Source organism: Cryptomeria japonica, chromosome 10 (genome assembly GCF_030272615.1).
Source record: "Cryptomeria japonica chromosome 10, Sugi_1.0, whole genome shotgun sequence".
NCBI lineage: Eukaryota > Viridiplantae > Streptophyta > Pinopsida > Cupressales > Cupressaceae > Cryptomeria > Cryptomeria japonica.
Window position 1 is genome coordinate 774,924,679 of NC_081414.1, and position 72,089 is coordinate 774,996,767.

Below are 72,089 nucleotides of genomic sequence, written 5' to 3' on the forward strand. Positions count from 1 at the left end.
ATGTAGCAATATATGACATAACATAGTGAGGAAGGAGATTAAACATTGCAGTAATATAATGACATATTGACCTCAATTAGATGCACCAAATTGTAGTGTTTGCCCAAAACAATAATTTTGTATGAAAATATTCAATTTATAAGAACACAAAAAATAAATACGAAGACAATAAATTGAAGTAAAATATGTATTTATGAAATAAGAAAAATTGGAAGCATAGAAATTGTGAACTATTACAAAGAAGGATAAGAAAAATCAACTTTCAACAAACCCTTTAATCAAATATCTAGAAGCAATAAATTAGATGTAACAAATAATAATTACCATGCACATTTGGGAAATGTGGTATTGGGAATTGAGCATATTAGAAAGTAACAAAATAAGGAAAATAATAATGGTGATATATAGGGTAGGTGGGTTTCAAACTTAGAAGGAAAGAAAAAATGTCTGTTTGAAACATATTTCTTAGCAAGAGAATATTTTTTATTCTTGAAAGATTTGTACATATGTATTGGTGAAAATAGGAAAAATAAAATTCTTCCATTTTATCATTTGATATTACAAATAATTTAATTCACTGTCTGAATATAAGAATATTATTTTTTTCTTGTTTTTTAAATTGTTCCACTTTTTGTTAATTAATTTATTATTATAACTTTTTTTAAATATGAATCAAAATAATTCATTTTTATCTCAGATATTACATTCTAACATAATCATAAACTTAAATAATATGAATCTTTATGAAGAAGTGGATATGCTTAAATAATATGTATCTTTATGAATAAGTGGATATGCCAAACTAGAAATTTTTTAAAGAAGCCCTCTTTCAAAATAAGTAGCTTTTAATTCACATAATGAAATAGCCAAAACTTTGATTTAATTACATCAGAGAATATTTTCTCTTTTCTTTATTTCTCACACAAAATCGTCACATACTAGTGAAGTTAATTTTCAGATATATTGATTGGCATGACCTTAGGCTTACTCTCAGCTGCCTTTGGAATTGTCACAGTCAGCACTCCATTTGTCATGTTGGCCTTCACTTGATCCAACATGGCATTCCCTGGCAGGCGGAAGCGACGAGAGAAAGGGCCATGTGGTCTCTCCAAACGATGCCACTTGTCATTGTTGTTCACCTCATCCTTCTTACACTCTCCATTTATGTGCATAACACATTCGTCTTCCACTTGAACTTTCACATCCTCTTTTTTCAAACCTTCCAAAACAAAATATAGAAACATTAAAATCCATTGACAGAAATTTTTCCCACAATTACTTTAAAAAAACTACATAATTAAATCTTTCATACATCATTCTGAAATAATGACAGTCTATTTAAACCCACATGACTTCATTAACAGTACCAGGTAAGTTAGCTTTGAAGATGTGGGCTTGATCAGTTTCAAGCCAATCCACAGGAATATAAATAGAATGTGCCAAATCAGTGTTGTCACATAGGTTCCACACATTGGATGTGAGATCCAGTGGATCCATCAACACCCCACCTCTCCTGCCCTGACAATTAGACTGTGCCATAGAAATACTATCAACCTCCTCCTCTCACTTACTGCAAATAAAAAATACCCAAAAACATAACCAGTATTAACAATCTTACCATAAAAATGGAAATTAAACAACTTACAGAAAGTGCTATTTAACCTACCAAAACAAGCTGCTAAAAGCGAACTATTTGGTTTTGCATGATATGGTGTACCGTGTCTATATATATATAGTAGAGAGAAATGGGAGGTGAAGCGTCTGGAAATATTGTAAAGGCTTTGGCAGTGAAGCGTTATAGAAATGACAGGTGTAGGTAAGAATCGCTCAAGCTAACTCGCTGGAATTCCAAAAATATGATACATTACGTTTAACAAGGATGAGGGGGGAATATAATTGAGAAATAGATGGGTATGACTGTAAACTCGGGGACTGGTATTTCACACATTCATCAACGCTGGTATTGATATTTGTAGATATTTTTATAATACAGAAACAGGTTTTTAAATATGTTGTGTAGTGGCTTATACGATCTCATATTATATGCTATAAATTTTTCTAATTAAAATGATGTAATAATCAGAAGTATACATTTGAGTGAAACTTCATTCTATTATACCTTATTTCATGAGGTTTATATCATATTTGTGTCAAAATTGTCTGTGTGTAACTATATATATCCTGAATGAGATTCTTTCTTATTGAATTTTAAAAATCACACAATTTCCATCTACAAGTCAAGTACCTACATAAACAATCTTCATATAGATCTTTGTATGTAGCGTATCTAGTTATATGAATGTGTGTGATGCATTTACAAAATCTAGATGTATGACATATAAACTGTTAGTTCTATCCATGGTTACTAGTTCAACTATCATAATAGATAATAATGTTGATTTTATGATCAAGTTTCTTGCATTATTATTCATTTCAGAGACACTACGCTTGACCATAAAAATATAAATTTTGTAGATAGCTTACTTACGTCATGTATTTAGAATTCAAAATAACTTGTAATTTTGCATGGATTATCACTAAATTTCTCACAAAAGTGTGTTATTGGTCTCTTGACTCAATACTACACTAATTACTTTTCCACTACATTGTAATTAACTTGGAAATAATTTCTAAAACATCATAATACAAGCATAAAATCATCATTCACCTTCTTTAAGATAATGATACACTTGGAAGTAGTGCTCATCAACTAAAATAATGCTTTGCACATATAAATCTCACTCATTTAGAGGTATCCAATGATTTTTAAATACTAAATGGAGATCTTACTCAAGTCAATTTAAAAAGAAAAATGAATTATTGAGTAATTATTTTTGTTATCACTAGGTTAAGGAAAGTGGTTGGGTTGCTTGAAAGCCTCTTGAAGGAGGTTGTTAATGATACATAAATTTTTTAGATCAATTTCAAGCATATTTACTACTTAATTGTTGGGTAAAAACATTATTGACCTATCTTTAGTGTTATTTATTTTGAAAGGTTTTTCCAACTTCTAAGATATTATTTTAATAACTTTGTAATGTTCACATTGTTATTGTTCTTAATTCCATTTTTAATCTAATAGATATTTTATGTATGATTTATATTAATCTCCTTAAAAAGGATCAGTTCCCCTAGACTCAACATTTTGTCTTAAAATTGTGCCATAATGAAAACCGTCCTTTAAAAATACATAAAATTTTATTATATAAAAAATACTACATTTGTCAAATATTTTGTTGGGATTGCCAAATTTTCATAATTTTGTGTCATGGTTTTTCTTTAGTTCACCATTTGAAATTCATTGGGGTATATATAACTTTTTTGGGCCTGAGTCCTAAACCCTAAACCTTTGGCTTGTGTTGTGCCATTATATTTCTCAATGATCGATTTCCCTGGTGAATTCCATTTTCGAACTCATGACTCATGTGTTCCTTATCAATAAATAACTGACCCCATGTATTAGTTTTCATTTCTAGCTGATTACTACAATCTATCCTAGGTCTAGAGTGTCAAGAAATTATCTTATGTTTTGAAATTTTGTGCCTCGTGGACCCTTTCATGTCTTAGTGAATGAAGTTGTCTCCATGTGTGTTTGAATTTCTTTAAGTGTTCGTCCCCACTTATTGGAGTTTCCATTATTGCTAGGTGCCTTTTTAAGCCCCAATGACCAAATGACCTGCGATGTTGTGTGGTCACATGAAGCAGGGGTGCTAAAGCCAACTTGTTGGAACTTCTTGCCTCATTGGGTTTTCTTTTGTGTCCTAACGAACTAAGGACCTAAGGTGAGTGACTTTGATGATTGGTGGGCCCAATCATCGTTGAAGCTAATACAATCATTGGAGCTATTTCTAGCTCCAACAATACAACAAGCTAAGTATTAACAATATTTGTGACCCCATTTCAATTGGCTTTGTAATTTTGTGTCAATGGGACCCACCCTTAGTGGAGATAGCATTATCATTGGAGCTATTTTCAAGCTCCAATGACCCAACAAGTTGACATGGTCAAAGGTTATTTTGGCACTTGTGTGGTGCCTTTTGTGGATGATGAATTGGAAGTTGTTAAGCCCTGTCCGTTGTTGGAATGCCTCTTGAGCCCCAACAACTCAATAAACTATTTGTACATGAGATCATATCATTGAGAAGATTCAAACTTGGCTGATGGCCATTGACTATCCTTGATTCACGATGGAGATTTAAACTTGACAATAATTCCATTGGCAATAATGAATTTCATATGCTCATGCATATAGCTGATTTAAGTGGGATTTTCAAACCAGATTGAGTAATAGAGAAATTGAGAATTTAGTTGAGCCTCAAATGAAAGTAATGGAGTGGTAGAAGGTGTTCTGTGTATTGTAAAGTGAATTCCTAGAGAATTTAAAGCCTTTGGTTGAGCCATAAAAGCAGTGAGTCACTCTGAGCTCTCTCTCTCTCTCTCTCTCTCTCTCTCTCTCTCTCTCTCTCTCTCTCTCTCTCTCTCTCTCTCTCTTAGTTTAGTTGTGTCTCTTAAAAATATTTTTGGTGTTATAAGGGTTTGCTCAAGGGTTTGAGTGAAAATTTGAATCCTTAGCTGTCATAAGTTTGTAGAAAGTGGGGTTTGAGAAGAGGAATTATAATTCTCTTGTATTATATGCAATCAATTGTATTTTGTAAAGTTTGTTGAAATCCTAGTAAAATGTGAGCACATCTCAACCTAAACCATAGAGGCAATAGAAAGAGAGGGAAGCCAACTAAGACCCCATCGAACTATTTCCTTGTTCAAGATCATGACCAAGACAAGCACAAGGTCATAATCCAAACTTAGAAAGATTGAATATATTTAGAAGGGCCTTGGAGATGCTTGGACCCCAGACCATGGATACAACTATTTTGGATACCACTATAAGAGAATGTTCAAACATAGACCAATTTTTAATCCCTATAGACTTAACTTAGGGAGTGGGTTCTCCCTAATGTGTTTGCAAATGTTGAATTGATGAGGGTCTTGGCTAAAAATTATGCGCCAAAAAGGAGACCATTTGCAATGCAATTTGTGAGGATTTCCAAATGATTGACATGGATTATATTTGTCAAGTCTTTGCTTTAGATACAAGTGTTGACTTAAAGCTTGATTTAGGTACCATAAAGGAAGAGTGGCACAGATTAGAGAGTGACTATAAAAGAAAATGGTTGCCTCATCATAGGCCAAAACTAGATGGAAAGTGACAATTGTTTTATGAAACTGACACCCCTCCTTTCAATGTGAGGGTAAGTGCAAGGTAATGGGTCACAAATTGGCAGAAGTCTGTGCATTGGAAAACATGCTCTTAGAAACGGGGGCCCATTTTCAAAAAATGGGGACCTGTATTTGCTTCGAGCCCTCGAGGCAAAAAGTAACGGGGGCCCGAGGTGAAACTAAACGGGCCCCCATTTTTCAATCCAATTTTACCCTTTGTTTTTGGGTGCATTTTGTCATTTTTGGACAGTAATGGTAATTTTAGGAACAGGCCCCCGTTTTCAAAACGGGCCCTTGTTTTGTAAATGGGCGCGGGGGCCCGTTTTGTGGAAGTTGATTCCACAACCCACCACTTGGCTCGGGATTAGGTCCGGGATAGGCCTGGGATGGCCACACCTAAGACATGGACCTACAAATCCAAATCTTCATGAATGAAAGCACAAATATGAACTTATGAAATAGTTTACATGCCTCTAATTAGAGAATTTTTATACAAAATTAAAACCCATTTTAGATTATACTGTCTAGATTCTAAATATGTAAATTTATTTAAAAATTGATTATTTTAACTATTTTTCATTTAATTTATACTAAATCGGGTCCATAGACTTGAAATATTAACTAATTTTGTTAATTTAATAGCTTTTTTATTTTAATTAATTTTGAAAAAAAATTATATGTCATCAATCTACACAAAAGAAAATTCTATTTAAAAAAAAAATCAAAAAATGTTAAGTTTACGTCAAATTATGTGGGTTGTACATGCCAAATTTTTAAAAAGATAATTACGGTCATTAAAAAATTAATTGAAAAAAAATATTTAGAAAAAAAATATAGAAAAATATGCTCATCAATCTTCAGTGTGTTATAAACCATTTCCCAAAATAGTTTAAGAAAATAATTTTAATTGTGTCAAAAAGTGTGGGTCGTTCACATGCATAGTATGGTCCTGAAATAGGCATTTTTAAAACATAATTTTTAGAAATCCATTCAAAAAGTTATTTTTTATTATGTGGGTATTAAAATAAATTATATATTTGGAAAGTAAACCCAGAGGGCTATCTTTTATAATATTAACTTTTTCCAAGATTCAATCTCCAAGTGTTTCAAAATTTAAACTCAAATGAGACAAAACCTGAAAATCAGGGAAAACACTTCCACTTTTTGGCCAAAAAGTGGACTCGTCTTCTTGCATTGACCCGTGAAGTTGTTCGAGGAGTATTTTGAGATGACTTACTACTCAGTGTGCCAGGCATTGGGCACAAATACCTCTATCAATATGTCAACTATTCCTATGGTTTTAATTACTGTCATTCAAAGTCGTGAAGCACAATCATTTGATTATGCTGAATTCTCAGTTGAAGAGATAAATAAAGGTTTGACCTATATAAAAAGAGATGATAAGATAATAGGCTTTATACATTACTCATTACTCATGTATTTGATATTGTATAAAGGATGAGAGAATAACCTATTGAAATAATCTTTTGTTTTGAATCCATACGATGAGAATGAGAATTTGTATGCCATTCCAATGTGGACAACCATGTGGGATTGTAGATGTGATCAAGCTCATTTTCTATTCTTTGAGGAGCTTTTTGTCAAGAAACTTTACATGGAATTTGGCCACCCTTGTGATTATAGATTGTCCCCCACTATTATGAAAATTTTGAGGACTCAGGTCCATGAGAACAAAGTTTCAATTGATCATAATTAGGGTGAATTTTATGCTTTTGACTACTGAAACATGATTAGGGTGTATGGTTTTGAAGGATTTCTAAAATTGTTACCAAGAATAGTAAGACATATGGCAGAATCCAACCACATACACCTTAAGAGTCATGGTTACCAATCATTTTTACCTGCCACATTACAATTTGGTGATTTTGGGGTTAGAACCTTTGAGGGTATTATCTCTTGGCAGAGAGGATCAAATATTACAGATTACTAGTGAATAAGCCAAGAAGAGGATTTGATCTTGGGCATATTATTAGTAAGCTTAGGATTGGTCAAGGTTTGGAATCATATTTTCACAAATTTGATTTACAAGATCATTTAATTAGGAACATTGACAATGCGAGTCATAGAGAAAGAAGGGTTGCAATATTTGACAAGATTATGGTAGCTGAAAGGTGGAAAATGAGAAGAAACTCCTCTTACAAAGGAGCCTTTGTAGGCCAAGAGGATGATGAGATTAATAGACTAGAAATTATGTTCTAGCATGAATATGAGCTTATAACAAATTTACTATCTCATGTATTTAGGCCACCTATTGATGCACCAAGGGAACAAGCTATCCAACTTATAGGAGCAAAGAGGGTAACCCCAATAAGGCATGCATCTCCATAGCCTACTCTTGAGACAAGATTTTCTATTGATATTAGTGATTATGAAGATGACAATGAAGAATTCAAAGAAGAAGAGGAGTGGAAAAAGAGATATCATATAGATGTTGTCATAGGCTATCAATGTAGTTGCTAGTGATGAAGAGAGAGTTGTGGAAAAAATAGATGTTTAGTTAGACAAGATTTACTCTCTTGAGTATGGGATAAAATATATTAATGCTCTAAATGTTATTCATGCTAGTTAAGAGCATACAAGCATACTGAACATCTATCCCAACTTGATTTATTTTTCCTACACTACATACAATTAGAGTGAATAAAGAATGCAATTAGGATCACACTCTATAGAATATAGCACCTTGCTAGAACCAGAGGTCACAAATTCTATTGAGTTATGTTGAAAATGAGTGTTTCCAATTGTACATTCTTACTAATGTTCATCTTTTAGTTCTTTAAGTTCCTTTTCATATTGTTTAATTTTGTCAACAAACACTATAGGGTAAAGTGAATAACAAAAAGATAAATGCTATGTCGTACCACTTTTCAATTATCTTGGACAAGGCCTTGTCAGATTAACTGATCATGGGTACCTAGCAATAAGTAAATGAAGCTAAATGTGTTGATTTGCGTTTCAGTTTCCATTGGCTCTTTCCAGTTCTTTGTCTTCTATTTTCAAGTGCCATGTGTCAACATCCTCATCAATTCAAGTTTATTTCCAACTGCATTTTAGTTTGAGAGGATGTTGCATCATCTTAGAGGTTTACACCCTTTATGCAGTAGTGAGTTCATTTTGTTTCTCCAGGCAGTGCTGATGATTCTATTCTTATATGGTTATTTAGGAAGCCATTTGGAATATTCGAGTAGCATCCTAAATTATACTCAGCTATTGCTAAAACAAAATGGCCAAGCATATCTATTGCTATTCATTCACTTCACTAAAAAATAACTTTAAACTTCTCAGTTACTGCTAAAACAAAATGGCCAAACAAAACCTATGATAATGATCTATGTATTTAGCCTATTGGAGAAAAAGATTTGCTCTTTTTAATAACGAGATGTAGGATACACCCAAGAATTATGAATGAACCTTCAAATGCATATCTAAATACACAAATAGTCACAGGTCAAGATGTAGAACACCTTACATAAGTTGCTTGAAACATTAGTATGGAAAGGTCAGAAAATGTGTGCATTCTTCACTACTGAAAATATAAGAGAATTCAAAACTTTTAGTAATGAGTATAGTTATAATATATATGGCTTAGCAACTAATGACTTTGATGAAACCTATCATAAAATTAATGATTTGTATGAAATTTGTGATAAAATTAATAACTTGGATGTAAACTATGATATATCAATATAATTATAAATTGACAAGATGTGATTATTCTTATACACATATTAAGTATAATTATGTGATGCTTAGGATAACACATTAGAGTATGAAGTATATGATAACACATTTTATTTAAATTGTAATATATTGACTATGAATTTGGCTCTATTAGGGTTTGTGTCTTTAGACTATCTCTTTTCTATCTTTATGAAAAATCATAGCTTTCACACATGAAAACTTTAACCCTTCCACATTTATTGTGGGGTTTTAGCTAGTCCGTTTTATTGCTTCAAATGGCTTCAACACAACAGTTCATATTGGTGTTGATAGTTGGATGACTCTTTATAATGGAACCTCCAAACATGTGGACATCGAAGTTTCTTTTGAATGATTCTCACAAGGCACACATCTTGATTCCCCAATCAAGGAGGTTTTACCAATCCCTAAGTTTGATAACGCTTGTAAGTGGCTAGAGTGTTTTACTTTTATAGGTGTTTTGTTGGAATAATTCCCCTTGAAGCATGCTCTATAGTTGGGTCAACAAGCATTGGAACACACATGCGGTTTAGCTTGAAACTATCCAAAATATCAGGAAAGGGTTCTTTCTTTCTCATTTCGCTAAGGCCAACAATGTTGATAGCATTCTCAAGCATGGTTTATGGATTTCCATGCATCTCTATTAGTTTATCATCCCTAGATACAGGATTTGATCATATCATATGAGAAAAAACTTCATCTACAAATTTGTCCTACATTCATGGGTTTATCCCTTTCTTGTTGGAACTTTTAAGTACCATTACTACTTCCATTGGGAGTGTAATTTGTGTTGAGCTTGATAGGTTCTATTAGTTTCATCCATAAATGTGTGTCCATATCAAGATCAATTTGTCCAAGGGTTGAAAAGAATATATAAAAATTTAGATTAAAAATATTAACTAAATAGATAGCATGTAGTATACATAGATAGCATGAGAATATCAAGAAGGTAAGGAACGAGCTATATATTACATCAGTAGAACCTTAAATGGATATGAGCTAAACTATACATTCATTAAGAAGGCTTGCTTAGCAATAGTATTTGCCTCTCAAAAATTTTGTCACTACATGCTAGCCCATACAATCAAGTTGGTGGCAAAAATTGATCCTCTCATGTATTTACTCAACAAAGCAACTCTTATAGGCCAATTGGCTAAATGGGTCATGATTCTCAATGAGTTTGATATCCAGTACACGGAACATCGGGCTATCAAAGGATAGGCAATTGCAGATCAATTAGCTGAAGCACCATTGCTCAATAAACAACCAATTCAGGTGGAATTTCCAGACATGGATGTCCTTATTGTTACAACCAAGCAATGGATCTTATACTTTGATGGGTCCTATACCCAACATGGATCAGGTGTTAGCATATTGTTTGTCACTCCCTAAGGACACACCATTCCAAGATCTTATAGACTGATATTTCCATGCACCAACAACATTGTTGAATATGAAGCTCTAGTGACAGGAATCAAAATGGTTGTGGAATGGAAAATCATGGAATTAAAAGTCTATGGAGATTCCCAACTAGTTATCAATCGGATCAATAATGAATATCAAACAAAGGATGACAAGTTGTTTTCGTACAAGAGAATGGTGGATGATTTCAAACAGTACTTTGTACACATCACCTTTGAACAAATACCAAGGTTGGACAATAGAGTGACCGATGCAATGGCCACTATCGCTTCATTACTGGAAATTCTAGAGAAACAAAGTCATTACGAGTTCTTGGTAGAGCTATTGTTTTCCCCAACATATGATAATTCTTTATCCCAAGTCATCTATGCCCTAACTGGTCTAGACTCCCCTTTATATGGGACGATCTATGAATATCTTAAGAACAATATCCTTTCACTCGACTTATCCTGCAACCAAAAACACATTTTCATTCGGCAAGCCACTCGCTATACCTTAATCATTGACACACTTTATCATCAAGGTCTAGATGGTACTCTTTTTCATTTCCTCGATCGTAACGAATCTGACTCTACCTTACACGAGCTTCACGAGGGTATCTACGGTACACATTCAAGTGGTCCTACTCTCGCCAAGAAACTTCTAAGAATGGGATATTACTGGCCAACAATGGAGAATGAATCCTATCAATTTGCAAAGAAATGTCCAAAGTACCAAATTCATGGCAATCTTATTCATGCACCAGCACAGGAGCTACAACCGTTTACAACATCTTGGCCTTTCTGTCAATGGGGACTTGATTTAGTAGGGAAAATTCATCCTTCTTCTTCAAATCGACACAAGTTCATTATCACTGCAACAGAATATTTCACAAAGTGGATTGAAGTAGTCTCGATGACCACTGACAACCCCTATAAGGAGAACCTGTTGGCATTGTGAAGATTGTTGGATGTATGGGGAGATTGTTGGAGTGATGTGTTGTCATTGATGTAAACATATTCCTCTGTGTGTTCCAGTGTTGCAGTCAGATTAAGTGAGTTGGTGTAGCCAATGTGTTGCAGATGAGTTGTTACAAATCAAAGGGTTTTAAGATAAGTGTCTCTAGTTGATTCAGCTCAAGTTTCAGAGGTTTACATGGAGATTTAATCAAGTTATGAGATCCATTATTGCGGTTGATTTTTTAGTTTTTCGATGTTGATTAGTGTTCTGGATTTCGCTTTGCATTGCAATATCTTGGTTTGTTGATTTAGTAGAGTGTTTGGGATGTTTTGGTGTGTCCTTAATTCAGATGGTTTGTGATTTTGAGGTTTTCAAGTGATTCTTTTAAGTTGATAGTCAGTTCGGTTATTGTTCTTGAAGTTCAGTACAAGTGTTTTTGTTTTTGCAATCCAAGTTTGGAGGCTCATAACTTGGTCATTTTGAGGCCTTTTTTAGTGCAATTTTTTTATTTGGGCTATTTTTTTGTGATCTCTGCAATGACCATGACATGAACATATTTTTTAGAATTTTTAATTTTTCACAACTATACCTATGGGTATGTGCACAAAGATGGTGGTCGAAAAAGTGGACACCACCCAAAAAAAGCATGGAAAAACAAGTAGCGTGTATAAGGCAAATTTATTCTTATCTACCAACCCCTACCAAAAGAATATTCTAAGTTTTTTATTTAACTTATTTTTAACCCCTATTGTTAGAGGATAACATGCCATCTAGTATTGTTGAAGAGCTAAAAGAACATATCTTAACAAAATTACTCTACTTGCTGCTAACAACCATCTGCCTTTCCAAATTTGCAATTTTTTATCTAATTTTGCCAAGATATCATCCCAAAAATGTGATGACTTTTGACCTTTAGCTACAGGTAAGCCTAGATATTTACTCGGTAAAGAGCCACACTGAAAACCTAAGATATTTGAGATTGCTATTCCATTATAACATTCGTATTGAAGAAGAATAATTTGGATTTGTCCTTGTTAGCCATTTGGCCTGAAGCTCTAGAGAACCAATCTAAAATGAGTTTAAAATTTCTGGCTTCTGCTATGTTATTATTCCCAAATAGAAGAGTATCATCCACAAATTGTTGGTGGGTGACAACAAGGAGATTATTGGTGATTTTAATTCTAGATATATTGCCCAACTCCTGGGATTTTTTAATGATCCTATCTAAGGCCTCCACCATGATGATGAAGAGGAAAGGGGATAGTGGATCCCCTTGCCTTGGACCTCGAGAAACCTTCAAGGGTACCATTAACTAAAACAGAGAGCTTGGGAGTTGATATACATTTGTAAACAAGGTTGATCCAGAATTGGTTAAAACCAAACGACTCTAAGCACTTGCATAAGAACCTCCAATTGACCATATCATAAGCTCTCCTAATATCCAATTTCATCAACATGCATGACTGATGATTGTATTGGACAGAGTGAATGGCCTCTTGTGTTATGATGACCTCATCGTAAATGGACCTACCAGGGACAAAGTCAGTTTGTTCCTTCAAAATAATGGTGTCTAATAAAAGTTTGAGTCGATTAGCTAATGTTTTTGACAACACCTTATATATGGTATTGTGGAGAGAGATAGGTTTGAGATCATTCATACATTCAACCCTTTCTTTTTGGGGGATTAATGCTAAAAAGGTATTATTAATTTCCTTGAGAAATATTTTGGAGCATCTGGCTCCATCCAAGGCCTCTACCATCTCATCACCTATAAAATGCCAACAAGCCTGAAAGAAGCAAGCTAGGAAACCATCTGGACCGAGGGACTTGTCCGAGTGTAACTATTTTATCATGTTCTCAATTTTCAGTTTGCTAAATTTACTATTTAGAAAGATATTTTTCTTATCTATTATTAACTTAGAAATGTTATTAAGCAGACTGGATTGGGCTACTAGGTCGGAAGGTACTTCACTATTTAATAGCTTTTGGAAGAAGGAAACTGCTTCAACTGTGATATCCCTAGGTTCCTTTAGAACCAAACTATAATCAATATAGATTTGGGTAATTTTGTTTATCCTACTTCTTTGTTTAGTAGAGGAATGAAAGAACTTGGTGTTCTGATCACCTTCTCAAATCCACATTGCTCTAGATTTTTGCCTCCAGAAGATTTCTTCTTTGGAAAGGATGTCTTCATATTTTAGGAGTAGCTCTTTCTCCCTTAAGAAACTGGCTTGGTCCACTCCTTCTCTAATAATCTTCTCATTTAGGATAGACAAGTCTATTTCTATAGTCTTTTTGGCTAAAAAGATATTTCTAAAAGTTTCCTTGTTCCATTATAGTAGTTGCCTCTTAACATATTTTAGTTTGGTGAAAAAGAAATAAAGTTTTGATCCACCAACAGCTGCTTCATTCCACCATCTTTCAACATTCTCTAAAAAAAAATTATTCTTTAGCCACATTTTTTCAAATTTGAACGGACATCGGTTAGGTTTAGATTCTTCTACAATGGTAAGTTGGATAGGGAAATGGTCCAATCCTGAGAAAGGCATGATGCAAGCCTTGAAGAGATAGTGAGATTCTAAGATGTTTCCTTTAAAAATAAATCTATTCAGGCTTTCAGCAATATTGCTAAAACCCTGCCTTTTGTTGTTCCAAGTAAAGGAACCATTGTTAGTACGAATATCTATCATGTTGTGATGATTAATCCAATTTTTAAAGTCTATTAGAGATTTGGGCTCACTTCTTAACCCCCCTATTTTTTCTGTGAGATTAGCTATGGCATTGAAATCCCCTCTTAGAAAACAATTCCATTATGGATGCATTGATAACAGCTGTCTGATTTCGTTCCATACTGCTAACTTCTCATGTGTAGGGTGGGCCCATAAATGTTAAGAAGGGTGAAATTCAAATTACTCCTGAGGTTCTTAACTAGGGAGCATATCCAATATCTATTATTTGACAAAATGTCATCTGAAACCCGCCTTGGATCCCATATAATGCCTAGACCCCCTTAGGCTCCTTCCACTAGGACAACTTCCCATACTAGGTGACCCAGTCGTCTCCTAAATTTTTCTATTTCTTCGTGATTCAATTTGGTCTCTTGAACTAGGGATAATTCGACTTTAATAGTCAAAATGCAACATTTTAAAATACGTTGCTTGTTAGGGGCATTTATATCCCTAACATTCCACGTTATGATTTTCATGGTTGGGCAAGAAGGAACTTCCCCTTCCCTGGATGTAGAATCAAGGTAATCTTAGCTTGCCCTATGGCTTCTCTATTAATGTTTCTCAACTTTGACAGAGATTTCCTACCCCTCCTCTTAACGGATAATCCATAGTCTAGTTTGGACTTTCCTTTAGTCCCAATGCCTATGCCTAATGGTACCCCTCCTGGGACTCCATCGACTTCATCTATTCTTTGCATTCCCTTGAGCGCCCCTGACCCTACGACTTCCTTCATCTTTGTGAAGTGATCAAAATGAAGTTCTAACCCTAGATCATTTGTATCCTATGCAAACAAGACCAGACCATCCACCTCGAACTGGGGAGGGGTAACTTATTGATCCAGTAAATCTAATTACTCTTGAACGTCCACCTTAAACTCATCCACATCAAGTAGCTGTTGCTGCAATTCTACTGCATTTTTAGAAACCACTTGGCTCAGGTCTCCTTGATTAAGGGGGTTAACGTTAGGAATTTTGCACTTATCCATCCCCATAACATCTCCAGAAGTTGGACAAAATCCTACCAAAGGAAAGCCCTTAGCAGATACAGATTTAGAGATATGGCCCATAGAGTGGCCCTTCACAATTTTATTCTTTGAAAGTGACATGTTCTTCTTACTACTTGAGCTTACTATCCTATGACCAATCCTAGGGTTCATGGGTTGCTTGCCAGACTTTAAATTCAAAGTCTCAGCTACAGATCATTGCATATCCTTAACAGGGGAGGTTGAGCTAGAGGACTGCCCATCTAATGATTGATTCTTCGAATCTGGATTTTGCTCATAAAAATATTAGAAGTATTGATTTTGCCCTCATAAACAGAGGGATAAATGCTCCACCTCCCCATCTCAGAATTAAGTTTGATGGGAACCAAAGAATGGTTTTCAAGGTTGATTTTTATCAAAAGTTTAATGTTATTTTCCAAATTACTCCTCAAGATACCCTCTGCCCCTAAAAAAATGCCTAATTGCAAGCCTTTGATTCTCATAATCTCTAGAGTATGAAATTCCACTAACATAGGACCTATATTAAACCATTTCACAATCTTCCTCGGTTTAAAATTTTTTGAATTAAAATTTGGTATCCAATCGAAGCATTGGAACATATACCTTTGCACAATTTAATGTTACCATTTAAAATTTTATTTTTAACCTTCGCGTTACAACACGTAATTAATAAGCAGTTATTACCTAGGTCGTAGATACTTACCTGATTAGTGAATCTCACTTTCCACCACTCTTCCAGGTCCACGAAGGAAAGGTCTTTGCCATTCCAAAATGCTATTAATCTATAGTTGCGATAGTAATTCCATTGCTCTTGCATAAGGCTCAGATTCAGGCTAATGACCTTGATTGTCTGGTGGGGATCCTTGTTGAAAGTCTGACCTTTATTCACAGAGACTTGAGGCGAAGCTTTCTTAAAATATTCAAATGCTCGGTTAGGGTTGCCATTCAGAGAAGGCGAAGGGAATGCCCTAGGGTTTTCCTCAACACCCAGGTTAAATTTTCGCACCAGATGAGAAGGAGACTTTCATGGCTGCAACCTGCGATTTTGGCTAGGGTTTAGCCACCTACTATTTAAAACCTTTCTATATTTGCAAGCCTGGCACACAAAGTTATTGACAAAGACCAATGAGTTGGGGCGAGATGACGAGAGCAAAACATACTTTGTTCCTCCCAGTTAGGGCCTCCCTGCAATGTAAGAGATATTGCGATGTTATTAGATGAAATCTTCAAAGAATTCTTTAGACGCTTGGCCTTTTTCCCAAGCACCACCCACCACTCTCCCTCCTCATCGCTCTATGTTGGCACAGGCTTACTAATAGGAAATCTGGAGATTCACATATTTCGCTAAAATTTGTGGAGAGCGATTATTTTATTTTTAATCTTTAATTTGAATTTTGTATTATAAAAATGTTAATTTTATACTATTAATGTCAAAATTATTAGATTATTATTTTTATTATTGTAATTACTAATGTATTATACTGTTGACTTAATATTATTATCAATATTAGTACTTTAATTATTAGAATATTTTTATTTTAAACATTTTATTACTATTTTATAATTTTTATGACTATTAATAATGTTTTATATTATATTATGTCATTATTCTATTATTTTAGTGTTGTTATGTTATCAAAATTTAATACTATTGAATTAAGTGAGAATAATGCTATTTATAAATTATTTAAAAAGTAAAAGATTTGTTACTTGTACTGGTAACTACCAAGATTTTCACAATTAATTAATAATCAATTAATTTGCATCAAAATATTTTCACCTACATAAAGTTTAGATTTATTATCAATTTTTTTTATATTATCACATTGCAAAAAAATTTAAATATTTAGATAGAGATTCGAAAAGAAGATCAAAATACCCAGTCAAATAGGCCGAAGTTTGCTTTGTTACTATTGCCATTCTTCTGCGTCATGTCTACATTCCGCTGACATGTTTACAAATTCGAGGCTTCTCTAGAGCGTTGGGTTTTTAGAAGGGAAACCCCAAAACAGTAGGATCTAATTCTTCTGGATCAAACTTCCACAGTTTGAACCTGTCAATAAATAAACAGGGGAGACGGAAAATACTAAATTGACAATTCCGAGCAAAGGTCGTATTGTTGTGAGGGGATGTGTGTGAGAAAAGTGTTGTGATGGACTTGGTCAGATTGAGATTGAGCCAGGAAGGGCGGGGTGTGAAATGCTTATAATGTGAGCAAGGGCGGCGGAGTAGAATGTTTGGAATCATTGGCAGCTCTAGCCGGTTGTGTTCATGTTGGAGAAAGAGAAAGAGGGACTTGCCCTTGATGCCCCCTACCACTTCTACACAATACCCATTTCGCCTCAATTCGCCTCTGCCATCATGGCCTCCTGGTAAGTCTACCATTTCAAACCAGATCTGTTTTTGTATAGTTTCGATTTTATTCATTAATATCATCATTATCCAAAATTGTCTGGCAGGAGCTCAATTGTAAGCCATCTTTTGGTGTTTTATCAATTTTGATCTCCATGTGTCTACATGGTTTTCTGGTTGTGACTCATGTTTTGAAGCTCACTGTTGGATAATATCAGAACCCTTACCCAGCTGATCTTGAGAAGAGTTCAGTATTGAGTGGCTTATACACCCATCTCGTTTGAGTGATAAAGCTAGATGATGCACTAGGCCTAGCAAAAGGGTAAACTTGTAATAGTGACCAAATCACCATATTGGTCATTTGATAAAAATCATTTACTAAGCTACTGAGATAAATTCTATCCTCCGAACAGACGATTGCATCTTTCATGCTATCCCGTACATCACCTATGAGCAATGATTTACCCATGGGTTTAGAACTGTTTATTGTAGTCATGCAAGGTAATAATTCTATCAAGTTGAAATAACACAGATGAGAACCTAAAATGGCTCTTCATTGTCTATCTTCCACTGAACATGGATAGCTTGCACTTGTCCATGAAACATACACCTTTACTAGTTTATTGCAAATTTGTGTGTGATCTATGTGCTGTTCTATGCTGGAAGAAGTAACTTATGTTTCTGCTAGCGTCGTAGGATCAGGGGATGGCAGACACCCCCTATTCCAATGCTTGTATTGCTTTTATGTATTGTAGTCAGTAAATGGTTCTGTTTCTGCTTCTAAAATCAAAGAAGGATTCTGCATTATAATCTTCTTAAGGAGTGTATGGGCAGTGCTCAGATTGCTTGTTGGTGGGCAAACTGATGATCCTGGAGCCTATGTTCAAGGAGAAATTGCATTATGAAAATACTCTGTCCTGATTTGCCATGAATTCTTTAAAAATCTGATCTTACTTGGCTAAAATAGGGCATTAATAATATTAAGTTTCCACAATCCATAATTAATTAATACAAATGTTTCTGGATTAGATTGTTGACAGATTTTTTGCATCAATGTTTCAGATCACACTCCGTGATCCATCATCAGGATAAAAAGAGAGCATAAGGAGATCAGGATTCCTTATGCTCCCTTTTTATCCTGATGATGGATCACGGAGTGCGGTCCGAAATGTTGATGCAAAAAATATGTACACAATCTAATCCAGAAGAATTTGTATTAATAAAATAGGCATCTTATTCTCTTAGGAATGCCACATTTTCAGGAAAAGCTCATAGCCAACTGGAAATAATTAGTGCTTCTGATGAATGGAATAGCTAAATATTTAAAAACATTGTTTAGGTAAGCGTACCAAGGGATAAAATTAAGCTTTTGATGCTTTACTTCCTTACTTAGTGCAAACAGTAATTGAACTCGTGTCTTACTTTATAGCTCTGGCATGCCTTCATCTTGTTTCTTTATGTACTACTTAATCTCTAAGTTGCCGGTACGGGTACGGGTATGGGTACGGGTATGCGGGTACGGTATGCTGGTACGACATTTTTTTAGGGGGGGCCTGGGTACGTATGGGTACGTCCGTACAAAAAAATGTAAAAATCATAAATATATACATATATACGCTCTAATAAGTAGAAACAAAAATTAAATTTAGAATCCCACATATCATCCATATGCTAAACAAAACTTGGAACTATCATATATGATTCATATTGATATAACTATAAGTCTATAACAAAATTACAAACTTTGAATGTTATGATAGATATCAAATTCATTGTTCACTGGCTCAACCGTTCAACAATAAAATAACACAACTAATAATCAGCAATAGCATCATATGGGTCACTAGGAAGATCAAGATCAACATCATCATTGACATTAGATGATGTAGGTAGAGTACTGGAACCACATGCAGGCTCACTGCCACTTGCACTAGCAGCACATTGGCTATCAGACTCCCCAGAAAGTAAAGATTGTGTGGCAGCTGAAAAATCCAAATCAGTTCGCTCTGGATCTACATCCCAAAACTTTGTGCTCCCATCCTTATACTCATTTTGTTTATGAGTAAGAAGGCGCAAGTTTGAATGCACATAAACGAGCTCTTCTGCCTTACTTGCTGCCAGTCGGTTGCGTTTCACTGAGTGGATAAAGGAGTATGTGCTCCAATTTCGCTCAGATGAAGAGGAACTAGCAACCTATTGAATAATTGACACAAAGTGAGAGGGTGACAATTATAAAATAGTAAAAAATCTAAATTTAGAGAGCAATAAAAATTAAGAAACTTACTTGCGATAAAACTTTGATTGCAAGAGTTTGAAGGTTTGGTGATGTATGGCCATTGAGGTACCACCAAGCATGAGAATCCTTTTTATACTTGTCACGGAGAGCGGAAACACTTTGACCATTGGAGGCTGCAAAATCAGCAAACTCACTTGTCATTAAATCCTCCATTTCAGAATCTGGGAAGAGTTTAGTAAGTGCTGTCCTACACCCTTCACTGACTTCTGAATCTCTATATGGTGGTACCCTTGATGGCTTAGCAAGCATTTCATCACTATAAAATTTGGGAGTCAATGCAAATGCAAGAAGATGTAGTGGGGTGGTCATTTTGTTCCACCGCTCAACACAAATTGATTGAACCTCTTTGAAGAAAGTTTCTTCGGGATCTTGCTCTTTTGCATTGATGATGGCTTTCATTTTCTCAATCATCGAGTCAATGCCATCATATACCTCTCCCAAACATGGGTGATCCATGTCAGTATAACGGATCATACTCATGATGGGCTCAGTGAAACTCAAAAGATATTCCACTCGATCCCACCAAGTGTCATCTAGGATCATGCGCTTTACATTTGCTGCCCTTTTAGTATTGGATTGCCTCCATAGGGACCAACTTTGACTAATTACCATGCTAGCAAGTGGCTGTCGCACCTTCACAAGTCGCCTCAAGACGATTGTGTTGGATGCAAATCGGGTCTTGGCAACCTATTCAAAAATTAAAAGTAAAATTTAGAATACAAAGAAGACATGATAAAAAAATAAAAATTAAGTAACCATCAAAGTGAAATGTAGATTTTAAAAATTGAAGTGTTTCAATTACCTTTAGCAACTCCAATTGTGAAAATGATCTGAAAATGGCCTGTGACATGTTATGGTTTGTGATGAACATTTGGATCTCTTCAGCCTCAACATAAATTTGTTTGATCCAATCTATTTTCCTGCCTATCTTTTGTAGCATGAGGTTGAGAGAGTGGACAGCACAAGGTGTCCAAAATATGTGTTCAAACCGTGTCTCAATCAACATACCTGCAGCTCTACAATTCTTTGCATTGTCCGTTATTACTTGGACAACATTTTGAGGTCCCACATCCTGAATGCATTGTATAAGGATGTTAGCAATAAATTGTGCATCCTTCACCTGTCCCTCACAATCCACAGCTTTCAGAAACATTGCCCCTTTAGGGCACACTGCAATTACATTAATTAATGGCCGATTTTTGGTATCCTTCCATCCATCTGAAATGATGGACACCCCTGTTTGTTTCCATGAATTTCTAATGGGAGCCAATGCATTGTCTATGTTTTTTACCTCCTTTGCTAGTAAGGTGCTACGCACCTTCTCATAACCTGGCCCTGTGTACCCTTGTGGAGCCTCATTTACCTTTTTCAACATATCCTGCCAATATGGTGATCGTACCACATTAAATGACAAACCGTTTGCATATAGACATCTTCCAACGGATTGATCTGCAATCTCTCTAGCATCATTCTTAAATGCTCTCTCTAATGGTCCCCTGCTTCTCTTCACAATAACAGGTTCTTTACTAATTGGGTCCAAGAATGGGTGGCTCTCTACCACGATATCAGGAAAATCGCTATAAGATGGAGAAGTAGGGGGCCTCTTTGATTTACTTCCTCTTCCTGTCAACAAAGGATGGTTTGAGGCACGACCAACTCTTGCATCTGCTTCCTCTTGCTCTCTAATATATCCTGCTATTTCTTGAGGTGACATCCCATTTCCATTCTTTCCTAGACATGGTTTGATTCCTTGTTGGGGAATGACACAAAAATGGGCTTTGACACGACTATAGGAGCTAGTTTTTTTCGTACTACAGAAGTTGCATATCCATATAAAATGTTCCACCACCTTTTACTTGGTCTATTATTTTGACATATTTCCATAAAGGTGAATTTGGGTCAGTTTTGAAAGTCCGTTGAGGAGTAGAGCTTTGAGGAGTAGAGCTAGTAGTCGTTGCCATTATGATTTCTACAACAAATTAAAAAAAAAAAATATTAATATTTAATATTAAACAATAGATTATAAATGTTAAATATATAAAATTAAATTTAATAATTTATTTAAAATAAAAGTGAAATTATTATAATTATGAAAGTTATTAGGTTTTTAAAAAATATACCTATTATTAAATTATTATTATTTTTAATATTTTAAATATGAGTAGTTTTTAAAAAAAATTATTATAGTTTAACTTTATTTAATAGTTTGTAAATTGTTTGTTAGTCCCTGCCTTAAGCAGGGAACTAATGTTTTCACCTCCAGCATTAACTTGCTTTGGTAACTGTGCAAATTGAAAAATTTAATCTTATCTCAAAGTTTTATTTTTGTTCTTATTAAACTGTTTTAAAAATTATTAATTTTTTGATCAATCATTGGCTCATTATATTTTTCCTAGTGGTTTTTTTGGTTGTAATTATGAAAAATAGAAAAAAAATGTTCACGTGTTCTCTTCTTAATACTTACGCAACACACCAGTTCATCATTTATGATGTAACATTTAAAACTCACGCAATATTCGTGCGAGAGTTTATTTTGATGGGATTTTTTTAAGCTAGTATTAAGATATGTGCGTTCCTTCTCTCTTTCTACAGTTTTCTTACACGCGTCTGTGGTGGTGTTCGAGAATTTTCTTACTGTTAAGGATGCTTCTAGAGTTTGCTTTTTTTTAAATGAATTTTGCAATCAACCATTCATTGATGCAAAATCGGCATTTCAGTGTTTGGAAGAATTTGAGACTTATCTTTGTGCCTATGCCACTTAATGAAACTTGATTAAGAAAGCAATTCTCAGAGAAGTCCTTAATGTGTCATACTTTTCTGAGCAACAAAGGAAAATGTAGAAGAAAACTAATTGAGTGGTAAGTTTTTCTATACATCTATAGGATTCCTACCTACTTTCAAGAAATGATTTAGTCATATGCTATTGTACTTAGATTTCTTATTAGTGCTTCTATATTATTATGTTTCTCAGAAAAGATGGATTGTGGTTTTATTGCTTTCCATGTTAGAGATTGTCAGTGTATATTTTCTTCTATTCAGTGCTAATAATTTAACTTCTAATTTGTATACTGATTTTCCTCTTGATTATGTGGCATTCCCACATTTTAAGCAAAGTTGTTAAAGCAGGAGGGCTGCTAACTGCTATTGCCAAAGATGTTGATCTGGTAGTTCTCTTTATGACATTTAATTACCCCTTTTCATTTGATGATTGGTAATTTGCATGCATCCAAAACCCATGTTTTGGAATTTTATTATCATATTATATGCTACAAATGTTTTATTTTATATCTATTTAAAATAGTTCCATACAGTCAAAAGTCCCATTTTTAGTTTAGGAAATTAGAAGAGCAATTAGGATTATACCAAACAGTTTTAGTGAAATGCCACTATAAATTTCAATTCAAAACTGGGTTTCTCGATGAAAAAGAGTGCTATGATAAGCTATAATACAAAAAGGATTGAACCTCAAGGGTATAAAACAATATTTTTTATTTATTTAGGACTATATACAAAACAATGTGTGGGCTAGAGTAGAGAAAAGATTGAGATATTTTTAGTTAAGGACTAAACGACCTGCTTAAGGTTTGTGTAGATTCAACGACAGAAATAACAGAGCTCATGAAAGACTTCTTTTCAATGAGCACAAAGGTCAAAGCCCTATTAGAGAACTAAAGAAAATTCTTATTTGTAGATCGAGATAAAGTAATTACTGTTTATGGAATCTGCAATTACAATATTGATTATGTAATCCGGAATCATTACAGTAATGCTATAATCGTAGTCTATTAAATGAGCTTAGGATTAGAGCAAGAAATTGTGCATTCAATCTGGTGACTAATTCTTTTGTTTTAAGAAGCCGGTGGAAATCTAGTAGCAGGTATTGTGGGTGTGGTTTTAATCTTGAGCGATATTTATTGAATTTTTGGTTGAAAGTAATCACTTCCTTCTGTTTTGTTTGAGCTATAAATGCCCCATTCTTCATGGTGCTCTTGACCCAATTGTTCTTTTTTCTGCTCCTTGCGAGCCTGTTCGCTTTTGTGACCAAGCTCCTTGTACCCTTCATGCCCCGTTATTCCTTGCAATTGTGTACATCTTTAGTCCAACCTACGATACAAATCAAAGAATTAATGTGACTCAATCCTGTAAAATAATGTGGGACTGAAAACAAAAACGTCAAAGAATTATGTAGGTAACAAAAAATGGGAAGACTTTTGGAATGTAAAACTTATGAATTTTTTTTCTTTTCTTGTCATAATTAGTTGTAGTTTATTGTTGTTGTGAACACATTATGATTTATACTCTTGTGGTTTTTTATCATTTTTATTTTGACTATAGTTGAAATTCAAACCTAATTGACTATTTAAGCTCTTCCCTATAAGTGTCTAGTTGAAACCCTAGTTTCCATCTGACCAATCATACAAAACCCAAGTTCTCTCGAGTACCAAGCACACCTACTACTCATCATCCTTCATACCCCATAGAATTCCCACACTATAGTTGGGCGCGGTTCTTTAACCACAAAGAAAGTGAGCATGAGCTAATGCAACTAGCCACTTTACCTAGAGGGCTAATCTTCGTTGCAAAATCATTTAATTTTATCTGAATTAGATTTGAATGTTTAATAGTGGTCTTAATTGTTGATGATTAGAGAAGTGTGTAGTGCATCTTTGACAAAGTAAAACATAAGTAGTGTCCATCAAAATTAGCAACCCTTTGAAAGATAAAGCAATTGCTGAAGAAATGTGGGTAAGCAAGGTCAACCAACTGGAGCAATGACCAAATGGTTTTCTACCAATAATAATTTCGGCTTAACGTATGACACAGTCTGCTGGTGCAAAATACGTATTCAAATATATGTTAAGTTTACCCAACTGGAGCAATGACCAAATGGTTTTCTACCAATAATAATTTTGGTTTAATGTATGATTTCAGTTTGTAAGACATGATCTGCTGGTGCAAAATACGCATTCAAATATATGTTAAGTGAATTAATTATCTCAAGTGAGTTCTTTTTATTGATTGCGATAGGCATTTGTTTTTATCAATTACTAAATTTTCCATAACCCAATTGAATCGCCTAGGACACAAACTGTCATCCTCCTAGAACATAACATGTGAATTTCAATTTTTGCATTTGGCACTCAATGTAAATCTTTTTAATGTTTCAATCTAGTTTGTCTTGGAGAATCTTTTGGTTTTTTTAGATTTGCATGTAGCTCAGTAAACAAGATTTATGCTATATGTGCATTAGATACATTTGCACACACCTCAATAACAAGAGGATGATGGTATGTTGACATAAGATAGTCAATGGTCACATTTCTATGTAAGATTTTTCATAGCTTCGTGTGACATCAAATTTTAATTAAGGCAAAAATTCCAGAATAACTAAAATGACAATAACACATGATTTGATTTTTTATGTTATAAAATTATAGAAAATCTAGATGATTAACAAATATCATTAAAACTAAAATTCAATACTATGTAAATATTGTCTATAGCACAAACTGGAATGGAGAAGCTCAAACACGTGGCCATGACCTTGGAAAACATAGTATAATCAAGTGCCTTTTATACCTCTGAGCAAAGTATTGGTTTAGAAAAGAAACTTTTGCATGTCCAATATGAAGATATCCATTGGCCTCAGGAGGAAAGTCTGTACAAACTTTTCACATTTCTCCATCCAGCAAACCAATGCCAAAACAAACTTCCTCTTTCGGTTTGTCATTACTTTCACTTTTGATGTCTTGAAGCTTGCTTTCTTTCAGATTTACCAGCTTTCACTTGCCAATTCCTCTTTTGCTTACATATTTAACAACTACTTCACTGATTATTGGATACTGTAACAATATTATTAAAATGAACCATCTCACTAAATTTCTTTCATTTCAATATCAAATGTTTGTAGCTTTCATAATCCAAATCTCATGCCGTCTCTCTAGATTGCACTTGACACTTGCTCCTATCTACACTAGTTTCTATACATGTGTTCTCATATTTAGATTGCTTTATTTATTCTACGCATTATAAATTTACATGTAGAAATTGTTCTTGGGAAACTAGTTTTAAATTAAAACATAATGCATTACAATATTGTTGTCCAAAAGCATTTGAAATGCCAGTCATTGGTTTTAGACCAATGCAAAATTTTAATTGTTTTATCCTCTGTTATTTTTATAGTGTTATTTTTATAGTCATTCTAGCTGCACTTGCCATCGAGAAAGAAAAATCAGAAAATGTTTTTGTACCACATAGAACATGTATGCAAAATTGTTATAAAAAGCATGGCAAATATGCCTCTTTTTTAAAGCTCATGCTTGAAGAATTTGCTAGAAGCTCGTAAGATCTATACTTCTATTTCTTTTACTTTTTCTTTTAGTAGGTTTTATGCACTCTTAAAAAATGTTTTGAATAGATGTATGTTTAATATTTATTATACTCTTTTCCTTCACTTTTATGATTCATTTTTTACTTACTCTCTGCTTATTTTGATTTTGCTAGACATGAAGCTAGATTCTATTGCACCAAGCTTGTGCTTTGCTAGGTAAATTAAGATTTCATACAAATAGAATTTGTTTCTTTATTATTGCTATTACAAGCATTTTCATTAATACCAAGGTAAAGAAGCATAGTTAAAAAAACTAATATAAGCCTGCATTAGTTGAGCACCCTTTAACATGCAACACCATATTTGCCTTGAGAATTTCAACATAATAATAGCAAAACTGCACTTTAACTTTGCAGCTATAAAGGTTTCTACCAATACACTCATCTATGGTCAGAACAATAACCATTTTTTTAAACTCTCTCATTGTAACTTTGCGACATTTTTCTCAAAGGAAGTTGTACTTTTCTTGATGCTTAGGAAGATGAATAGGACAAAGCTAAAGGTAAAAAAGTAGACTTTGAATGTTATGACTTTGCTGGATGTATAGATAGTTTTGAAGTCAGCCAAAGACAATTTAACCTAGGTGTGATATAGGTTTTATTCACAGTTTTTCTCAATTTAGGTGAGAAGCATTACACTTACAAATTTGAACTGAGTTCACTAAAATCATAAATTTTGATTTGCATTGTCAAAAATCATCAGTAATAAGACCACATGAAATATACAATAACACAGTTGACATTAGAAATTCCTACAGATTTCACCACAATTTCTACAACATTGATTACTTGCAACTATTTGTAAATAACCTGTTAATTTTCTTTCAAAAAAACATTTGATATCATGCTTAGGTTTGGTAAATGTAAATTTTGTTTAGTGCTGAATTGCATATAGAACCACCATCCATTTTATACTAATTTTGAATATTGTTTCTCAATAAAATACAATTACTTATCATTTTGGTAGTGATTATAAGTTGTCAACTATTTCAGAACTTGTATGAATAAAAAAAGATTTACTTACAGCATATTTTGTTCAGAGTGTTTACCACACTTAAAAATTATTATGAAACAACATGTTATTGATTTTTTCATTGTCACTATACAATACTCCTCTTTCCTTGCACTAGGCAGGGACTCCAGCTCTACACAGCTCTTGTTTTCATTTAACAAACAATCTAATGAAAAATTATATTTTTATTAGATTGTTTGTTTTCATTTAACAAACAATTTAATTAGCAAACTATTAAACAAAAAAAACAAACTATAATAAATATTAAAATTTAACAAACTAATAATTTTTTTTAACTATAATAAAATTTAACAAACTATAGCAAACTATAATAAAAAAATTAATATCAAACCTGATGCCGAAGCCCTCCTGCCGTGGCGCCTCCCGCCGTCGTCGCGCGCCTCCTCTGTGTCTGCGTGCCTCCTTTCACTCTGTGCCGTCGCGCGCCTCCCGCCGTTGCGCCTCCTCAAACCCCTGTGCCGTCGCGCGTTAATGGTTTCAAACTTTCGCGATTTTTCGGTTTTCCTTTTTCACCATGCGTGGCGTGGAATGGTTTCACGATTTTTTATTTTTGCCTTTGCTTTAGGGTTTTAAATGTTAAACGACATATTCGACCCGTGAAAAAAACCCTCGAAATTTGCGAATGATGCGGATTCGTCAAAAAAACCGTATGGAATTGCCACGTCTACACCGGATGCGTCAGGATTCGTGAGTCAAATATCGGATACGCTTCAGGGGGAAAAAATCGGTACCCTGTCCGAATCCATAGGGATTCCAGGGCGAATCCGAATCCGATACACACCGCATCCGGATTCGTGGGGAAAATGTGAAGTACCGGTAACATAGCAGTTAATCTTTAGCAGAATCTCATAATACTTCATCCGGTCTTCTATTATTCTATAGAGTTCTCTTAGATTAATATTTCTCATATTTTTAAAGAATAAAAGCTATTGATTGGATCATCAAAATTAGAATGGCCAAGTCAAGGTTGCTTTATGCAGTCAGATTAGGCTAAGTCCAGTTCTTAATTCACTCAAAGTCTACTTGAATTTGTGCTAGCTATTAACTAAACTAAAATTTTGCCAAGTTGAAGATTTTAAATTCCATCATCACATATTTTAAGAATTTAGATTTTTATTTACTTTGTACTAAACAGTTCATCTATAAAGGTGACCATAAAGTAGTCCTGTGTCTGCTAAATGACGGGTGAGAAATCAGAGCTCTGTCAAGCAAACATATAAACTTAAGTTTGGATTGAAGTGTTGGTTGTAAACAATAGAAGACTTTATGGTTTTTAGCTTTTGATTTATGGTCATTGTTACTTTTTTCATGAGTTCTCTACTGAGTTAATTTTCATACAAGAAGTAAATCCTCTGAAATTACATACATTGAGATTACGAGTGGATTTAAAATCTATAGACATTTCTTTTGCTCTATTCTTGCTGGCCCAAATTTTTTTACATCCTCTAACTCGTCGGATGAGACTAAAGCTGTGAAATTGAAATATGCAGGCTCAGGGTTTGCAACAGGAAATATATGTTTGGGGGAAATTGAAGTATTTCAGGTGTCCACACTGGAGAAAATATGGAGCTGCAATGAAGGAGGAAAAGACAATCAGGGAGCTAGTTTCTATAAGCCTGTTGAAATACCAACAGGATTCTTTAGCCTTGGCCATTATGGGCAGCCTAATTCTTCACCCCTACAAGGTTGGGTTCTTGTTGCTAAGGAGAGTACTGATTCTGGCAAACTGGTGTGTGAATGTAAGAAACAAAAGATTGCATCAGAGGCTCCTACTACTAGTCTATTGTCGACCCAGGAATGTCAGAAAACTTGCTGTACAAGAAGATTACATCCAGCTCTGGCTAAACCACTGAACTATACTTTGGTCTGGAGCAGTGTAGCTTGGCCTGGAAGACAGGATGGACATGCTTACTTCTGGTTACCTTACCCATCTGATGGGTACAAGGCCATGGGTATTGTGGTTACGGATACTCTCAATAAACCATCTGTGGAGGATGTGAGATGTGTTCGTTCAGATCTTACAGAATCATGTCAAAATAATGGTCTTATTTGGAACACAGAAACAAATTTTCCTAAATTCCCTCTCCGGGTTTGGACTATGAGACCAAACCACCGGGGAATGGAAGGTCGTGGTGTGTCAACAGGGGCATTCTATTGTAGTAATTCCTGGATAACTGAGAACTGTGTTCCTGTTGCATGTCTGAAGAATGTTGATTTCATCCTCAATGCAATGCCAAATCTAAACCAAATACACGCTTTAGTGAGTCATTATGGGCCAACTGTTTTTTTTCATCCAGATGAGATCTACTTACCTTCATCTGTATCATGGCTTTTTGAAAATGGGGCTCTACTGTGCAAAAGAGGTGTAAAAATTCCTGAATTCATCATGGTTGATGGTTCAAACCTACCTCCAGGGGGTTCAAATGATGGGAAATACTGGTTAGATTTGCCAAAGGGTGGTCAATCAAAGGAAGTCAAATTGGGAAAGCTGGAAACTGCAGAGGTCTATGTGCATGTTAAACCTGCACTTGGGGGGACGTTCACTGATATAGCAATGTGGGTTTTCAGTCCATTCAATGGACCGGCCACTGCAAAGGTTGGGATGCTGAATCTACCTCTTGGTAGAATTGGAGAGCATGTTTGTGATTGGGAGCATTTCACTCTTCGAATTAGCAACTTCACTGGGGAATTATGGAGAATCTATTTCTCACAGCACAGCAGTGGTAATTGGGTCAATGCCTCAGATTTGGAATACATTGCAGGTAACAAGGCGGTAGTCTATTCTTCCAAAAGTGGGCATGCATGCTTTCCTCGTGCAGGGAACTTCCTTCAAGGTGACCAAAAATTGGGAATAGGTATAAGGAATGATGCAGCCAGAAGTAGATTTTCTCTGGATACAAGCAAAAAATACCAAATAGTTGCTGCTGAATATTTGTCGATGCTTGGAGCAAATGACACTCCCTCAGAGCCACACTGGTTGCATTATATGAGAGAATGGGGTCCAACTATCACATACGATTCACGAGCCTACCTTGAGAAGATACTCAAAATGCTTCCTCGTCAACTGAGGTCCAAAGTAGAGTTTATTTTTAACAAATTACCTAATGAGCTTTTAGCTGAGGAGGGGCCAACTGGACCTAAAGAAAAGGATAATTGGGTGGGGGATGAAAGGGATTGACCCACGACTTCTCCTCGAGAATTAGCATCTCTGTCACAACAACAATTCTCCTCTCGCTCTAAATACTTATGCACGACCTCCTTATTTGGAGTTGCTAATGCTGTATTTCTATGTTTGTATTTGTCATTTTGCAGTTTATCTTTCCATAAAGAGTAAATTTATTCTTTTGAATTCGTCATTAAAGAAACATAGGTTATAACCATAGTTACCAAGAGACCCGTACCCGTACCGGAGAGGCGTCTCCAATGCCGGATATGTCTCCAGAAACTTCTTGGAAACTTCTTGACGCATAAGGTGCTTTTGGCTGCTGTCTCCTACAGTCTCCGAAGTCTCCCGACCAAAAATTGATGTCTCCTAGGAAACTTAAGGCAAAATGCAGTAAAAAGGCAAAAAAAAAGCAAACAAATAAGAAAAGCTTGCAGCAAAGCAAAGTCATAGTGAAATGACTGATAAGGAAACTATTTTGCAGGAAGACAAAAATCCATGCAACATTATAGTGATCGGATCTATTGACAGTGTAGAATTTTTGAGAGGACTGATTTCTTTTCATTGTAATAGTCTAAAGAGAAATTGTCTTTACTATTTAGCCGACAATATTGAGTTTGCCCAGCATTTTATACCTTACTTTCACTAAACAATTTAGACTGGCTATGGTATCAGCAATATAAGCAATTTTAATTTCAAATTTTGTTCAATTTTAAAGTTGATGTTAAACTTTACCACTGTTCTTGTTTTCAAAGTTCTCTGTCATGATATGTTTTGGAAATTATTAAATTATATTTAAAAAATAATGGTGTCTCCAAGTACCCCGTCTCCTATTTTTGAAAATTAGTCATATCAGTACCGGTACCAGTCTCTGGAGTCTCCAAGTAACCCCCTCTCCTGGTATAACTTATATCTTACAATGATTTGTTTCTTTATCTGTCCTTAGATTTAGCTTCACTTGTAGTCACAGATTGGCACTTTCATCTTGGCCATAAATTAACATGTCATATTTCACAACCTTGCAATATAATGACATAATTTTGAGATGATTGTCTCTCATCTCAATGGTTTCAATTTTTTTTTGAGATGGAATTATATTATTCCTAAGTTACTGGACTTGGTATTAGTTCGGGTTTGGTTTGTGGGTTTGGGCAAAAAAATTTTGAGGTTGGGTTCATCCATACAAAAATATATAAAAATTTAAAAAATCTACATATTTGCAGCTGTAATTAAGTTAAAATGCCACATATAGCACCATTTATTCTATAATAAACAAAAATCACTATAAAAATGAAAAATATTACAATGTCAATTAGTCAAACTCGAATGTCATGATATATTCATATATATTATAGTTATAAAAAAAACAATGTCAAGCATCAACAATCAGCCATCACTGATCAAACATCATCATATGGATCTTCAAAAATATCATCACCATCCATATATCTGATGATATTGGTACTGATAAATTAGAAGAATCACAATGGCACTGGCACTAGCACTAGCAAATGCATAGCCAGGTAAACCATATTATTAAACCATAACAATAGGCATACTAACTACATCATCCCCCTAAAATAAAAAGTCATCTTGTAGACGACAAAAAAAAAAAAGCGCAAGCATCAAGTAACATTAAGGATGATTTCGCAATTTGATGATGGCATTGTCGTCGAGGACTCGTAAGCAAACTTGGAAGTATAATTCTTAAACTTGAACTTAGGGAGTACTTGGCAAGTCAAATAAGTTCAGTGGAGCCCCTGCCACCAAACCTATATTAAGACTTTCAAAACCACACAAGCTTTCATGGTGCACATCATTTTGCATTCACTCACAATAAAAGAAATGAATTTGTTTGTCTTTCAAATGCATTGGAATCCACGTTTTAGGGTTTGGGGGTGGATTGAAAATGGTGAAATTCTGGTTTTCACACAAAAACGCCTCAAATTCTGTTCGGGTTCGCCTGGGTTTGTCAATGACAGACCCACAGGCTATGGGCAGGAACTCTGCCAGAACCCACAAGGGACCGGACCTGAACCTCGAACCCGGGTTGGACCAGACGGGGATCTGGGGTCTGCTAGTAGCTAACTGGTAACACAGTACTATTCTAAACAAAATCTTAATACTTGTTGCCAAATATGGATGTACTAGGTCGTTGAAGTTATCTGCATCAATGACTATCTGACTGTGTTATTCCAATCTGGTAGGAATATTTATCTTTCCTCTGTATTATTTCATTAATGATCAATGCAACGTGCGGGGCCATTATCCTGCCTCTATTTCTTTTGTGAAATCAACTGGTGGCAGAATGTCTTGCAACCAAAGTCCATTAGCATACAGTTCTCCACATGGTCATGTTTACTTAGTAAATAGTTAGGGAAGTTTTCATTAGTCTATGCTAAAGAAGATAAGATACCTTTAAGATAATAAACTAAATTCCATTTTCTATAAGAGATGTAAGAGACATAATATATCCACAGTCCATATTACTGAAAAGGAAAGAATGCTCTGGGATGCAACTGTGTAATATTTTTTTACATAAATGTTTTGGATCATACTCCATGATCTGTCATCAGGACAAAGAGAGGAAAAATAATATTTCCAGTCCATATTAGTGAGAAGACATGCTTCTGAATGTGTAAGATTTTTTTACATGAATGTTTCAGACCATAGTCCATGATCCATGGTCTTGATGATGGATGGTGGAGTATGATCCAAAACATTGATGTAAAGAATTCTTAACCAGTTGCATCCATCTTTTTTCCTTTCTTCATCCTAATGATGGATCATAAATTATGATCCAAAATATTGATATAAGAAATTCTTACACAGCTGCATGCAGAATGGTGCAGGAGCCCCTGGGTCCCTATGTTGCCTCAATGAAGGCTTTTGTTTAGTTTTCTTGTTTTAGTGTGGATTCAAGTTGTAATAAGGCCCATTGGCCATTTTGAGTCATTTCCAAGCATTTGTAATCAGTTTGTAACTCTTTGCAAGGCCTTTAGGGCCATAGGAGTCATATTTGTCTTAGAGGTCCTAGGTGGGTCAAAGTTGGTCAACGCCTCCCAATGTGTGGTAAGGGAGTGGAAATGATGTATTTGATGCATTTGTGTCTTAGTTGACATGTTTGCAAAGTTTTTGGGGATATTTGAGTCATTTGTACAAGTTGAGCAAAAAAAATGTAAAAGTTGCTGACAACTTTTCAAAGTTGTCAAGCAACATAAACATCAAAAGGTAGTTAAATGGCTAAGCAATTCAAAATATGGTTAGAGCTATTGGGTTTGAGTTTAAATAGACCCCTCAAGTGTTGAGGAGGGGTTGGTTTTTCATTGTTGTACGGAGATCTCATCAAATGAATGAATTTTGAAGACTTTTTCTCTGCAAATTCCTGCTACAGTGCTGCACTTTCCTTCATATCTTTCTTGTTTTGACGTTCTGGGAAATGAGAGTGGATTCATTGGAAAGGTCTCTAAGTCACCTTTCATTTGAGACCGATTTTGCTTGATTTCATATAGTTTTGGCCACTTTACAAGCATTATTGTGAAAACTGGTCTGAAACCCTAGTATTTGTGGTTTGAGAAAGAATAATGTATATTTAACCATTCCATCAACGGCTCGACTCAAGACTTGGTGGAATGGTAGGTGTAATAGTGCTCTAGATGGGTTTTTATCAGTTTTTGCAGAGGAGTTTGGAGGGTGATTTGAAGGCTTGAGGGCTTAACATCCCTGTGTTAAACCAGTTGGACAGGGTTGGAACAAGTATTTGGGGGTTTGTGTACCAAAACAAGTGAAGAGAACCTAAAACTTGTTGAATCCATCCATGTTAGATATGTCCTTGCATTTCATGTTGGTTTTGCGCCGCTGTTCCCAGCCCCAATAGCCGAGGAAGTCAGTAAGGTGTCCTTGATATGCCTATAGTGCCACCGGAGACCTAATTGTGCACCTAGAGGACTGTTGCAGTCAAGTTTTGGTCAGTTCGGTCCAAAATAACATCATATGGTGTTGACATATGTTGTGTGTCTTCCAAAAGGGTATCTACAAATGGTTTTAGTTTTTGCCCAAGACCAGCATTTTGAAAGCTATGGTCAAAATTCTCTCTGAGTAGGGCTACAAGGGCCTAGTCTCCTCCAAGAAGCCAATGGTGTAGAATGGCTTAAAAGGGTTTGTGTCAATGATAATTTTGGTTGGTTTGAGGGCATTTGGGTTTGTGAACACCCTCAGATTCCTGTCTGTATCCCTACTATGGACTATTGCTTTGTTGTCGCAAGTTGTCATGTTGGAAGACATAGCCTTGAGTAGAGAACATTGGGATGAGTACTCTCATGTGTAGGTTTTTGTTTGAGTTTTGAAACCAGTCTTGGTGAGTTGATACACCTCCAAACCCCTCTGCATCACAGAAGCATTCTTGTTTCTTCATTTTCCATTATATTCTTTCATTTTCATATTTTGAAGTTCTCTTTCTCTGTTTAATTTGCTACCAGATTGTATATGGTACCCATTGTCCAATTTGAAACCAGAGCTATTGGGAATGTGAGAAGGCCAAGAGGAAGGATAAGAGAAGAACAACTCATTGTTGAGACACCTATGGATAAGGTGAGGAAGGCAGCAGTAATGAGACGACCCTATTATAGACTCTAGAGACAACAAGATCACAATGAATTGAATTATTGGTATTCAGGAGCATGGAAGTAAAAGGAGAGAAGTGTCCTCAAGGCTCAAAGAGCACAAAATAGAGTTTTCCCATTCCCAACAGAGAAATTTAATCTGCAGAAAATGAAGACTTTGAGAGGATTGTTAAAGATCAAATAACAACCATAAATGCCATCGTGGTCTTTTCTGGATAAATGATTGGAAATTTGATGTTCTCTAAAAAATAGAGGATTCGATTCATCAAGTTTTTTGAGTGATACTGGTTTCCATTTTTCGGTTGGCCTTCATAACATTTTGCTGCAATTGGAACTTGTCATTCTATCTGTCTTGTTTTTTCTTTGAATTAATCTGAATTGATTAGCAGGGTAGATGGATGAAGCCAAAGTACTAAAATTGACACTCGGCCTTTATCCATTACAAGTTGTCTCTCAAATGCTAAGGCAAAAAAACATCATAGAAATGAGCTACAGCTCATATGGACCAGCTAGGCCTTGAACCCAAGACCTTCCATGTGCTGCTTGAGTGCTCTACCAATTGAGCTATTGGCCCCTCTTTGGCCATCCCATTGTTGGTCTGGGTGTGGTTTATTTCCAACACTCCTTCCTGTAAGCAACACTGCAGGTCCTTGGGGCTCCTACCTTGGCTGTGACCAATGTGAGCTACAGTTCATATGGACCAGCTAGGGTTCAAACCTAGGACCTTCCATTAGCTGCAGGAATGCTCTACCAACTGAGCTACTGGCCCCTCTTTGACCAGCCCATTGTTGATCCGGGTGGTTGGTTATTTCCAACAGGTTAGATGTCCCATCAAACACTACCATTTTGCACTTCCAAGTTTCTTTGTATAGCTTCCAGTCAGTTGAAAGGTTGGTCAAATATTTGGATGTAAGGTTTTTATTTTTGGACCCTGTCTTTTGATCTACTTTTGAAGGGATTTTTTTGGAAGGGAAGTTTAATTAAGGCTTGTCAGCATGTTGAACGGTGAACTTCAATCCTTACCTTTTGAACTGTAGATTCCATGGGATATTTTGTGTTAAGGTTTGTGCTGGTTGTCACATGTTTCGAACCCTCGGCATTTAGATTTATATTTGCGCAACATACTTCCGGTCTATGCAGATTCTTAAAGGTCCAATTTACTTGAGTTTTTTCTTTGCTAGCTAAAAACAGTGTTAAATTCTTCTCTCTAAGTTTGGTTTACGCTGGACCTTCACTTCAGACCTTATTATCTTGAAGTTTAGAATATTCTTGATGGAATGCTCTAAAAGTGATAGGCTCTTCAATGCTCTTTTAGTTTCAATAGAGCTTTTTAAGGAGGAATTTTCAAATTAACACCTGGAAAAAAACATTTGCTAATATGTCTGGGTAGCAGATCCAACTGCCTTGGAAATTTTAATTTGCATTTTCTGACTTGCCATTATTTTTCAATGATGAGTTCCAATTAGGATTTTGTGTTGCAGAAACTTGCACATATTGGTACTTTGAAATGTTTTCCTTAATTTTTAAAATGTTCGCTATAGGATCTTTTAGTTGAACTTGGAACTCAAAAGATCTTCCATATCTACATTCATTGGTCAATTGTTGGAGTTGTGAATATTTCCACAATTGTAGCATCCACCTGTTGGCCCCTTATAGCTAGGAGATTTCTTGTCCTCGTTTTCATTCCGTTCGTCCCTAAGACTAATTACCCTGCTCGAAAGACAGGAATTCTTTCCACCTATTTTAATCATACTACCACTATTTTTGTCATTTTTACAATATTTATTACTTGAAGATGTTGGAGTTTGCTGCTATTTGTTGATCTTTGTTCTTTTACTTTTTCTTCTTTGTAGCTACCAAAGACTGCAGTTTCTGCTGCTCTTTGATGACATTCTTAAACTGTGATCCGTAGAATGACCTTGAATATCTACTCCAATCTGACTTTTCGATACCATAATGAATTTCCCAATGCAGAAATATTCGTCCTTCTGTTATTGTGGCACGCCTAAAGAAATCTGGAGATCTTATAGTATTGTGTCACTAAAACATTTTCCAAGCAGATATTTTGGAACTCTTTTATCATTTGACCATTAAAATAGAGATGCAGGAGCCCTTGTTGCTTACACCATGTGACAAAATGCTTGCATGTGACGTCCTTCGGAGTCAATCAATCACATATATGCCTTGAATTTGTCCTGTTAGGTTGATGCCTCTCCTGAAAGTTTGTATGCTCTTGTCCCGTTAGGTTGATGCCTCCTGAAAGTTAGTATGCTCTCTACATTGCCTTAGTTTCTTTAAAAATTCTGAGTTTGAAGTACATGTTCATCTGAATGAACCAAGCTTGAACTCCATCTCCAAAGATTGTTCCATCATATTAGGTGGGGCAATTCACTTCAAACCCTAGCAAGTTTACTTCCAGGATGTGCTCTTATAATGTCAAGTTCTCCTCCATTAGCCGATTCTTAGCCACGGAGAGGGCCCCAACATTCAACCGTTCACTGTTTTTCTTACCTTGATACTAATGTTCCTCATTCTCTTCTTCCTGCCGAAACTGTAGCCATTGTTCAAGGGCAAGCACTCCCTCACAAGTAGGTGTCCACGGAGAAAGGAGCTAATTAGGTAGATCTGGTTATCCTCTTGCACAATTCTTTGTGCCAATGTGCTTTAGCTAGATTCATTGTTGACATTTGATTTACTTCGTACCATATAATACTTGGACATGCCTAACAATACAGGAAGTTTAAATGCTTGTCAGACCTAGCGCCTGAACATTAAACCTGGGTTATGATACCCAATAAAATAGCACCTTAGACAGAGAATTAAAATATATATCAGACCATTTTTTTCTTGATAGTCATTGGTTTATCCCATGCTAAGACAGGGATGAACCTCCAGGCGTTGCTCCATATGTTTATCGCTAACACATGATAACAACTAGCAATAACACACTTCAGTTAATCTAGTTAAATGTCATCATTTATATTATCATTGACTAATTAGTGTATTTATGAGAAAGTGAAACTAAAGTCAATTACTGTCCGTCCCTTCAAATATTTATGAAACAGGGTCCGAAATTCGAATTACTATTAATTTCTATAACTGCATACAAAAGAAGAATGCCGTCATGATATAACTGTAGAGATTAGGCGAACTTATTCACAAACAGGAGTCGTAATCAGTTGAATTCCTCATTCAGTAAAATGGCCAAACTACAAGTTCTCTTCATATCTCATATGCTGTTTATTTTTTAGCAAGCCTATCAAATATATTTACGTCATAGTTTTGAATGAAGTATCATACTAATTTGTACCCATCTCGATCAGTAAGACATTATCCAGTTACACTCCTGGGCGGACCATAATATTACATTATATAATAGCATAAAATTCGCCGCAACAGCATATTTCATGACACATACAGAAAATACATGAGGTAAAACAAAAGTGAGCCATGCAAAGGTAAACGTGGTAATCTGATCTGACAATAGGATGAGAAGAGGAAGAGCATTGTTAAGAGTATTTCACTGTATAAGCAAAACCCTACGAAACCATTGCACAGCCCACTTACTTAGGATTTGCCCTCACCTTCACGAGGGTAGCAGATATGAAGAGTCAACTAATCATGAAAGAACTGTGTCAGTGTTACAACAACCAGAATATAGTAAAAATATAGATAGAATCATGCAAACAAGACAACACAATGAAATAGGAACATGATTATATGTCATCATAGCTTGGCCAAGAATTATAAACATGCCTCTACTGATGAATATACTTGCTTAACTCTGAAATAATTAGTTGCAAGAAGTAGAACCAGTAGTACACACGAAGGTTCGGATTTCTGTCAAGTTCATCAAAGCACAACCATCGTAAGAAACAATGGTTTTTTTAGATCAATTGTAGTTGTTTAGGCAACTTAAATTTTTTATAATACTATCACAATAACATTAGTGACCTGAAAATTCATAATGCCAATGATAGGTGCAGAGGGCTAAATGAAGGCTCATTTCATCAGTGAGGATTGTAGAGTTATTTTACAGTTAGATCCCTTTGAAAATCAAAACCGCAAAGCAGTGTGTCATTATCATCCCTGATTTTGAAACCTTCTAAGCAACCAAAACAAATTTCGATATGAAGTTTTAATCCTCCACCGCAACTTACAATAGAGTACATAAATAAAGTTACAACATCATTATATGGGTTGTCATCACCATTTTCATAAGATGGAAAAACTACTTGGGACTTGAGCCTATTTACAACTGATACATATTAAGCAAAGGGAAAGGTTGAATCTAGATTTGTAGAGGAATTTTTAATCCAAGGACCCAAGTCACATTGGGAGTATCATATTTCCCCTTTCCATCACATTCCTTTACAAGACACACATCCACCAATGAATTCAATCTACAAAACTACTTGAAGGAAATCTGTAATGAATCAACTCTACATGATGAAGATCAGAACTCTTAATGATACGAAGACAAAACTAAAAGGAGAGACCCTATGTCCTTGTATGGCATCTAGGTACTTGAGTTTTATTCAATAACATCTTAGAGGTCAACCTGTGCACATTATTCTCAATAACACATTCATCAATATGGTTTGCATGCTATATGTGCTACCATTATAGATTTTATGTTGATGTCAAACAATGGAATGCTAATGAAGTTGAACTATTGATGCTGAGCAAGTAGATTTTAGGTTGATGTCAAACAATGGAATGGTAATGAAGTTGAACTATTCATCAATATGGTTTGCATGCTATATATGCTACCATTATAGATTTTAGGTTGATGCTAATGAAGTTGAACTATTGATGCTGAGCAAGTAGATTTGTTAGTGAAGATACAGTTGCTATAAAGTGGTCTTAGGCGTTGGCAAATATTACATATAGCCGTTAGTGGAGTCATATGCTATTGGCATCACTGAAATTTTGGGCGTTTCTATATTTAAGAAAACGGTTTACAGGATATTAGTTATAAGGTACTCACTTATTTCAGGTAAAGTCACTCATCTTTTTAGGAGTTGCTTTTATGCTTACTTTTAATATTGCCTTCTTTTAAAAACTTTAGTTCTAAATGTAAAATTCCATGAAGGAAATTCAATTATTTTTAGTGGGTTGTACCATAAAAATTGTTTAAGTGCTAATTATTAGAAGAAGAATATAATTCAGTTTGTAATTAGAGAAAAAATATTCAAGTAATTCATGCTTGTAATGAAATTATTTAAGAATAAAATTAATTTTTAGTATAGTTTTTAGAGCACCCCTTGTCTTATGACAATGATATTAGAGCCTTCCTTATCATCAATATTTATCAACGTAAGAGTTCATCATTATAGATGAACATTTCATCGAAGAAGTTCAATTTTAAAGTCCCTTCACCATTCAAAATCTTGATATATTGAGTGAAAACCATGGCTTTGTTTGGTTCATTGTAATGATAGGTAAAAAAGGTATAACTTCAGTTACATAGTTTAAAAATTTTGCTGCATGAATAGAGATCGAGATGCTGCACAGTCTGTACCCGTACGGATGTACGAATATTCGTACCACAAACTCAACCCTCCAAAAATGTCAAAATTTAGTTTTGGTTCGAATTTTCATGATTTGATAAGCGATCTTTGGGTTTGCAGGCCTTGTGAGTTCAATGGCAATGTCCATTTTGCCTCAAAGTGCCAAGATCTTTCAGCTACCTCCAAAAATTTCTTTGAAAGACGTGCCCTAATGAAATTGACATCAAATTTCAATTGCTCGGATTTTGACAAAACAACAATCAATCTTAGGGTTTTTTGATGTTACAAATGCGATGGTGATGCTTGTTTCACTCCAAGGTTGATAAAAAATTAGCCCACAACCAGATCCACAAAAAATAAAATTTGGGACCTTGTAATGCTTTTGAGTAATAAACACCCTCAAAACTTGAGAAGGTGCTTACGGAATCCATGCTTTGATACCATGTTGAATTTTCAAAACTCTGAAAGATCAAAAGACAAACAAGAATACATTTCAGAAATGAAAGCTACACAAATAGATGTTGTATTACTCAAAAGCAAAGAGTACAAAATTACTGCAAGTATAAGAGCTAAACTAAGCTCAACTCTAGCTAAACTAGATGCATAAAAGTTAAACTAGGTGCACAACTAAAATAAGCACTCCTAAGTGAACTTAACTAAACAAAAAAAACAAAAAAAGCATAACTAGTTGTAAAAAAATAACTAATAGCTAAATATGCTCTATATTTAATTTTAGGTTTATTGAAAATCATTTTAAGCTCTCCTCTAAGATGACTTATCAATTATGAATTGTTATTTCCATAAAAGTAGTTTGGTATATTTCAAATTGTAGAAATAAGAACAATTTTCAAGATGAATGATGGATGTTATTAATTTCTATAAATAGATCATATTTTCTCTCATTCTTTGGATAAATTAATAGTAGAGAAGAAGAGGTTCAAAATTTTATTTTACTTTATTTAAAACAATTTTTTTTAAGGGTCATGCTAATGCTAGAAATTACTTTGGGGAAAGCATGTTTAGGGTTGTGGTGGTATTTCAAAGGGTGGTAAGACTATTTATAAGGTACATGATATCTCCAAGTTTAAGGATTTAGTAATATCTTTAATTCTATTTTTGAGTGGTAGTTAATAAAGAGAATGTGTACTCCTAGAATAATTAATCAGCGCCCTACTATTTTAAGGGTAGTTGCAAATATTGAGAACCCTCTTTATTAATCAACCTGCTAATGAAAGCCCCTGGGCTACTCTCACCCTAGAATTCTATGGGGAGCCCTACTAAAATATTCAAAACATGAAGGAAAAGAGGAATGTCTATCTATTTTTATAAAGTTCCCCTATTTTTGGACATATTGTGGGCTTTGTTGTATTTTTTATTTTTCTCTACATATAACCTTGTTGTTCTTATGTACAACTAATGCTTTTTTATTTTATTTTGGTTATGACAAAGGTTAGCTAATGTTTTTTATTTTATTTTGGTTATGACAAAGGTTAGCTAATGTTTTTTATTTTATATTGGTTATGACAAAGGTTAGTTTGCAGGTTGGTGTACCCATTTATTTGGAGTGATTTGGGTTTTTCTATTTTGATCTTTTGGTTGTACTCCAATGAGATATACATGATTACATGCTTAGTATCTTTGGTGCTTTTGAAGTATATTATGCACTTATAATATAAAATATATATTTTATCTCAATAGTGAAAATACTGTAGAATAGAAATTTTTTTTGGAGATATAATCTTTTTCTAATCTAATTCTATAATGAAAACTTCAACCTATTTCTTTGTAATAAAATATCTAGATATTGCAACCATTTTTTTGAAATATAATATGCAGAGAAGGACCATGCTAGCATTCCTCATAACTAATGAAATCAATGAACTATTTTGATAATCATTACTAAAATTAAAATAAGAAAACTAAAAACTAAAAAAATGACAAACTAAAAAAGGAACTATGAAAAAACTATAACATATACAATTTTAATTCTTATATTTTAAAAAAATATATTCCTCGTTTTGAAATCATATCAACTATTCATACTTTAATTTTTTTATATATATACTCAATCTTATCATTTCCTTATTATATTTGTTTGAATATCCTCCTTCCAATAATTCTATATTCTCTTCTTATCCATTTTTTTCTGTATTCATCTAGTTTAAAAAAGTGAAACTCTCCTTTTGTAAATTCCTCTCTCCTAAACTTTCCACAACCTACTTTGAATTTAATTTTCTTTTCTTAATCACTCTTCTCATATAATTTTTTTCATCATTCACTCATTTAAACTTGAGAGAATTTAAAGGCTAATATTTTAATTTCTTTTTAAATATATTTTTTTGTTATAATCAAAATATATTTTGTTTTTTAAATTTAAAAAAATATATTATAAATTATTTTGAAAATATATTTATTTAATATTTATATTAATTTAATTAGCACTCAATTTTTTGAGAAAACTTATTTTGAATATCTATAATAAATAAAATATTGAACATATAACTATTATAAACTCTTCCACTCATTCTATACTAAAAGCTATTTTTTTTATTTCATCTTAAATTTTTTTTATTAGATTTAATTTTTTATTTCACATCTAACATAATTTAATTCTAATAAATTTTAAATAAAATATTTTTTAATTATAATTCACTAATTAGCTGATAAGATTTTATTTGTGAGAAACTCCCCATCGAAAATTTGTCTCACGCTGGTATTCTAATAAAAAGGTTTGCTCATGCCTGCATTGTTGAACAGGAACTTTGCTAAAGAAATGTCTTTGTGTTATACAATCAAGTCCACCATAGGAATTAAGACTTTTGCCACCACCTTTAGGCACCACCTACAATAAGAGAGTAAAAATGGGAAGCCTGAACAATAGTGTTCATATTTTGCACCTATGACCGCCTTAATCCTGATAAACTATTCATTTTGTTTGATTTGGATATTTGCAGTCGTGATTTCCCTAGAGCCTTCAACAAATTGGTAGAGCTCAAATGATGTCAATCCATAGATTTTTGCAAAGCTACCTAGATGGATTCCAATGGCATAATTTAGTATATTGAAGTCTCTCCCAAATTCAGTCATACTAAGGGCTGAAACATCTTCCTTTTAGACAAGGATTGAATCATACAAGACCACTAAATACCATGAGAGAGATATATCAAAGTCTATAATATGAATATGGTTGTGCCCTTTGAAAGCTTCAATTATGGCTTGATTGGCAGTGATATGAGCAAATTTATAAAAGGGGGACACTCTGTAAAAAGATACCAAGGTAGACTCTTTCATTTTCTCATCTAGGTGATTTGCAATGATTAATTTGTTCTAGAAGAAAGATGGATTGATTTTCTTATATTTGGCTAATAGGGCTTTTATAAAGTAAGCTTTTGTTATTTTTAAAAAAATTATTATTTATAGTTTTCATTCATTTTGCTTCTATTTAATACATATAAACTCTATTAAAAGGAATGCATAGCTTTAATTCATATATATTTATATTCTTAAATATCTCTTAATAGATAGAGTAATACAAAACACAACTGAATAGAGAAAAAATGGTTTTCTTTCTAACAATAACAATATTAGTTAAAATCTTATTTTCTAAACTAAAATGTAAGAATATATGACATTTTCCCATTAGAACAAAGTTAAACTTCCATATTATTACTTCTTTTCATCTTAAAAAACAAAAAATCTGCAAATACAAAGACGAGTGACATTTAAAGGTAACAAAATTAACTTCCTTTCTTCTATTCTCACAATACTATATTAAAATACATGTAAAACTTCATAAATAAAACTTATAAATGCATATTCCTTTTCTTTCATCTTAATTTTTTAAACAGAAAAAATATATTTATAACTAGCATAAATATTTCTGACCAACATAAAATTATACTTTCATTTTATTAGTTAATTCAAAATAAATCATTTGCAAGAAAATCATACATATAAGATATGTGAAGAACATATCTATATCTCAAAAATTAGTTCAAGTTTAAAAGGTTTTACCATATTTATATTAAGATGAGAATTCTCTATTTGATGTCTCTTATCAAGTAAGGGCGTATCTTCTTCATTTTATGAGGAAAACATAGGTTTGAGGACTAATCTCTATTCTTTTTTGATTGTGATCTTTCTTTATTTTATTCGTTTAATAACAATTGCAAGGGTTATAGCCACAATTTTGAAGTCTAACTTCTTTTTAACAATGGATAATGGGTAGATCCTTGATTTTAGAAGGATAATTTAAAAGAAACAAACTAAGAAAACAAAAATCAAAGATTGACCATTTATCATGGTTAAAAAGGAGTAGACTTCAAAATTGTGTATAACGGGTAGATCCTTGATTTACGTCAAAAGAGAATCACTAAATGTGTTGTTTTAGTTTTATCTTTTGCTCCATGGGTTGTGGCTATAATAAGTTAAATATAAATATTTTGTAAAGAAATTTTCAACCTTCTTAGAGATGGATTAAGGTTAGTAATATATATTAATCATTAGTATTTATTTAAAAAATATTATGAAGTTATGTTAATAATAAATTATAATTATTATGTGTGTTAAATTTGTTATATAATTTTTTTATGATTTATTTATTAGGGTTTAAGACTTGTATATTTGATTCTTTTAATAGTTTATCTATGCACGCATAAATTATAGGAATTGATTTGCTACAAGTGGGGTAATTGATAATACACAATATTATTCTTTTAATATGATATTTAGTTACAAGATATATAATTTTTTCTTTTGTTGTTTAGATGCTTAAATACAGTTTATCCAATTAATTAAATTTCACTTCTTCTTTTTTCCTTCCAACTAACACAATTATATTCTAGAGTTAGGAAATAAATAAACCATCTTAAACCTCCTCAATATTTAATATCTTTTATTTTACGCTCATAATTTTTTATTTTTTTTTCACTATCTACTACAATTAATTGTTTTGATATATTGTAAAAATATTTTGTAGATTTTATATTGTCAAATTGATTTGCATTCATTTGTATTTAGAGTATTATATTTTAAAACCAGTTTATTTACATTAAAAATAATAATTACTAATAGATACAGTTTTTTACATATTAAGCTTCTGTACCTTCCAATATATTATTTAAATACCTTCCAATATATTATTTAAAATATATTTTACTATGATATAATCATTACATCTCCTTTTGATACAAATACTAAGTTTTTTATTTAGATATTATTTTTATCTAATAAAAAATACTACATATAATTGTTTTTTTCTTTTATCAACGTCACCATTAAGCATATGGACCCAATGGCTAGTCAATGCAATTCATAGTCATCGAAGAGTACAAAAGTTACTGTAATCACATTTATGGCAACTTGTCTGGCACAAAAGACTTGACTGACCAATACTCACGTTTAGTAAAGACTTTAACCGGAGAGAACGCGTTAATAACGAAAAAACGCAGTGGGGTTTGCACTCAGTCAAATCGTTTCTCTGTCAGTTCCACAAATGTCTATACTTTCCGTGTTTTATGGAATATGTCTATACAGTACGTCGTATTCTTGACTTGGACGTTTGGAATTTTTGGCTCAAAGCAGACAAATTTCTGAATTCACTAGCGTGGGATTGACGGCACTACTTCGGCTATGTCGTCCCCTGGGTAGCCTGTTTGGCGCACTGCTTCAATGACGATTAAGTATTTGGTCCTAGCAATTACTATCAGTATTGCTCTGCGTAATTGCTGTGCTCTAACCTTGGATGGTGGAGATACACTTCTATTGGGGGATTCGCTCACTGGAAATCAGACCTTAATTTCCAAGAATGGAACGTTTGCACTGGGATTTTTCAGTTCGAGTGGGACGAAAAATTGGTATATTGGTATCTGGTATGCACCAATCTCTCAGAAGGCCATTGTTTGGGTGGCTAATAGAGAGAATCCTGTCAGAAACATGCCAGGCGTTCTGCAATTTTCGAGAGACGGCCATCTCAGATTGTTTGATAGTCGAAAAGGCCGCTCAGTTTGGTCGACTGATATGGGTCAGAAAGGATCACGAGCTGTGATTACAGACTCTGGTAATTTCATTGTGCTGGACGGCCACAACAAGTCTGCTATTGTTTGGGAGAGTTTCGCGCATCCGACAAATACATGGTTGCCTGGCATGAAGATGTGGAAAGGCATGAAGCTAACTTCCTGGAAGAGTTCTTCAAATCCTGCAAGTGGGCTTTTCTCTTTCGGAATGGACATGTCTCCAGGAGAGATGCAGACGATGATGTTCTATAACACCAGCGTTCCTTATAGATCTAGTGGAGAATGCACTGCGAATTATTTTACTAAGGTTCCCGAATTGGAAGGTCAGAAGAAATTTGAAGTGTCCTGTGTGAAGCTTTCTCCTTCAAGAATATATATTAGTTTTAGCATAAACCCGATAGACCATACCCTCACGGGGCGGCTACTGTTAGATGAGAACGGCGAATTACAACTCTACTTGTGGATGGATGATCATAGATGGAGTCTGAGGTGGTCGACATACCGAGGTCAATGCAGCGACTTCGAAATCTGCGGGGCTTATGGATTGTGCAATGCGAATGATGTGTGTAGTTGTGTCCAGGGCTTCACACCCAAGCATGACTCTCAAGGATGGTGGTCAAGTGGGTGTACCCGACGAAGGGCCCTTCAATGCTCTGTCACAGAGGGCACAACAGATGGCTTCTCCGAAGCCAAGAACCAATACTTGTCTGAAAAAGAAGCCGTCATATACAACGAACCATCACAGCGAGGCTGCCGGACTGCTTGTCTCAACAATTGCTCCTGCACAGCCTTTGCTTTCTCGAATTCTGATTCACCCGTCTGTAGATTGTGGTTTGGGGATTTATTCGGAATGCGGTTTTCATCCGAGGGCCAATCCGTCTTCATTCGGTTAGCTGCTTCTGAGTTGCGGCAGTCGACATCAGAGAGAAGGATCAAAGCCCCTGCACTTGGTATTTTAGTTTCTGCCGCTGCAGTTTTTTCTGTAGTTTCAGCTCTCCTGTTGGCTGCATTTGTTCTGTGGAAATATCGAAGACTGTGGAAGACAGACATGGAAGAGAAGGTGCCATTGTCGCTCAAAAGGTTCAGTTACAAAGAGCTGCGAATTGCAACGGACAATTTCAAGCATAAGTTGGGTAGCGGGGCATTCGGGTCCGTGTTCAAAGGAATTCTGGCAGACAACACGCTTGTGGCGATAAAGAGATTAGAGGGCTCAGTGCAAGGAGAAAAGCAATTCTATGCGGAAATAATCACCGTCGGCAGAATACAGCATGTGAATTTGGTCAGGCTGTGGGGATTCTGCGTAGAACGTTCGCGAAGGTTACTGGTGTATGCCTACATGCCAAACGGGTCACTAAACTCCTTCCTCTTCCCTGAGTCGGAAGACGCAGAAAAGGTGTTGGATTGGAAGACCCGGTTTCAAATCGCAGTGGGCACTGCACGAGGATTAGTTTATTTGCATGAGGAATGCAGGGATCGCATCATTCACTGCGATATTAAACCTGAAAACATTCTCCTGGACGGCGACTTCAGCCCGAAGATAGCTGATTTTGGGTTGGCGAAGCTGGTGGGCAGAGATTTCAGCCGTGTATTGACGACCACAAGAGGAACTCGAGGGTACTTGGCCCCCGAGTGGATCTCAGGCCTTCCTATCACTCCCAAGGTGGACGTATACAGTTTTGGTATGACGTTGCTGGAAATTATATCTGGTCGTAGAAATCTGGACTTGAAGGTTCAGAAGAGCAGATTCTACTTTCCTACGTGGGCTTCGTCTCAAATTCAGAAGGGAGACATAATAGATCTTCTGGACGCAAGAATAGCAAGTGAGGCGTATATCGAAGAAGTTAGAAGAGCGGCTGTGGTTGCTGGGCTGTGCATTCAAGACGATGAGAATGAGAGGCCGAGCATGAGTGAAGTGGTGAAGATATTAGAAGGCACGCTGGAGGCTCCTGTGCCACAAATTCCGAAGTATCTACAGGTTCTGGTAGATCAAGTCGACGACGACGACAGAGATGGCTGCAGTCAGAGTCCTATATCAAGTGCTTCCGTACCCATAAAACCAGTAGCCAGTTTTAGGTCATAATGCTATAGTGAGTAGTCTAATGTAATTTAATTATTAAATTCAGAAAACTGTCTAACCACATGCCCTTGTATAGACGTCGCCATATGTACAAAGCGATTGAGGAGTCCAAAGTAATCTTTTAACTTTGAAAAATCAGATTACTTTGGAGTCCTCAATCGCTTTTTACATATGACTTTAGTCTAAGGTCCTAGTTTCCATTTTCAAAGATGATTATTTTGGAGTCTTCAATGGCTTTGTACATATGGCTTTAGTCTAAGGTCCTAGTTTCTATTTTCAAAGTTATGATTACTTTGGAGTCTTCAATCAGTTTGTACATATGATGTTAGTTTGAGGTTCTAGTTTGTTCACAAGGGTAAGGTAATTGGTAGTAGTTATTATTACAAGTGGCTTTGGTTATATCTAGTTTTTTTGGTGTGAAGTTATTTTACTTTATAATTTCAAGTGTATTAAAATGATGTTTTGTGTTATAAGTTTGTATTATTTTCATAGCAATAACACATTAGATAGTTTAAATTGACCTCAAACCAATTCGTCATTCATAAACAAATGGCATGTGTAATTTAAGTTTGAAGTATTCTAATTTCTACTTTTAGTACATTAGGCTTCACAACTTAATTGATTTAAGTGGAAAAATAAGATAGTATTTAAATTTTTATTTACTATGAAATTAAAATTTTAATAGTTTAACACAATTGCAATTGTTTAACACTTGTCAAAGTTGTAGGTTAGATTCAAGAGTCTAGCAAAATCTAATTTATTTGCACTCACACATCCATAGAGTATTAACACATTTTAAACCTTGACCTAAAATGACAATATTCCACATCTATCTATCTACAATAGATTTCAACCTCATGGCAAAACTCTTTAAACCTCATGCCTCTAGTGAATTTGGAAGCATATGGAAACCATGGAAACAAGTAACTCATCTTCTTGAGCAAAAATGACAAGATCTTAGTCATGGGATGAGTTTTTCACCTTCTTCTATTTGGTGGAATAGAATGATTTACTTACATGAGAAACTTCTTGCTTTGATTTCTAATTTGCATAGCAAGATCTTATTAAAAAAAGACAATATGGAATTCACTTAGACATATGGGAGTTCTCATCTTTTTTTTGGAAGAGTGATTCGAAACTCAAAAATATCTTCAACTTGTCCACTTCTTTGGTCAATGGCATTCATAAGATTCATGAGCTTTTTCATCTATCTCTTCAATTAAAAAAATCTACTCCTATCTCATGCAACTTTTTTATGGATTGGAGATGGAATTCGAGCTATAATATTGAGAATTTCCTTTCAAGCTTACATATCATAAATGTCTTCCTCCAATCCAATTATAACCAAGGTTTGAAATGGAAAGTGAATTGGTCTGAGAGTCTAAGTGGTTCAGCTTGAGTCTTTTTGTTTAGAAATACAAGGTTGAAGCCAAGGCACAATTGTTAGCTTGGACGATCATCCATTATAAAATTGTTGTTGGATAACATCTCACTTTTGTCCCTTCCCACTCCTTTAAATGTCCTTTTGTCACAAGCTAGAAACCATTATTCATGATTTTTGGATGTGCAAACAAACCCAACAAATTTGGCAATTAATTTTGTCTTCTATTCTAGCTATATTGAATAGAAATTTAAAATGGAAATCAACATTTTCAGGGATGCATGGTTCTAAAAATGTGATATTAGAATCATTCTGGCAATATATCTTATTATATATTTGGTTACTTCAATGTAAGGCAATTTTCTCTAATGCTTTCCACCTATAGAAGTTATTATGCATGGTTTACTCTCTATTGTCATTTTGCAGTAGTCTTTTCTTGCTAAAGCCTTGAAAGAGAAAATTAGCTTCAATATTGAGCTTGAGAACCAATTAACTCAAATTTAGTCTTAGCTAGTAGCTATTGCCAAAGACCATAATGTATTTCCTCTCTCAACTATGAACATTATCGTGGAGGAGCTAGTTCTTGATAATCTTGGAGAAAAATTATCTTTTTTTAATTCACATTATGCCCTTATTTTGCCTCTTTCAAATGTATTTTGTTGATTTGCTCTGCCTTGTAATGCCTTGTTACAATTGTACTTAAAATTTGTTTTCTACTTTCAAAATTCTTATCTTGAAAGAAAGATCTATTGTATTATTTAGTTTTTATTAATATATGCATTTTTCCAATAAAAAATACTCTTTCCCAAAATGTTTTATTTAATGCTTGTAACCAACTCATTAATTCTTTTCCTATTTTATCAATTAAACCTAAGACAAGATAGTTTTAATGGGTTCATATGTTAAAAAGGTCTCTTGATTTCCACCTTGCACTTCAATTGCTCATCCAAGTGTCAAAACTCAAATATGTCTAAGTGTTCTACCTTAATGATCATTGAATCGCCTTTGGTTTTAATCTCTCCATCTCTTGCTTTCATTGTGCCCCCTTCACCATCTCTCTATCTTTATATCACTATTCTCTCTCTCTCTCTCTCTCTCTCTCTCTCTCTCTCTCTCTCTCTCTCTCTCTCTCTCTCTCTCTCTCTCTCTCTCTCTCTCTCTCTCTCTCTCTTCCCCTTCTATCTTTATTATTATATTTATCTCTTGATTCGCCCCTCTTTCTATTCTAGCTCTCCCTCTCTCTATATCTTTCTACTTCACCTCTGTCCTCTCTATTGATCACCCTCCCTCTCTCTATATTTATATAAATATTCTTCTCTATCTTTATCTACATATTCCTCTTATTCACACACAAATTCTTTGTTTTTCCCTCCATGTCTATATCTATTTAGCACTCTCACATCCTCTATCCTTCCCAACTTATATCTATCTCTTTATCTCTGTATACATCTCCCTCACCCACTCTATCTTTCCCAAGTTGTATGCCTCTCTCTCTCTCTCTCTCTCTCTCTCTCTTTATTACCTCCTCTTTCTATGTCTCTCTTCTTATCTTTCCTCTCTATATTTTCTTGCCTCCCTTACTATCTAACTATACATATCTATTTCCCTCTCTATCTCTCTACACATACCTCTCTCTCATACACACATTCCTTGTTTGTCCCTCCATATCTTTATCTCTCTCTATTTACCCCTCTCCATCTCTCTCCCTCTTTTTATCTCTCTCCTTGTTTTTATACCTCTCTATTACCTATCTTTATGACCTTCTTTCTCTCTCACTCTTGCCTAATCTCTCTCTCTCTCTCTCTCTCTCTCTCTCTCTCTCTCTCTCTCTCTCTCTCTCTCTCTCTCTCTCTCTCTATGAATACCCACCATTCTACTACATTCATTCCTTATCCCCCTATCTTTCTCTCTTACCTTAACTCTCTCTCCCTTTATCTTCTTATATATCTATATCTATTGCTTTTTCTCCCATATATCTCTCTCTCCCTCTTTCTCTCTCCCTTCCTCCATCTCTTTTTATATGTCTCTACTTCCTTATGTTTATATCTTCATATCTCCTTCTCCCCTTCCCTTTATATCTCCTTATATCTCAGTCTCTATCACTATATTTCACCATCTATATCCCTCTCTATCTCCCTATCTTTATCTCTCCCTCTACCCTTCTATCTCTCTATCTTTTATTCTTGCTCAATCTCCATCTCTACCTCTATCTTCCTCACTCTTCTATCTCAATGCATACATCCTCTCGCTATGCATTCATCTCTTTCCCTCTCACTCAACCTCTTCATAGAACAATTTTTTTTTACTATAATATTTATTTTCTTTATCAACGTGACTATTAAGCATATGGAGCCAATTGCTAGTGAATGCAATTCATAGTAATCGAAGAGTACAAAAAAATTCTGTAATCACATGTCCGTCTCTCATTCGGCACAAAAGACTTGACTGACTAATACGCACGTTTAGAAAAGACTTAAACTGGAAAGAACGCGTGAATGACGAAAGCATGCAGTAGTTTTTGTGCACTGTCAAATGGTAATTTCTTTGTCAGTTCAATGTACCTAGTGCTGTGCTTTCCACAAATGTCTCTACATTCCATGTTTTATGGAATATGTCGATGCTCAACTCCAAATTATATATACAGTACTTGTATTATCCCGGATGAAAATAAGTGCCATCACATTCTAGAATTTATCGGACGCTACAATGTCGTATTCTTGATTTGGACGTTTGGAATAATTGGCTCAAAGCAAACAAATTTCTGAATTCACTAGCGTGGGAATCTTGACGGCCCTACTTGGACTATGTCGTCCATTGGGTAGCCTGTTTGGGTACAAACTTTATCATTGACTGTGTTTTTTAAATAAATAAAAATTAAAACATATTGATTTTTTTTTTAATTAATTATTAAATACAATCAATGATAAAGTTTGGGTGCTGGATAGACGTTGCCATCTGTTTGGTGCATTGCTTCAATGAAATTATATCTGGTCGTAGAAATCTGGACTTGAGGTTGAGGAGAGCAGATTCTACTTTCCTACCTGGGCTTCATCTCAAATTCACAAGGGAAACCTAAGAATAGCAAGTGAGGCAAAAACAATTTCATTTAGTAAAATATATATATTTTTTAATTATATAGATAAATTTCTTTTTATTTCAAAAGTAGCTTTTTAAATTGTGTGTGTGCGCGCGTGCATGTGTGATATTTAATTATTTAATTTTCTAATCATTTAATTTAAAATTCTAATATGAAAATGCAAAAAAGAAAGAGATAGAATAGAAAGTTATTTCCAAATCTGGATTTTAATTTTAACTTATTCTTAAATTATCATTAATCACTGTTGATTTATTTTTAAAGAAAACATACAATTATAGTTAAGTTATTAGACACAATACAATATGCAAAGATATGATCTAATGCAAGAACATAACCTACCTAATTACAAAATATAACACTCAAGATATGATAAACCTTAGGGTTAGAATTTGGATTGTGATTCAATTAATGTTAATGTTTTTTTATTATATTTTTTAGGTACATATTTTATTAATATTTCAATTCTAATAAAAATTAAATCATTATTAATTACAATTAATATTATAATTAGTAAATTTAAGGTTATAGTTAAAATAAACAATTATAATTTAAGTTATAATTGTTAATTTTATTATAGCTCTAATCTTAATTATTATAATATTGATAATTTCCTTTCAAGCTTACATATCATAAACTTCTTCCTCCAATCCAATTATAACCAAGGTTGAATTTGAAATGGAAAGTGAATTGCTCTGAGAGTCTAAGTGGTTCAGCTTGAGTCTTTTTGTTTAGAAATACAAAATTGAAGCCAAGGCACAATTGTTAGCTTGGACGATCATCCATTATAAAATTGTTGTTGTAGAATGTCTCACTTTTGTCCCTTCCCACTCCTTTAAGTGTCCTTTTTGTCACAAGCTAGAAACCATTATTCATGATTTTTGGATGTGCAAACAAACCCAACAAATTTGGCAATTAATTTTGTCTTCTATTCTAGCTTATATTGAATAGAAATTTAAAATGGAAATCAACATTTTCAGGGATGCATGGTTCTAAAAATGTGATATCAGAATCATTCTAGCAATATATCTTATTATATATTTGGCTACTTCGATGTAAGGCAATTTTCTCTAATGCTTTCCACCTATAGAAGTTATTATGCATGGTTTACTCTCTATTGTCATTTTGCAGTAGTCTTTTCTTGCTAAAGTGTCGAAAGAGAAAATTAGCTTCAATATTGAGCTTGAGAACCAATTAACTCAAATTTAGTCTTAGCTAGTAGCTATTGCCAAAGACCATAATGTATTTCCTCTCTCAACTATGAACATTATCATGGAGTAGCTAGTTCTTGATAATCTTGGAGAAAAAATATCTTTTTTTAATTCACATTATGCCCTTATTTTGCCTCTTTCAAATGTATTTTGTTGATTTGCTCCGCCTTGTAATGCCTTGTTGTAATTGTACTTAAAATTTGTTTTCTACTTTCAAAATTCTTATCTTGAAAGAATGATCTATTGTATTATTTAGTTTTTATTAATATATGCATTTTTCCAATAAAAAATACTCTTTCCCAAAATGTTTTATTCAATGCTTGTAACCAACTCATCAATTCTTTGCCTATTTTTTGCACTTTTCCTATTGTTTTATCAATTAAACCTAAGACAAGATAGTTTTAATGGGTTCATATGTTAAAAAGGTCTCTTGATTTCCACCTTGCACTTCAATTGCTCATCCAAGTGTCAAAACTCAAATTTGTATAAGTGTTCTACCTTAATGATCATTGAATCGTCTTTGGTTTTAATCTCTCCATCTCTCGCTTTCATTGTGTCCCCTTCACCATCTCTCTATCTTTATATCACTATTCTCCCTCTCCCTCTTGCTCATTCCATATCTCTTTCTCCATCTCTATGTTTCTCTTTATCTTTCTCCCCTATCTCTCTCTCTCTCTCTCTCTCTCTCTCTCTCTCTCTCTCTCTCTCTCTCTCTCTCTCTCTCTCTCTCTCTCTCTCTCTCTCTCTCTCTCTCTCTCTCTCTCTCTCTCTCTATCTATCTATCTTTCTTATTATATCTATCTCTTGATCCGCCCCTCTTTCTATTCTAGCTCTCCCTCTCTCCTTATTGCCCCCTCTCTCTATATCTTTCTACTTCACCTCTATCCTCTCTATTGATCACCCTCCCTCTCTCTATATTTATATAAATATTCTTCTCTATCTTTATCTACATATTCATCTCTCATTCACACACAAATTCTTTGTTTGTCCCTCCATGTCTATATCTATTTAGCACTCTCACATCCTCTATCCTTCCCAACTTATATCTATCTCTTTATCTCTGTATACATCTCCCTCACCCCCTCTATCTTTCCCAATTTGTATACCTCTCTCTCTCTCTCTCTCTCTCTCTCGCTCTCTCTCTCGCTCTCTCTCTCCCCTTATTACCCCCTCTTTCTATGTCTCTCTTCTTATCTTTCCTCTCTATATTTCCTTGCCTCCCTTACTATCTAATTATACATATCTATTTCCCTCTCTATCTCTCTACACATACCTCTCTCTCATACACACATTCCTTGTTTGTCCCTCCATATCTTTATCTCTCTCTATTTACCCCTCTCTATCTCTCTCCCTCTTTTTATACCTCTCTATTACCTAACTTCATGACATTCTTTCTCTCTCACTCTTGCCTAATCTCTCTCTCTCTCTCTCTCTCTCTATATATATATATATATATATTCCCCCCCCTCTCTCTCTGTCTGTCTCTCTCCTTCTCTTTATTCCCATCTCTATGATCTCTCCCTCTCTATGAATACCCACCTTTCTACTACATTCATTCCTTATCCCCCTATCTTTCTCTCTTCCCTTAACTCTCTCTCCCTTTATCTTCTTATATATCTATATCTATTGTTTTTTCTCCCATATATCTCTCTCTCCCTCTTTCTCTCTCCCTTCCTCCATCTCTATTTATATGTCTCTACTTCCCTATGTTTATATCTTCATATCTCCTTCTCCCCTTCCCTTTATATTTCCTTATATCTCTGTCTCTATCACTATATCTCACCATCTATATCCCTCTCTCTATCTCCCTATCTTTATCTCTCCCTCTACCCTTCTATCTCTCTATCTTTATTCTTGCTCAATCTCCATCTCTACCTCTATTTTCCTCACTCTTTTATCTCAATGCATACATCCCTCTCGCTATGCATCCATCCCTCTCGCTCAACCTGTTCATAGAACAATTTTTTTTTACTATAATATTTATTTTCTTTATCAACGTGACTATTAAGCATATGGAGCCAATTGCTAGTTAATGCAATTCATAGTAATCGAAGAGTACAAAAAAATTCTGTAATCATATGTCCGTCTCTCATTCGGCACAAAAGACTTGACTGACTAATACGCACGTTTAGAAAAGACTTAAACTGGAAAGAACGCGTGAATGACGAAAGCATGCAATAGTTTTTGTGCACTGTCAAATGGTAATTTCTTTGTCAGTTCAATGTACCTAGTGCTGTGCTTTCCACAAATGTCTCTACATTCCATGTTTTATGGAATATGTCGATGCTCAACTCCAAATTATATATACAGTACTTGTATTATCCCGGATGAAAATAAGGGCACTGGCTATGCAGGGGAAAATTTGCACCCCCGATCCCCGTGCTCGTCCTCCTTCCGTACGGATGCAGTCAGAATTCCTGCAAAATTTGTACTCTCCTTCAGCCTTCATTTGTCTTAAGGCTCCCAACCATACGATAAAGATAAATAGTTCTTTTTATAATAAATTTTATTTATAGTTTTTTAAAATAATGAAAATTTTAATATTTTTGTAATAATGTTTTTAATTTTTTTTTAAATTTATTTTTATAATAATATTATAATATACAATTAATTTATTTTAAGATATATATTATATGTAAATTTTAATAATTTATTTAAAAAAAATTTAAATACATATATAAGTAATAATAGCTTTTCTTTATAAATATATGTTATTTTTGCATTATATATTAAATTTATTAATATATTTTTAAAATGAGTTTTATGTTTAAACTATAATTTTTATTTTTCTTAATTTTAAAAATAATTAAATTATAATATATAATTAAGTGATTCCAAGATATATATAGTAAACAATAGCTTTACTAAAAACTTAACATAAATAAATTAATAATATATAACTAAATGATTTTCACATTAAAAAAATAAACATACATAATATATAAATAACTTTGTTATAATTTTAAAATATATATTAAAAAAAAAAATTGTTCTTATTAATTTAAATAGTTATTATATTTTAACATAGGTAATATATATCAAAAAATTTACTAATGCAGTAAAAGTACATATAACTAATGTAAAAAATTAACACACGTAATATGTATTTAGGTGATCTTAACATACAATTTTTTTTTAACATACGATTATTTTTTTGAACATACATAATATTTGACATATCCTAGTTACAATTTTAACATTTATATAAAAAAAATTAAATTTTTGGTTGAAAGTTATGTGTAACTTAAATAAAAGTATAACTATTATTAAAAATTAGCATCCATAACATATAATTAAGTGATTTTCAAATATATAAAAAAAAATTGATATATGCTAAAATCACTAAGTTATATATTATGTATATTGTAATATAATGATTATTAAAATAAATAAGAACAAAATTTTAAAATATTTAAACATATAATTTACTATTTAAAATTCAAAAATATAATTTAAAAAAGCAAAAACTTTTTTTACTTATATGTATCTTGAAATCACTTAATTATATATTATAATATAATTATTTTAAATATAAATTAAAAAAAAATTATAAAAAAAATTATAACGTATAACTTATTTTTATAATTCATTTTAAAAGTTCAATATGTAATATAAAAAATAATATATATTTATAAAAAATAAACTATTATCTACATATATATTTTAAAAGTTAAAATAAAATAAAAAATTATTGAAATTTACATATAATATATATCTTAAAATCAATTAATTGTATATTATAATATTATTATTAAAATAAATTAAAATAAATCATTAAAAAAATATTAAAATTTTTGTTATTTTTATAATAAATAAAAATTATAAAAAAATACTATAAAAAAAAATATTTAACTTTACCGTATGGTCGGGAGCCTCCAGACAAATGAAGGCTGAAGGAGAGTACGAATTTTGCAGGAATTCTGACTGCATCCGTACGGAAGGAGGATGAGCACGGGGATCGGGGGTGCAAATTTTCCCCTGCATAGCCAGTGCCGAAAATAAGTGCCATCACATTCTAGAATTTATCGGACGCTACAATGTCGTATTCTTGATTTGGACGTTTGGAATAATTGGCTCAAAGCAAACAAATTTCTGAATTCACTAGCGTGGGAATCTTGGCGGCCCTACTTGGACTATGTCGTCCATTGGGTAGCCTATTTTGGATATTGTCTATCCAGCAGCCAAACTTTATTATTGATTGTGTTTTTTAAATAATTAAAAATTAAAATATAAGAAATTATTTTTTTCTAAATTAATTATTAAATACAGTCAATGATAAAGTTTGGGTGCTGGATAGACATTTTAACTTATTCTTAAATTATCATTAGTCATTGTTGATTTATTTTTAAAGAAAAAATACAATTATAGTTAAGTTGTTATACACAATACAATATGCAAAGATATGATCTAAATAATGCAAGAACATACCCTACGTAATTACAAAATATATTATTCAAGATATGATAAATCTTAAGGTTAGAATTTGGATTGTGATTCGATTAATGTTAATGTTTTTTATTATATTTTTTAGGTACATATTTTATTAATATTTCAATTCTAATAAATTTAAAAAATTATTTTTATATTTTATTTAATTATATTTTCAATTTAAAATATTTAATAACAGATTTAAATATTTAATAATTGACACTAAATATCTCGCTATGCATCCATCTCTCTCTCTCTCTCTCTCTCTCTCTCTCTCTCTCCTTCCTTTAATTTCTCTCTACTTCTCTCTCCTCTCTATTTATCTCCTTTCTTCTCCCCCCTCTATCTCCTCCTCTTATTGTCTCCCTCTTTCTATCGCTATTTTTCCCTATCCCTTGTTGATGTTGTATCTATGGTCTGAATTCTTCTATAGCTGACATAGCCAACATAATTGTCTAATTGGCCTAATCAGCCTTAAACAATTATATAGTGGATTTTATATAACTAATTTGCTTGTTATTAAATAGATATAGTTATCAAAGGGGCTAACTGATGCAGAGCATCATGAAAAACCAACTCACAACCAAGGATCCTACTAATCCAATCAACATTCCAATTTGTTTATCACCAATTTCTTTATAATAGAGGTATAATCAATAGCCAATCAACCATATCAAACAACATAACTATCTCAATCCATCATTAGGATCCAATCTTCCAATAGTCACATAAACATGCAATCAACAGTTTAACCAAACCCTTACTTCCTTAAGGAATCTTAAGAACTCAACCAATCATTGCAATATCATTCCATCCATATGTTTCAAGGTCACATTCATAACTCATTTCTGATTTCGAGAATCATAAACTATTCAACAAGTTCTTACCTTCATAACCTTAAACCACATGTATCCTGATCACAAAAAGATAAATCAGATTACTTAATCCACATCCAAGCATCTTTTAAAATACCAACTCCATATCCCAATCACATTCAAGCCACAACACCTAAATCTGATCATAAGCAAGAACTTGACAAGCAACTTTCATTAGACCATCATTTTGCAACTTTTCATAGTACAAAAGTATGTTGCTCATAAATTTTTGAAACAACATTATTTGGCCAATCGCTCTAGTGAGAATTTCGATAACTAGGTTTTACACAACATATCAAAAATTAGTAAAGATCCAACGGTTCACTTGAGAGTTATGCCCTCTGCAACGAGACCGTTGTGACTGTTGGAGAAAAAACAAGAAATGTGCATGCCTAGTTCGCCTAGGGAATCAAATAGATAACCAAATACCAAACCATTTGATTCCAAACCTAAACCATGTTTAATTAAATTCAATACACTGCTAAAATCCAAAATATTAAAATTCTTGGATGGTTAAATTGTGAGATGTCAACAAACCCTTGTGACTAACTTTGTTAATGAGGGTTTATGATAATTTTCTAAAAATCACGTGGATCTCTTCCCATACATCATAGAATTTTCTCAAACTTGATTCAAAACAAAGTTAACTCACCCAACATAATTTCTAGAAAGGTTACAATGATCATTCAATCCGTTCTCATATAGAAAATTACCCATAAACAAAAAAAAGTGAGTATCAGAGGTTGTCAAGAACATTGAACACAAAACAACAATACATTTCATTTAACTACCATTTAAATAAAATACAAATGCATATTGATGGAGATCATTCTCTATTCCAAAAAAAATTCCTCACTACATAAAGTATTTAATCCCAAATGAAATAAAACACTTGACTGTCCACCATTTCTGCAGAGTCTATGGTGACAGTCAGAGGTGTGTCTGATCAAACAATTCCCAATCTTCCTCCAACTTGTCCACACCCTCAAACTCGACCATTTCATGGTTTATAAACCTTTTGTGCTCTTCTTTGATAGTTACAATTGAACACATATCCCCCTTTACATTGGTTTATCAACTTTTTGGTGTAATGACAACTTTAATGCCTACTTGACAACTTTTGCATGTTAACCCAAATGACCTCAAACCTTTGCATACACATTCTTGACACTTCAAAAGGGACTAAACAAAACATATTACATCATATTTACCCTCCCATGGTTATTTGGCACAATTTGACCATATAGACCAATGTTGATTCGAGTGACCCTGTTAGGACTTTAATAGAAATTTTGAACAACTTGATACAAGTGGCTCATGCAGCCTTACACATTGATTCAAAATACATTGAAATACATTCAAATGACCTTTAAAGCTCAAATATAAATGACATTTTTCATAATAGAACCTTTTACCTCCTTTAGCCTAGGTGCTCCAACACCATACTACCGACCTTGAAAGCTTTCCAGGTCCCTTGGAAACATAGGGATAATAACTGGCCAGAAAAAAAATTAGATTGAAACCTCCATCTTTGTATTCATTTCACCTTTGCCTCTTGATGCCTCATCTTCCTTCATCATTTGCCTCTGCTATCTTCATCCTGAAACACTCCCTCTGTTATTCCTATTAATGGAGTTTGTAATGGATGCCATCTAAGTGCTTTTACCAACCATAAGTCCACCTCTCCATGATGCATCACCTCACCAACAAACGCTATGACTCACCTAGGAGTTCTCATCTTTGCCTCTCTCCCTAGTCTTTTAGCAATCAATGGACCATCCCATGGCCTTGGACCATCCCTTTGGCCCTTGACAAACCTTCCTTGTCTACCCACACACAACACCAACTTCCTCTTGCAGCTAGATGGACAAGCACCTACAACCAAAACTCATTTGTAACACAAAATAACAACATCTTTCTCAACCCAGATCTTTTGTTGGGCTCTGATACCAATTTGATGCAGAGCATCATGGAAAACCAACTTACAACCAAGGATCTTACTAATCCAATCAACATTCCAGTTTGTTTATCACCAATTTCTTTATAATAGAGGCATAATCAATAGCTAATCAACCATATCAAACAACATAACTATCCCAATCCATCATTAGGATCCAATCTTCCAATAGTCACATAAACATGAAATCAACAATTTAACCAAATCCTTACTTCGTTAAGGCATCTTAAGCACTCAACCAATCATTGCAATATCATTCCATCCATATGTTTCAAGGTCACATTCATAACTCATTTCTAATTTCAAGAATCACAAACTATTCAACAATTTCTTACATTCATACCCTTAAACCACATGTATCTTGATCACAAAAAGATAAATCAAATTACTTAATCCACATCCAAGCACCTTTTAAAATTCCAACTCCATATCTCAATCACATTCAAGCCACAACACCTAAATCTCAATCTGACATTCAGTGGATTTTATATATAGACTATTATGAATACTTTATTTTGATGCATTTTGAGACTTAGAACTTATATGATTTCAGGATTTGGATAACATTGCTATGTTTTGATGATTTACTTATATGCTTTATGAGATAGAACACTACATGATTGTTAGATAGGATGATATTGCAATGATAGATGTCGTTATTGAATTTGCAGGACTTTACTATGAATATAGAATTATGATGTATGGTTAAGTTTATGTGAATTGCGATGAAATTGCTTATGTGAAATTTGCTTGATAAAAGATGTATTTAATCTGTGCAGATGAAAATTGTATGCAAGTGATGATGTGTATTGTTATACCTTTGAATTATATTATATGTGGATATTTGAAAGTACTAATGTGTAAATTGAGATGCGCAGGAAATTTACCATGTGACCATGGAAAATTACGGAGAACCAAACCTAGACTTATGTATGTTCGTAAGCCAGGGGTTGTCTATTTGGAGAGACAACACCCCATTTGTGTTGTATTTTATTCGTAACAGTGTAAGCTGCATGGGTGTTAAGTGTCATTTAAATTTAATGTGTAAAATCCACAAGAGACGATTTCATGTTTTAATTTGTAAAAGTGTTTTATTTGTGTCACTTGACACATGTGTGGATTTAAATTTAAATGTTTTATTTTTGGTCCCTTGGTGGGAAAGTGTTTTACTATATATTTTTTTTAAATAGTATAACGTGTTGTCATAAATACCTTGGGAAAAGAATCTTTGGAGAGGTCAACATATGTTTGACACGAAAATAAACTTCAGAGGGGTTTAAAATGGGTTAAATGAACACCTAGGGGTAGTTTAATAGGGTTTCATAAAGCCCATAAGGTATACCTAAGGGTTAGGGGTAATTTTAGGCAAGCTTCTACTTTTTAGTGACCTTTTTGACGCTTTAAAAATTGGCTTTTCTGAGTTGTGCGAAAATCAAAATTAGAAGTTTCAATCTAATTGAGATTTTTCCTATTCGAATGAGAGTCTTTTTCCATTCTGCTTTACTTTCCTTTTTGTTTTTTAGAAACTTGTGAGAACTCAGAGAATGAGCTTCTTAAGCAAGAATTGGAAAATTTGAGGGTAATCACCCACTCTCCATTTTTGGAGACAAGAGAATTTTTGAAAAGAGATTACGTTGGAATAGAAAATTGGACTAAGGGTAAAAGAAGAAGATTCGTGGATTGGGCAGCTCATCCTCAAATATTATTCTACCATTGGGAAAATTAAGGTTGGTTTCGTTATTCTTTAAAAGGTTTATTTTCTTGTATGTGTTTGAGAGTATGATTGGTGTAAGAAATCTGTGTTTTTTTTTTTGAATGTCTTGTTTTAGAATTTCATTTGGAATTTTTGCATTATGCTTTGTTGTGTTTTGGGAGTTTTCTCAAGACCTCTTATTCTTGGGAGAGAGGAGGATCTTGTGGGTGGTAGCAGTGACAACCCTCGAGTGAGAGACTCTCATTTGAGAGCGATCACAAGGGATTTTTGTGTGACCCTTGCTGCATGGCCTGTTTGTGCAATGGGGGTCATAAGGAGGGATATAAGGCTAGAATGCCTTTGGGGGGCATAAGGAATAAGGGGTTGAAATTCTTGATATATTTATTGTGCCATGAGGTGGCTACTGGTTTTCCATACTTGTAGTTCTCCTCAGGGTATTGGTCCACTACCACCCTTAAAAAAAGATCATCACCAAAGTGTGGTGTTGTGTAGCCAAGTTGCGAGCGTGTCTGAATGTCTGTGTGTAAATTTATGCCTTCTATGTGTTTGCATGTTTGTTACCCGTCTAGGGCTTGGTTCTCCGAGCTCGGGGGTGGCTACCAGTTAGCCTAGGCTGGGAGGTGAGCACTCCGTGGTCATATTGTGATTTTTATGCAGGAATGTCAGGAGAAAAGAATAGGAACAGTGAAAAAGTTGCAGAAGATTATTGTTGAAGAAACTTAAATTCATTTGTAGTTATTAGTTTAAATTTGATAGGAGAAATATACCCTCATTCATTGAAATGAGAGGCAAGTTGTAATCTTGAAAGTAGACATGAGATTTGTTATTTTAGTTAAATAAAGAAACATCTTGTAATTTTGCAGAATATCGATAGAGTTGTAAAAAGCTAGATTTGCTTCTACTTTCTATTTTGAACAAAAAAAAAAGTTGCTTTTGATTTGCATGCAATAGTTTCTTTTTGTAATATGGAAAAAAATCAGTTTTTAATTTATTTTACCTTCATTCTACTTGCAGAAAAAAAATGAGTAGTATTTATTGTTAATATTTTAATGAATGTATGCATGTGGTTTTAAAGGTGTATCTTGCAGTGTATTTTTCCTATTGTAAGATCTAAGTTTTATGAACTCTAGTAAATAATAGTTGCAAGAAGTGAAATTTCATAATTAATTTTAGGAATAAAAATCTAAAGCATTTTCTCTCTTTCAAATTCCCTTAGCTTGAGTTTATTAAACTTCAGATCGTTAAGTTGCTATTAAAATTTATTGATATCTGTTGTTATTTTATTGTAGGAAATAAATCTATGGCTATTTACTTTGTTGTATTCTTGTTATATTTACTTACCTCAGCCTTTAGCAAAATTATATTTATGCCTTTGATAATATACAAAAAAAATCAGAATGCTAAAATTATATAAATTCCATCTAAATCCTATATTCACAAACAAATGGACTAAAAAAAAAAAAAACATTATACATCTCTGTCATAGAAAATATAAATAGACTTCTATCAATGTTTTTAAATATACATAAAAAAAAACATATATATATATATATATATATATATATATATATATATATATATATATATATATATATATTTAAAAAATAAAATTTAAAAAAAAAAAAATGTTTTAATAGAGGGTTTGGCCGGGGGCCGAGCTCACTGTGCAGCGCACAGTGGCCGGCGGCCGAGTCCACTATGTATTGCACAGTGGCCGACGACCGTGCTCACTGTGTGATACACAGTGGCCGGCGGCCGAGCCCACTGTGCCTTGCACAGTGGAGACTTCGGTGGCGCCGACTCCTGCCTCTCGCCTCCTCCCTGCGTTTCGTTCATCCCGTCCGCTGTTCACACATTCCGTTCGCCGTTCATGGCCGCCCTGCAAAATGTAGGGTCAATAAAAAAAAAAAATTGAAAAAAGAGAAAACCGTAGCTCAGTTAGAGCTAGGGTAGAGGGGAAAATAAATAAGTTTAAGGGATTTTAAAAAAAAAATTAAGTGTCAATGAAGTAATTTTATAATGTAATTTAAATTAGGGTTTGCATAAAATTTATTTATAAGTTGTGGGAAATTTACTTTTAAATTTAGTTAGGGTTTCAATTTAGTTAGACGGGGAAGTTTTAATTCCAATTAATTATTTTTAGAGTTAACTATTTGTGAAGCCTTAATTAAATAGAAGGGGAAACTAATTCCTTGAAAACTAAATCTAACTTTGGAAAGATAATTATCCTCATCGGATAATGTCATTAAGAAATTAATTTGACACTTTAATCGATTAAATTAATTAATGATTTAAAATGTGTTTTAGACAATATGGATTCATTGGAGATTAATTTTTATCTTCACCTTCTATAGTTAATGAGTTTGATTTTAATTAATTTATGGACTAGGTAACTTGTGAAAATAAAATTTAACCATTTAGATTTCCGCAAATAAAATTTAATTAATTTTTTCAATACTTGATTTGTATCAGACTTAGCTAATATATAGAAATGGCAATTACATTAGTGCATGTTGTGTGAGCGAACTTGTTAATTAATTAGTATTTTAAAAAAAAATCGTTCCATTTTTGCCCTAAATTTTGGGCATGACATTTTGGTATCAAAGCAAGGTTTCCACACTAGGAACCTTACTCCACTTACGTTTCACTTTAGATTATTTAAATTATTTTGTTAAATTGATTTTATTAGACTTTTGAATTTAATTGAATTAATATTATTCTAAAAGAAATTAATTGATTACTTTGCCTTATTTCCTTTTAGGATGCCTCTAACGACGCAACAAGCTCGCAAGCACGGACGAGGTCCTAGACGTGTGCGCATAGCACCCGAGGAGGTAGTGAGGGAGGCATCGGTTCCAGAGGAGAACCCAGGAGCACCTCCCGAACAGCCAAATGAACCTAACCGAGACCTCTTAGCAGCAATACAGAATCTTATCGGTATAGTTCAGGAAAGGATCCCAACAAAGAACCCTCAGGTTAGAAGTCATGACTCTGGGATTCATAGATCTGTTGATAGAGAACGAAGCAAAAGCCTAGCTCCAATTCCTGTAGAGAGTCAGGGTGGTAATGAGCTAGAGTCTGTGCATATGCTAGGACCACCTCTAGCAGTGGAACCAGTTTATTTTGAGAGAGCTCGTCGAGATCTAGGGGATCTCATCAGGGAGGTCATGCGCCTCCAGCCACCATCCTTCGGAGGTTCTACCGATGAGTAGAGGCCGAGGCATGGCTTCTGAGTCTTGAGAGGTGCTTTGCGTTGTGTTCTTACGAGGGCAACCTGAAAGCACGCATCGCAGTTCATCTTCTGAGAGGGTCAGCCTCCACTTGGTGGAGAAAGGAAGAGTACAAATGCGGATTAGTTCCTGATACTCTCACTTGGGAGATATTCACAGAGAGGTTTTGTGAGAGGTACCTATCAGAGCACTTCAGGCAGCATCGCATAGACGAATTTCATGATCTCCAACAAAAAGGCTTGTCAGTAACCCAGTATGAGAGTAAATTCTTTGAGTTGTTGCCTTATGTAGATTATCTAAAGGATGAGAAACTTCTTGTAAACCGTCTGATCAGGGGATTAAATGCCAGTATAGCTGGGCCTGTTAGGATGTCCACTCCAGAGAGCCTTCGGGTTGCTGTGGAGAAGGCACTAATTGTCGAGGAAATTCAGGTCAGACCATAGGACAATAGGGATCGGTTTCAGAACCGAAATCCCGCACCTCAGACTTATGGATTCCAGAAACCACATTGGAAAGGAAACAACCGAAATTCTCAGGGGTTCTCCAAACCTCCTCCTCGGCAACAGACACCACAAAACCAGAGGCAGAAGCCTCCACAGTATCAGCAAGGCTCCAAGCCCAAACAGTGGCAGACTCAGGGACAGAGACGTGATCAGAGAGCACAGGGGCAGTACACACAGCCGGTGAGGACTCAGCAGTCCTCCAGGGGTGGGTACAGCGGATCCAGTAGGACAGGAGGTCAGGCATTCTCTAAGGCTCAGGGTGCCCAGTTTCAGGCACGAGGTGCTTACTTTATGTGTGGAGCCATGGGGCATATGGCGAGGGATTGCCCCCAGGGACAGGTGGCAGGGAGTCAGCAGATGGCTGCTTCAAAGCCGACAATTGGTGATATGGGCAAGTCCCATAGAGTATTCGCAGCGGTTGACAACCGCCAGGCTGAGCATCAGGCCATGGTTATCGAATCTACAAGTATAATCAAAGGTAACAATGTATCTATTTTGTTTGATTCAGGAGCTACTGACTCCTTTATATCTCCATTGGTTGTGGAGCGTTGCGGGCTAGTGGCAACTAGACAAGGTGTCAGTTGGGAAGTGGAATTAGCTTCAGGAGCTAGAGTGTCAGTGGAATTAGAGGTTAGGGCATGTCAGCTACAAATTGGCAAGACCACCACTTTAGTGGACCTTAGAGTGACTCCACTTGGACTTATGGAATCGTACTTGGCATGGATTGGCTTTATGCCCACAGAGCCAAGATGGATTGCCACCTGAAAAAGATCAAGTGTGAGGATGATCATGGTTCACCCATAGTTATCATCGGGATTCAGAGGCCTGTGTCTCTTCGTATGATCTCTGCAATGCAGCTTAAGTGGAGCATGCCGAAGGGATGTCAGCTTTTTGCTATCACTATCAGTGACAGAGGAGAAGAGGAGGAAAAAGAAACATCACTCGATGACCATCCTATCCTTAAGGGATATTCAGATGTATTTCCTTCAGAGTTACCAGGAATGCCTCCCCGTAGAGAGATTGATTTTCATATAGACCTAGTACCAGGAGCTGAGCCAGTTTCCAGAGCACCTTATAGGATGACCACAAATGAGCTAAATGAACTTAAAATACAGCTTGAGGAACTCCTTGAGAAGGGTCATATTCATCCTAGCGTATCCCCTTGGGGTGCACCAGTCATCTTCGTTAAGAAGAAGGATGGATCTCTCTGATTATGTATGGATTATCGGCAACTAAATAAAGTAACCATCAAGAACCGATATCCTTTGCCTAGAATTGATGATTTATTCGACCAGCTTCAGGGTGCCAAAGTCTTTTCCAAAATAGATCTGAAGTCAAGATACCATCAATTGAGAATAGTGGAATCCACAAGACCACATTTCGCACTAGATATGGTCACTATGAGTTTACCGTAGTCCCATTTGGACTTACAAATGCCCCAGCAGTTTTTATGAGTCTCATGAATGGGGTGTTCCGTACATTTCTGGACTGTTTTGTTATTGTGTTCCTCGATGATATACTGATATATTCTTGGAATGAGAAGGAGCATGAGGAGCACTTGAAACAAGTATTGCAGTGTTTGCGGGATAATCAGTTGTTTGGCAGTTTGTCGAAGTGTGCTTTCTTTCGGTCTGAGGTCAAGTACCTTGGGCACGTTATTTCTGGTGATGGGATCTCAGTTGACCCATCAAAGATTGGGGCTATTATGGATTGGCCAGTGCCTACCAGTGTGACAGAGGTCAGGAGTTTCATGGGCTTAGCAGGGTATTACCGACGTTTTGTCGAGGGATTCTCCAGAGTCGCACACCCTATTACTTCTCTGCAGCGTAAAGGGAAAAAATTTGAGTGGATAGAGAAGTGCGAGAAGGCCTTTCAGGAACTCAAGAAGGCACTTACTAGCACTCCTATCCTTGTTGTACCAGATCCTTCAGCTGAATTCATGGTCTGTACAGATGCTTCTCTAGAGGGTTTAGGGGTAGTTCTTATGTAGGATGGTAGGGCCATAGCTTTCGAGTCTAGGAAACTTAAGACTCATGAACTTAATTATCCCACTACCGACCTTGAGCTCGCAGCAATAGTGCATGCACTTGTGAGGTGGAGACACTTCCTTTTAGGTCATCACTTCGAGTTGCATTCAGATCATCAGAGTCTTCAGTACATCTTCACTCAGCCGAACCTTAATGCACGTCAGAGGAGATGGATGGAGTTCTTGTGCGAATATGATTTTGACGTTCACTACATCAAGGGAAAGGAAAATGTAGTTGCAGATGCCTTGAGTAGGAGACGTCATGAGGTTTACACCATATCCATGGGCACGGATTTGAGAGACCGTATACTACAGCACTTGCCAAAGGATGGATGGTATGCAGAGGTTGGTCAGGTAATACGATCTCAGGTTACTCTAGAAGGGAAATATGTGGATTATTCTTTGGAGCCCGATGGACTGTTGCGCCACAGAGGGCACATTTATGTACCTTCCTCCGAAGGGTTGCGAGAGTTCATTGTCACGGAGGCTCATAGAGCTCCTTATGTAGCGTATCCCGAGGTTAAAAAGTTGCATGCTGACTTGAGGCAGTTGTATCATTGGCTAGGAATGCGGCAACTCATTGCTGAGATAGTAGCTCGATGCCTCGAGTGTCAGAGAGTAAAGGCGGAGCACCGCCATCCAGGTGGGTTGCTTCAGTCTCATGCTATGCCAGAGTGGAAGTGGGATACTATATCCATGGATTTCATCATTGGTCTTCCTATGTCGTCTTGTCACCATGATTCTATCTTGGTGACAGTTGACAAGTTGACCAAAGTAGCTCACTTTTCACCAGTCCGTACTACATTCACAGCTCCAGCAGTGGCATAGGTGTTCTTGCGAGACACTGTTAGACTTCATGGCGTAACCCGCAAGATTATTTCTGACAGGGATTCTCTTTTCACTTCTTCCTTTTGGAAGTCATTACAGGCAGCTATGGGCACTAAGCTCAATTTCAGTACAGCCTATCACCCGAAGACAGATGGTCAGATAGAGAGGGTCAATCAGGTGTTAGAGGATATGCTTCGCATGTACGTCATGGATCATCAGACCCGGCAGGAGGAGTATCTTCCCTTAGTGGAGTTTGCCTATAACAATGGGCATCACACTTCTTTGGGGATGCCACCCTATCAGGCATTATACGGCAAGCCTTGCAGGATGCCCTTGAGTTGGGATCACATAGAGGATAGAGTTGCTATTGGTCCTGAGATAGTTCGGGATATGGAACAGTAGGTGGATTTGATTAGGCAGTGTCTCAGAGAGGCTCAGGATAGACAGAAGAAATATGTTGATGCAAAGAGGATAGATCGCAGCTACTTGGTTGGAGACAAAGTTTTCTTGAGAGTGCGACCGCATAAGAGTCCAATCCATTACGGAAAGGGTTCTAAGCTCGCACCTCGCTTTGTAGGACCTTTTGAGATTCTTGAGAGGATAGGCCAAGTTGCCTACCATTTAGCATTGCCACCTAGCCTGTCACGCATCCACGATGTGTTTCATGTATCAGTTTTGAGAAAATATATCTATGATGAGTCTCACATTTTAGATTGGGATGCCTTGCAAGTGAAGTCGGACGGGTAGCTACCTTTGGAGCCCATTCGCATTTTGGCACATCGGACGTTGTCCCTTCGAGGTCGAGAGCTGGACCAGGTTAGGGTCCAGTGGGATTGTTATGATGAGGTTACGGCTTCATGGGAGGATGCAACACGTATGAGATCAGAGTACCCCCACCTCTTTGATGAACTCCAGGAGGAAGTTCATGCCTAGAGGGGGAGGGTGTGAGGCCTCACCTCGACTCAGTCTGACATTTAGTGGATTTTATAGTTAGACTATTATGGATACTTTATTTTGATGCATTTTGAGACTTAGAACTTATATGATTTCAGGATTTGGATAACATTGCTATGTTTTGATGATTTACTTATATGCTTTATGAGATAGAACACTACATGATTGTTAGATAGGATGATATTGCAATGATAGATGTCATTATTGAATTTGCAGGACTTTACTATGAATATAGAATTATGATGAATGGTTAAGTTTATGTGAATTGGGATGAAATTGCTTATGTGAAATTTGCTTGATAAAAGATGTATTTAATCTGTGCAGATAAAAATTGTATGCAAGTGATGATGTGTATTGTTATACCTTTGAATTATATTATATGTGGATATTTGAAAGTACTAATGTGTAAATTGAGATGCGCAGGAAATTTACCATGTGACCATGGAAAATTACGGAGAACCAAACCTAGACTTATGTATGTTCGTAAGCCAGGGGTTGTCTATTTGGAGAGTCAACACCCCATTTGTGTTGTATTTTATTCGTAACAGTGTAAGCTGCATGGGTGTTAAGTGTCATTTAAATTTAATGTGTAAAATCCACAAGAGACGATTTCATGTTTTAATTTGTAAAAGTGTTTTATTTGTGTCACTTGACACATGTGTGGATTTAAATTTAAATGTTTTATTTTTGGTCTCTTGGTGGGAAAGTTTTTTACTATAGTTTTTTTTAAAATAGTATAACGTGTTGTCATAAATACCTTGGGAAAAGAATCTTTGGAGAGGTCAACATATGTTTGACCCGAAAATAAACTTTAGAGGGGTTTAAAATGGGTTAAATGAACACCTAGGGGTAGTTTAATAAGGTTTCATAAAGCCCATAAGGTATACCTAAGGGTTAGGGGTAATTTTAGGCAAGTTTCTACTTTTTAGTGACCTTTTTGACGCTTTAAAAATTGGCTTTTCTGAGTTGTGCGAAAATCGAAATTAGAAGTTTCAATCTAATTGAGATTTTTCCTATTCGAATGAGAGTCTTTTTCCATTCTGCTTTACTTTCCTTTTTGTTTTTTAGAAACTTGTGAGAACTCAGAGAATGAGCTTCTTAAGCAAGAATTGGAAATTTTGAGGGTAATCACCCACTCTCCATTTTTGGAGACGAGAATTTTTGAAAAGAAAAGATTAGGTTGGAATAGAAAATTGGACTAAGGGTAAAAGAAGAAGATCCGTGGATTAGGCAGCTCATCCTCAAATATTATTCTACCATTGGGCAGATTAAGGTTGGTTTCGTTATTCTTTAAAAGGTTTATTTTCTTGTATGTGTTTGAGAGTATGATTGGTGTAAGAAATCTGTGTTTTTTTTTTTGAATGTCTTGTTTTAGAATTTCATTTGGAATTTTTGCAT

At 34.7% G+C, this 72,089-nt stretch overlaps 3 protein-coding genes across 3 annotated transcripts; 2 read left to right on the forward strand and 1 right to left on the reverse strand.

Annotated features, from left to right (window-relative positions):
* Positions 1–947: 947 nt before the first annotated feature.
* Positions 948–15,132, reverse strand: LOC131076041 (16.9 kDa class I heat shock protein 2-like). The gene is made up of 3 exons (XM_058013067.2): positions 14,882–15,132; positions 1,368–1,513; positions 948–1,219 (listed from the first exon to the last, which is right to left on the reverse strand). The coding sequence occupies exons 1-3, from the start codon at positions 15,130–15,132 to the stop codon at positions 948–950; spliced, it is 669 nt and encodes a 222-aa protein (XP_057869050.2).
* A 1,767-nt stretch (positions 15,133–16,899) lies between these two features.
* On the forward strand, positions 16,900–30,377 carry LOC131076072 (hypothetical protein At1g04090). Its single transcript, XM_058013100.2, has 2 exons — positions 16,900–17,402; positions 28,592–30,377. Exons 1-2 carry the CDS (start codon positions 17,264–17,266, stop codon positions 30,277–30,279), a joined length of 1,827 nt encoding a protein of 608 aa, XP_057869083.2. The 5' UTR covers positions 16,900–17,263; the 3' UTR covers positions 30,280–30,377.
* Positions 30,378–46,069: 15,692 nt separating this feature from the next.
* Positions 46,070–48,493, forward strand: LOC131076075 (G-type lectin S-receptor-like serine/threonine-protein kinase At2g19130). The gene has a single exon (XM_058013102.2). The coding sequence runs from the start codon at positions 46,070–46,072 to the stop codon at positions 48,491–48,493; it is 2,424 nt and encodes an 807-aa protein (XP_057869085.2).
* The last annotated feature ends 23,596 nt before the right edge of the window (positions 48,494–72,089 follow it).

Coding starts and splice junctions, on each gene's coding strand:
- LOC131076041 (XM_058013067.2), bottom strand. CDS start 15,132: ATGTCACTTTCAAAGAATAAAATTGTGAAGGGCCACTCTATGGGCCAT. Junction 1,514..14,881: donor TTTAAGGTGGACGTTCAAGA/GTAATTAGATTT, acceptor TTGTCAGGGCAG/GAGAGGTGGGGTGTTGATGG. Junction 1,220..1,367: donor CTTCAAAGCTAACTTACCTG/GTACTGTTAATG, acceptor TTGTTTTGGAAG/GTTTGAAAAAAGAGGATGTG.
- LOC131076072 (XM_058013100.2), top strand. CDS start 17,264: ATGTTTGGAATCATTGGCAGCTCTAGCCGGTTGTGTTCATGTTGGAGA. Junction 17,403..28,591: donor TCTGCCATCATGGCCTCCTG/GTAAGTCTACCA, acceptor TGAAATATGCAG/GCTCAGGGTTTGCAACAGGA.
- LOC131076075 (XM_058013102.2), top strand. CDS start 46,070: ATGACGATTAAGTATTTGGTCCTAGCAATTACTATCAGTATTGCTCTG.